This window comes from Nannobrachium achirus (genome assembly GCF_963921795.1).
Source record: "Nannobrachium achirus genome assembly, chromosome: 12".
Classification (NCBI taxonomy): Eukaryota; Metazoa; Chordata; class Actinopteri; order Myctophiformes; family Myctophidae; genus Nannobrachium; species Nannobrachium achirus.
In genome coordinates, this window is record NC_137832.1 from 12,009,152 (window position 1) to 12,081,240 (window position 72,089).

Sequence of the window (72,089 nt, forward strand, 5' to 3'; positions counted from 1 at the left end):
TTTTCAAAAAAAAATCTTTTTTCAAAAAATTTTTTTTCAAAAAACTTTTTTTTCAAAAACTTTTTTTTTCAAAAACTTTTTTTCAAAAAACTTTTTTTTCAAAAAACTTTTTTTTTTCAAAAACTTTATTTTCAAAAAACTTTTTTTTTTTCTGGAAAAACCCCACTAGATGCGCCCCTGAGCAAACAGAGGCCGTTTTGGTATTGCAGCTGGAGAGCCTCATTATAGTAGAGCTAGAACAAACAAAAAGAATGGTCAGAGTGTTTTTTGAGGGTTAAAACCTGTCTAAGACTCAATTTTGAGCATATATTTATACAAAAAATATAGTTTTAAAAGCATGGTGTAGGCCCTTTAAGCACTTGTGCTTCATTTTCTGCTCTGTAAAGCGCTTTGATCTGCATTTCATGTCATGAAAGGTGCTATACAAATAAAGTTTTATTATTATAATTTTGAAAAAATGGTAACATGTCATGACTCCGACCTCCCCTCACTCTGAACCCCTTTAGGGAAAGTTAGCTGAGTATTAGACCAATCTGGGAACTAAATCTAAATTAATAGCTTTCTTCACAAATGTGTTCATAACGGTGTCTACTATCACCTCTGAACTTTCTCAAACCCAACTCCCTTCGGAAACTTTGTGGGAGCCAATCAAAGTTGGGGGTATCCCGAGGGCTTGGGACAAAGTTGGGGGTATCCCGAGGGCCTGGGATTAAAGGTGGAAAAATAAAAAATGGCCAATATGAGTGTATGGGGTGTGTAATTAGGGTATTTTGGGGCTGCTGAATCCATTCCAACCATTAGTTATCAGTAACAATTACTCCTTGGCCATAAAATAGGCCACGAGACATATAATATTGGCAATTAAAAAATGGTTGGAGTAGGGTTTGAATTCATGAAAACTATTTAAGATCAGGCGGGTAAACGCACATCATGACACACAGGATAACATGATACAATCTGACAAGGAACACTCAAAAGGGTTTAAAACATAGGGACTAACAGGACAGGTGAACTCGAATGACATGATTGGCTAAGCCTTAACCAATTAGGCCTATTTTATGGCCAAGGAGTCATTTTAACTGAAAACTAATGGTTGGAATGGATTCAGCAGCCCAAAAATACCCTAATTACACACCTGACCTCATATGCTCATATTGGCCATTTTTTAATTGTATCCCCTTTAATCGCAGGCCCCAACTTTGATTGGCTTCCAAAAAGTTTCCGAAGGGAGTTGTGATTGAGAAAGTTCAGAGGTGATAGTAGACACCTTTATGAACACATTTGTGAAGAAAGTATTAATTTAGATTTAGTTCCCAGATTGGTCTAATACTCTGCTAACTTTACCTTACTACCTAGTTGCTCCCGGTGAGCAGGTTGGTGCCTTGCATGGTTTCCTCCGCCATCGGTGTGTGAATGTGTGTGTGAATGGGTAAATGTAATGCAAAATCTCTGTGAAGCGATTTTGATAAAAAGCACTATATAAATGCACTATTACCCATTTTATCTCCCAAAGCATCAGGGAAAATGTCTCCGTCTTCAGTAGACTGTGATGTGATATAAAACAATGAAAAGACCAATTGCAGAACATAGGCCTACTGCCGAAATGCATGGCAAGGTTTTATTGTCACTACTCACAACACTACAGGGACAAAATGCAATGGTGTCGAGGTGACAATAATAATAAGAAAAAACAAAGATAAGGTAAGATGATAATAATAATAATAAAACTTAACCATAGCCTAGCTGTAAAAAGAGTGTGTAATATTCTATTGCAAACACTCGCTTACTTATACAAAAGCAGCTATAGTAACAGTAATAGTAGTCACTTCAACAAGACTACAGTAAGCCTACTTCTTGACATGATGGCCTTAATAACCTATTTTGGTGTGTAAAATATCCTATAGAAAAAGGTAAATAATAATAAGGGTAATTATAAATAAAAAGTATCGAAAAGGTATCGTATCGATTCCCAGGTATCGAAAAAGGTATCGTATCAATTCAAAGGTCAAAGGTACCCATCCCTACTCCTCAATGGCGGGGAACCGCAGTTTTTGAAAAGCAGAACATATTCCTCAATGGCTGGAAATATGTTTACGAAGAAGACAAAAAGTTAGAACATGGAGATAATAGATTTCTGAACGACAGCGATGAAATAGCACTTGAAAATGGACCAGGACCATCAGTACTCGAGCTGGTTAATTGGACAAATAAGCCCAGTGATTCCCAACATCTCCCCAACTAGTCGGGGGCCTTAAGGATAACTCACGCTAATCAGTCTAAAAGCGTGAAATTTTGCACAGATCTAGCTCAGGGCATGCTCTAATGATTTAGCTAGGGCGCCCGAGTCGGCGACCTTCGGGGTCGCCACAGCGGCCAAATCAAGTTGGGCTCCCATTGACTTTCTATACAGGAGGAAAATACCCAGAAAACATTTTTTTTTCTGGGTATTTAAGTAGGATCTGAGGGGTCTAACTAGGGTTTTGTCATCATGCTGAATCCATTGCAAGCATTTGTTTTGCACAAGAAACATTCCTTGGGCTAGAAATGGCCTCAGAAAACGATGCATGTATGGGTGAGCATTCATGTTAGTCGGAGGCCTTAGGGTTTTTTTTTCTCGTGCTAATCAGTCTAAAAGCGCCAAATTTTGCACAGATGTAGCCCAGGGCATGCTCTAATGATTTAGCTAGGGCGCCCAAGTCGGTGACTTTCGGGGTCGCCACAGCTCCAGAAAACACCTAAAAAACTCTGAAAAGTGATGACTCATCACTTTTCATCACTAAACCATGGTTTTCTAGGGCCATTTGTAGCACAAGGAATGTTTTTTGTGCAAAACAAATGCTTGCAATGGATTCAGCATCATGACAAACCCCTAGTTAGACTCCTCACATCCAACTTAAATACCAAGAAAAAAAGTGTTTTTCTGGGTATTTTCCTCCTGTATAGAAAGTCGATGGGAGCCCAACTTGATTTGGCCGCTGTGGCGACCCCGAAGGTCGCCGACTCGGGCGCCCTAGCTAAATCATTAGAGCATACCCTGGGCTACATCTGTGCAAAATTTCGCGCTTTTAGACTAATTAGCGCAAGATTACCATGTCATATCCCTTAGGCCCCCGACTAAACATCTTGTCAAACGCCTGTCCTCTCCCCCCAGCCCCCTAAGCGCGTCCCCACCCGGCCCAGCAGCCACACAAGGCCTCTGGTTCCAGAGATGTGCTTCAGCGCCGGGGCGGCCAACACAGAGCCTCCGCCCTCCAACAGCTTTATCGGAGAGGATGGGACCAGCATTCTCCTGTCCTGTTCCTCCTGCGACCTGCTGGTCCACGCCAGTGAGTACAACACACAGCTCTTCTCCTCATTCCAATAGTAGATACCGGCCCCCACATAGGGCTGCTACAACCAGCCATTATTCTGTGGTAGAGCATTTTACTGCATTAGTCCCACGCTGGTGAATGCTAACCTGGTGAATTCTACTATGCCAAAACCTAACCCTAATCCTAACCCTAACCTCAGTAAAACTATGCCTAAACCTAACCCTAAAACCCAACCCTAACCTCAGTAAAACTATGCCTTAACCCTGCAAGGCCCGAATTAATTTCTACTGGCCAAAAAAAAATAAAAAAAATCAGATGGTGTTGTAGGAGTCCTAATCACAGGAAAATGTAATTTAAAAAAATTAATAATGTTTTTGTAAGGTTTTATAGCCATAAATCATAATTCATAAATCATGCTCTAATTTGCATTTTGGGGATATTTTTCACAATATTAACATATGCACGTATTCTAGACATTCTAATGATCATGAAAAAATATATAACAGGCATTTTACTTGTGTTTTAGTGAGGAATAGCTTCAGTTAAAAAGTGAGACGTTGTTCGTCCAGACGCTGGAATTTCAACTTCTCTGGGAGGTGTGAATGTCAGCCACTGTGGGGGGTATTTATATGCAAATATCGTGGCCAATGGCATTGTAATACTAAACAATAGGATTTAATGGTGATGTTAATGTGAAAAAAGAACTAATTAATAAACTAATTATAACATTTTTTTTTAAATTATTTAAAAAATGTTGCCAAAAAGCAACGCTGGGCCTTGCAGGGTTAAACCTAACCCTAATCCTAACCCTAACCTCTCTTCCTCAATCTATAACCCTGTAGGATTAATTATGGGTAGTTCCCCGAAGGAGGCACCGCTTGCTCCACCCAAAAATGAGCGCTCCGGTCCCAATCTTACTGAATCTAAAAAAAAAAATGTGATTGATGTGTGTATATATATATATATATATATATATATATATATATATATATATATATATATATATATATATATATATAACCCTAAGCCTAAGATTGAGACCAGGAGCGCTCATTTTGTAGTTCACCTTATGGGCAGTCCCTGGAAGGAGCCGGTGCCATGGCATTGGTCCGACGTGTCATTGTTCCTCGTTGTACCCTAATCCTAACCCTAACCTCAGTAAAACTATGCCTAAACCTAACCTGGTGAATGCTAACCGCTGGTGAATGCTAATCTGGTGAATGAAAACCTAGTGAATGATAACCCTAATCTCAATAAAACTACGATATGCCTAAACCTAACTGTAGGACTAATGAGATGTCAGACTTATGGGCAGTATCCGGAAGGTTACTGTAGCATTAGTGCCTTGCACTTAGGTTGTGTGCTGTGTCTTCCCCTCAGGTTGTTATGGAGTGAGACCGGATTCAGTGAAAGGCTCGTGGACGTGCTCACGCTGTGAAGCAGCTGCATGGACAGAGGCTAGTTCCCCATCCAGGGGTTAAAAAATGTTGCGGGAGACCCCCTGGAAACCCCTCAAGGACCCCTGGGGGTCCCCGGACCCCACTTTGAGAACCACTGACCAAATACATCTCGTTTTACGCAACCCAACCCAACACAAGTGTCGTGATCACCAATATTATTATTCTACTGTAGCATTTTTCATTCATTTTATTTAATATTGTCAACTTATGGAATGAAACAATGCATTCAATGATGCATTGTGCATTTTACACAGTAAGTTAGATACTGAAATGAACAATAATGTGTGTGTGTGTGTGTGTGTGTGTGTGTGTGTGTGTGTGTGTGTGTGTGTGTGTGTGTGTGTGTGTTGGGTACCGTATTGTTCCAAGTTCAAAACAAACAAAAACATACCTAGTTATAAAAATACATTTATAAATTAAGGACATTTCTGTTTATTTTTTTATCGAAAAAGTATCAAACCGTGACACCAAAATACCGAGCCAAACCGTGAATTTTGTAAACCGTTGCACCCTTAATATATATATATATATGGTAAGCACTTAGCCCCACACAGACTAGTAATAGAGCCCAAACATATTGGGCTCTATATTCCCGAAATTAGGAAATGCTAAATCCTCGATTTGGGGGTTTAGTATTAAAGGATTATTTTTCGGACCTGTTATATCACTAAAAGCTACCCGTTACATTATGCATAGGTATGGTTTGGGGCATTACAACAAATCAAATCAATCACTGTGCCAGATGCCATTGCCTTTAAGAGATCCCCTGAATCCTCAATTGAGCGATTAATTCCCTCTCTCTGCATGAAAGAGCAGCGTTGCCTTGAAATAAAATTGTATTGATAGAGAGAATTATCACTCAAACCTTGCTGGTTGTTGAGAACTTTAAATTACAGCAATCTGCTTGTGTTCTGGATTAATTAAATGAAATGTCGGCTTGATGCACTGCTGTCACCATAAATGTGCCCAAAATAACAGATATATAAGCTGTCAACATGCCATGACAGAGCGCCGTTGATAGCTTGTAGGTCTGTTTTTTTTTGTGGTACATGCTGTGCATCTTTAGGATCTAGGAAAGTCCACTTCCATGACCAATGACTACCGGTAATTGTGTCCCTATTAAATCAGTACATCTTTAAATGTTGGCTATTTGAAAATTGCCGATCTACAAGCTGATCTGTGCCATTTCCCGACCTTTCTAAAAGCTCTGAGCTTTGATTGGCTTCATATAAAACCATCAAATATTGATACGTATAACTATCATCTACTATAATTGGAATCAGGTCTATATATCCTTGCAATGAAGTAATCAAACTGATAGTGCGAATGGCATGACACATGTCGCAAATCATTTATTTGCATAAACTATCATCTTATACAAACAGAATTGCCAGAAAGAACTGACACAATTATTTCTGCTCGTTATGGTAAAAATAGAATCACTGAGATTCGTGGATAATTAGGTCAGAAAGAGACCTCAGAATGTTGTGTCATTGAGTTATTGGTCGAATGGTCGTCCAGTGCGGATTGTCCAAGTATTGTGTGCATTGGTAGCACGCACTCGAAGTTGCAAACAAATGAAGTAGCATAGCGATAGCGGGTGGTCTTACTAAATGCAGCCTGCTTTCCTAAATCTGTGTTGCCAAAATACCAATTTTAGGGAAATGGCAACAACACACCCATGGCCACACCTCCATGCGCAAATGACAGAGTCGGCATAATGGGTAGCGGGTATAGCGTCCCCAAAATACCATTTAGGGATAGAGCAAGTTGCCTTACCCGCATTTCGTGGGCATATGGTGAGGATATAGCATTTAGGGCAGGGGTCTTCAACAGGGGGTCCGGGACCCCTAGGGGGTCCTCAGAGTTACTGCAGGGGGTCCTCCAAATCTTTGTGTGATAGTGTTAGGATGCACTTGAACCTTATGGTGTCCATATCCTGAGAACTCTTAGACAAAAATAGCAACTCTAGCCAAAAATAGCAGATCTACAAGCTCACAACGCATCACAGCAGCTTGTAGATCGGCTATTTTTGGCAATGAGGTTTGGTGTGGAAAAAGAGCAGACTAAGTACAGAGTGAAAGGTCAAGTTTTTTAAGTATTGCCGGTTCAGGTCTTTAAATATCTGAAAACACAAATTGACATGAATCCAAAATACACTGATGGTTTTGCTGTCAAAAGATGAAACTATATGGAATCTATGAAAACAGTTGTGGGGGTCCCTGCCTCATCTCTCTCTCAACTAAGAGGTCCTTGGCCTGAAAACGTTGAAGACCCCTGATTTAAGGCTCTTTTCCATCGGCAGCGATAACAATGACGATAACGATTTAAAAAAGTGGGTCTTCAATTGAAGTGGATCGGCAGCATCCACCCAACACCGATAAAGACAACGATAGCCGACAACTACATCGTTAGGATCAACAACGATGTGGTTAACACATTCCCCGCCATTTAACAATACCTTCGTACTCTCCCCTGCCTCTGTCTCCATAGACTTCCATGTAATTCATAGTGCACGGATCATGCACACCCATGCCTAGATAATGCACCACGTGTCTGCACATTGCTCACAGCTTTCAAACAAAAAAATCCGAATGGAAATCCATTCAGGCATTCATGAGATAGCAGCCATTATGTTTTCCTAAAATGTAAACAAAGATGGCTGCCATGTTTGAAAGATGGGGTTGCTATGGGGGTTAAACATGCAATTTCGCGATTGCTATCATGCCTACTAAAGTTTTTGGGGTCCAATTTTTTTTTATTATTATTTTTTTTTTTCCCTCAGGATTATCGGGCCTGGCGGGGAAAGACATTGAAATAATCTCGGGACTATCGGGCCTGGCATGCAATGAGTTAAGATCACAGTGATATGGAACTGGGTCTCTGACAAACAGCTCGCGATGCAGAGCGGCTGTTAATTGGCGCCTCTTCACATTGATGTCCGATAACTTTATCGGACATCAATGTGAAGGCATAATTATCGCTGTGATATTTTATGGCTATCGTCATTGTTATCGCTGCCGGTGGAAAAGGGCCTTTAGGGTGACAGAAAATGGAGGCATTAGTCTAAAATGATGTCCACCATGTTCCTTGCAGTCATGCTGTCTGTGTAACCTGCGGGGAGGAGCCTTGAAGACCACCATAGACAACCGGTACGTATTGTTCCACCATAGTCACTGTCACTGAATGCTCTAGTGCAGTCAAATGAGATGAGACCAGATAAGATAACATAACACAAGATGCTACTAGCCCTGCATCCTGTGTCCCTGACACATACGGTACTTTTAAATAAAGGACGCATTAAACTAAGCATCACTGCATCCCCAGGATGCATACAACTCTATCCTTCCTGCTATCAGTCATTTCACTGCACCAGCTGAGCTGCATGTGGTGGAGTCTCCACAGCTGTGCGTTCTGGCATTATTGATGAGATGATTGAGATTGTCTTGTAAATCTATGCTTCTGTCCTTTATTAACTACATACAAGTAGCTATTTGCCACTTTTGTTTAAATTAAAGACCTTTTTGAAGTTTTCACCGTAGATACATGATGTGTGTGATGTCGCGGTACCCATAAAATAATTCTGGGACCCATTTGAATGACCACCTGTGGGTCCTGGGACCCATTATATTGAAAACCTAGCAACATCACTGCACGACACAGCATGTCTAAATAAGATAGCATTTATTCTCCTGAGGGTAATGCAACAACTCGGCAACCATGTGTTCAGCTGCTCTCTTCGGCTTTTCCTCTGCGAGCTCACAACATGGGCTGTGGTGTTTTAGGACTGCCACTTCTGAGAATTGTAGAAAACTGTAGCATACTAGGACGTAACATGTACCAAGGTGTTCAAAGGCTTCTATGAAGGTTCTAACACCCTCCCTGTCCACCAGATGGGTTCATGTGATCTGTGCCATCGCGGTGGCCGAGGTGCGTTTCCTCAATGCCGCGGAGAGAGAGCAGGTTGACGTCAGCGCCGTGCTCGACAAACGCAAGAGTCTGGTGAGTTGGATTTCCTCTAGACCAGTAGAGTGGTTCTCAACCGCGTTATTTGGAGTTGCACATGAGTTCTGGGCAAACCCCGCCCATGGAAACTATGCCTAACCCTAACCCTAAACATAACTTCCCTGAAACTAACGCTGGTGAGTAACTAACCTGCCGACGGGCGTGAAAACAAACGGCTCCGCCCAGAACTCATGTGCGATTCCAAATCAGGCTTCTCAACCTGTTGTGGATCAGGGCCCGACTTGAAAAGCACAAAAGTGTCGGCCCACCTATCTGACCACTTAACGCGGCAGCTGATGGGTGGGCAGCGTGTGTTTTCAGAGCATGTTTATTAAATAATACTGTTCCTGAAGAAACAGCCACCCTGCCCAGATCACACATCACACATGTGTATTCCTATGTTTTCTCAAGCCAACAACTCATTTGAATTGAAAAAAGGGAGAAAAACAAAACTTTATTAAGACGTATTTAATAAATCAAATAGCAAAACCAACAAAAATGTTTATAGTGTTATATTAGTGGTTGACTACATTTTATTAAAAGGAGTGTGAAATCAGTAGACTGGTGTCAGTTGACTAGGCGTGAACTGAGTGAGATGGAAAAAAAATATTAATCTGGGTGAAATCTGCCAATCTCAATAGGCACTAACGGTATGTGTGTGTAGAGTTCACGCTCTGGTTGAACAGCTGTTTACAGCAGGGGGTCTTCAACAGGTGTTCCGGGACCCCTAGGGGGTCCTCAGAGTTACTACAGGGGGTCGTCCAAATCTTTGTGTGATAGAAACTTTTTTTTTCTCCTTTTTTATATTAACCACTTGAACCCTAACGTCCATATTCAGAGAACTCACAACGCCTCACGCTGCGAGGCGTTGTGAGCTTGTAGATCATCTAATTTTGGCAAAGAGGTTTGGTGTAGAGGGGGAAAAGAGCAGACTAAATACGGATTGAAAGGTCAAGTTTATTAAGTGTTGACAGTTCAAGTGGTTAAATATCTGAAAACACAAATTGACATGAATCCCAAATACACTGATGATTGTGCTGTCAAACGATGAAACTATATGGAATCTACGAGAATGGTGTGTGGGTCCCTACTTCAGCTCTGTCTCAGCTAAGGGGTCCTTGGCCTGAAAACGTTGAAGACCCCTTGTTTACAGTATTAATACAGGAAGATAAACCATCCCAATTAGAGACACTAGAGGCGACATGGCAGACAAATCCTACAAATGGTCTCCGTTTGTGCCGGCGACTGGCGGCAAATCTCGCGGATGTCCTATATTAACCGGTGCTAGAGTGTGGTGCTGGGAAAATAAAGTTGATGTGTCTCTCTGCAAAAAGTACAGTTTTTTTTTTAATGTTGGAAATTTTGCAGTGACCATGGGGCTAAAGAACGGAAGAATGGTTCAGAAGCTGTGTTCACATTCACTCTCCCATTGGACTGAATAGTCTCCAACCTGGATAATAGAAGTTAGTTTGGGACATATGAGGTTTCCACCCGAGACGATGCATATATAGCTCCAACTCAACTCAACTTTATTGTGTGTTAAGAAATGTTAAATTCTATGTTGTAGAGAATGTAGACGATGCAGTTTAAAGAAAGTAGCAACGGAAGAACTAAAAATACAGTAGATTGATTGATTGATTGGTTGATTGATTGATTGGTTATTTTATTAGACAAAATGAGTAACAACATGTTATGTACAGACAACACTAAGACATGCAGCACAGCAAAGGCAGAGTTAAACAATCCTGTCCAAATGGAACATCCCAAATAAGACCCTTACAGGCTTGTTTACGTTGGAAGTCCAATTCATTACATTCTTAGCAAACAGCAACAAAGAACAACATTCAATGCAATTATAAAAAACCTCTATATGTACCGAGTAAAGAACAACATTCAATGTAATTATTAAAAAAAAACACTATACTGTATGTGCAAAGCAGGGGAGAAGGGGGGTGGGTGTAAAGTAGTGATGTGTCGGTCATGAATGACCCGTTCAAATGAACGGATCTTTATGGTGAACGAGATCGAACGGGTCACCATCCGGAAAAGACCCGTTCAACCGTTCACAGCGTTCAGTTGCAAATGCGACGAGAGAGAGAGACGGTTCATTCAACGTATCTCACAAGAGAAGACAGACCCGACCGACCGTTCCGGCCCTCCTTTCCACCGTTCCTCTTTCCTTAGTGGACACTGTAGTGGGCTGGAGGCGGGCTCTCCCTCAGAGAAGCAGGACTGTGTGTGCGTGGGGGTGTGGAACAGAAATCAGGGACCTACAGTTACGGAGCAGCAGAGTGCCTCCGACCACGAGAAGAGTTGTGACTGATGATTGATTGACCGAGACCGACTGACTGCCTGCGAGTGAAAAGGGTGTTATCGTTCATTCTTTGAACGGGATGTTCTAATTACTAGCCTGATTACTAGCCTACCCTACGAGACTGCAGACTGACTGACTGACTGACTGACTACTGTATTAAGTTTGCAAAAAAGCGGTACAGTTCTAAAGAATGCTAGAAGATAAGCCATGGAAAACACTATGGCATTAGGGGGTCTTTATACCAGGACGATTGGAAACGCTGCCGGTCTCGTTTTGGGTTTATTACCCAAAAAACGTCGCGTTTACACCTGGTTGTTGGTTCGTTTTTCTGTGTTTATACGACAAGTTGACAACGCATGAATTCAAGCAAAATGTGTCATGTTCCCAGCCTACATAGGCCTATACTGTGTATTTACCCTTCAACTATAAAATATATATTGTTTTTAATGAGACATGCTTTGTAATTAGGCTATGCTCCCAAATCCATATTATTATCGTCTGTTCGCATATTCAATGAGTCCCGCAAAAGGAGGTTTTTAGCGAGGTGAAGTGAAACACCAACAAAAGTCACCTGGAAGATGAAGGTCGGAACATTTATAGCCTATGGAGCATATTTCTGGACATTATCTACGGGGATGGGCTATATAAAGTGAGTTCTGTCTTCTATCTGCAACACAGAAGTAGACCTATAACGCTGCGAGGCAGCGAACGCTGCGAGGCAGCGAACGCAGTAGCCTACAGAGGCACATATGGGTATGGTAGTCTACCATACCTTGATTACAAGGGGAAATAATAAAATGTACTTCTTAAAATAAATTCATCATGCCTGTTGCTAAGTATTGGCAACATGACTGGTGTATTGCATGCATGCCTTCACACGTGCAAGACAACAGCCATGTTGCCATACCTTTGCATTTGCAGAACTGACGCTGCTGGCGGCCAGCAGCGCCGGAGGAGGAGGAGGAGGAATTTCTTTCTTTTTTTTTGTGACATTATGAGCGAGTGGCCTATTCGTGGACTCTGACTGGACAGTAAAAGTTAGGAGCGATAGGAGGACGTTTTTTTTGTGATATGAGCAGTTTCTTTTATCTGTCTGTCTGTCTGTCAGCATATTCATTACTCGTGTGAGTAGCCTAATTGCAAAGCATCTGGATAAGTCACAATAATTACCTTGAGTGCGCTGCATCTGTGACGTGATGTAGTCCACATTTTGAAGAATTAATCCAGTTTTTAGGTAAAAACAAGGGGAATGCATTATTTGCCTGGAATACCATAAATGTTACATGATAAAGTGTACAGTTTACAGCTCCTCGCTGTCAATCAGAACAGCGCACGGCTGCACTGCAAGTGGATGGATCGGCACATGAAGGCAGAGAGGGACGCACAACTATGGGCTTTAATAATCATTAAATGGTCGGTCTCTTGGAAACTCGGAAATAAATGGATTTAATAATTAGTTTGCTGAGAATGGAATACTGGTTTAAAGTAACTTTGATGAGAGGAGAGCTGTTGGTAGCCTAGTGGGCTTGCGACTCCTGTCAAACGAGCTGTATAGTAGCCAGCTGCGCTAAATACTAAATTGATCGGACCTACATAATCTTTACGTCTTTTGCTGGCAGTTGTAATTGATTGGTTTGGAGAAGGATTCCAATTGTAGGCTATAAACATTTTTAAAAGGCTTTCATATAGGCTAGCCTACTCCTGATATTTTCCAAATGAGGTTTGGGCTAATAGATCACTATGTGTTCAGTTTTGGCTATTTTCTGGGTTTTAATTAGGCCTACAACAACACAAATAATAATAATACATTTTCGGTTAGTATGACAGACTGACACTGTATGCAGCAGGGGAGGGGGAGCAGGGGGCTATGACATCATCGCACTCTCCCTCGCCGCCGATTTCCTATATTACACCGGTGCGAAACCGCAGAAATGCACTTTCAGAGCCGAATTCCGAAAAGTATCGGTTAGGGTCATGAAACCGCGTCTCCGTGTGTCAAAATGGCCGAATCAATAGTAAAAACTATCGTCTACAAAAAAATCGACCTCATGTAATGACCTCCTTAATCTATCCTACAAGTAGCCTATAGTAACACATCTCATCTCATACAATGGACCATTGAGCCAGTGTCATGTTAATTCATGAAGTGTGAACGTAATGCTAAGGGATAATCGTTCATTCTCTGAACGGGTGTTAATTTGCGCTTTTGAGTGATGTTGGCCGTTTTATAATAATAGAGCGTGCGGCAACGGTGTGAATGTTTTTGATTGATATGCGTGCGTGCACCAGTCGTGGAAAAAGCCTACTCCGATTTTTATTCTTTTAGGGTGCAGGGCACTGCAGGGAAAAGCGACGTTTCCATGTCAATACATCATCTTCGTCAGGTCACGTTCACAATATAGGCAGCAGGCAGGCCACGCATGCAGAGTCTGTCATCTGACCGAAACAGTCAGGCAGAGAGGAAAGAGGTGTGTTTTTGACTGCTTGTGCTTGACTGACTGACTGACTGACTGACTGAACTCGACTGATTATCGGTCACGGCTTTGAACGAGAATGATGTGACGACCGGCTCAACGCCGGCTCCAATATCCCCCCCCCCCCCCCCGCTTCCCGAAAGTTGTGAACGACCGATTGAACGATAATGACCGAATCTATCTTGTGAACGAACGAACGATGATTTGGTTCACGGAAATGAACGAAAATTCCCACCACTAGTGTAAAGTAAAGGGGGGGAGGGGTGTTCACTTCTTGCCTGTCTATGGGAGGAGTGATGACTACCTCCGCCTCTGGCCTCCTGAAAGGTGGATTTTCAGGGCAGTTTTGAAGGAGCCCAGCGAGCTACATGTTTTAAGGGAAATAGTTAAGGAATTCCACACTTGAGTGGCAGAATTGTAGAAGGGGAATTTACCTATATTTGTGCTATGGGTTTGTGTTATCAGATCGTTGTGTGCTGGTAGTTGCCAGGTTCTAATTTGCTTCCTTTTTATATAGAGGGATTACTCTTGCCATCTTAAATACTTGTGGGACGTGACATTGACTGATGGTACATTTGTAATGTGGGCTACTATGGGAGCAATGAGACAGCTGCATCTCTGAGGAATCTGGTGGATATGTTGTCAAGGCCAGTAGCCTTGTTTGGTTGGAGGGTGATGAGTTTTTTCTTTTTTTTCTAGTTTCTACAGGTTTGAATGAGAAAGAGTCTTGTTTTGCCCCTAGATTCTCATAGTGAGCTTGAATGTGGGAGGGGGGAGTTTACTGACCAATAGGGTGGCAACGGTGGTGAAAGAACTGTTCGCCACCACCAGCTTGTCAGTCTTGAGTAAGCCACTTGAAATAGTGCAGATGTTTGTGCTTTTTGTCTGAAGTTTGTTATTGCAGCCTAATTGTTTTAGTGCCTCCCGCAGTTTTTGTGGGTGGCTTTTATTTGCCTTAATGTTTTCATTAAAACAAAATCTTTTGGCCTTTTTGATCATAGTGTTATCTACATTTCCTTGTTTTCTGCTTTTTTCGAGTAGCTCATTTTTAGTTTTGCTGTACTCAAAGTAAATTTAGTTTGATGGCTTTAAATATGAGTGAGCTTACTGGGGGAAAATATGTGCTCCACTTCCTCCACACAGCTGATTGTGTGTCTTTTCCTGTAGAAATGTGTGTACTGCTACTACAGCCAAACCAGGGAGCGTGCCTACCCAAACCAGGGAGCGTGCATCCAGTGTTCAATGGAAGACTGCCCCACCTCTTTCCACGTCACCTGCGCCAACATCGCCCGGGTGGTCATGAAGCCTGCTGATTGGCCCTACGTGGTGTCAGTCACCTGCCACAAACACAAAACTCGCAGCGGAACTCGAAGGTGAGCTGCTTTCATTGTCAGTGTTCCAGGACATGGTACCCATGATCAGCCATCATTTCATTTCATGGTGCTTTTTCTTTTGTATTAAATAAATAAATAAATAAATAAATACAGAGAGAGATTTATAGAGAGAGACAGAGAGATTCATTCTGAAAGTAATCATTGCTATGGGGTGTTTGTTCTGTAACAGGGTTCTCCCTGTCACTCCAGTTCTTTTGTAATTCAAAAAAACATTTTCAGGCAGGATGCCAATTTCAACAACCTCAAAGGAGTAAAAGGACAGAAGGTTGAGCAGCCACCAGTGGTAAGAGAACATAATATCATATATGAATATGACTAGAGATGTACTGATATCATTTGTTCCTTCCCGATATCAATTCCGATACCCATAACTTGAGTATCGGTCGATACAGAGGCCAATGTGTAATACAATAAAAATAAAATCTAGATCAGTGGTTCTCAAAGTTGGGTTCCATTTGTACACTCTCAAAGTTAAGGTTCTGCCTTGAAATGACAATGTTTGAGAACCACTGATCGAGGAATAAATGAATAAATACAACCATAATGATATATATATATATTCCTCGATCAGTGGTATATATATATATATATATATATATATATATATATATATATATATATATATATATGTATATATAATTATGGTTGTATTTATTCATTTATTCCTCGATCAGTGGTTCTCATATATAACTAGAAAAATATTGTTCCTTCGAAACAATTGTGGGCTCGCTTCAAGCCAGAAAACAATGGCTATAAAAGTACAAAATGTCAAGATCGCAGGCAGTGCTCTCTTTGACGTTACTGACGTCAAAGATTGGTCCATTTTGTTCCAAAAATGTGTTGTGCAAAAGTTGACCCGCTGGTGGCGCTATAACAGGCCAATGTAAGAAGGGTGGTATCTGTTCCTTGACCTATTGGGAATGTGCTTGCAAGATTTCACGCACATTGCAGGCTGTGTTCATGATTTGAGGTGTTTTTGGCTTTGGCCACTTTATCGCTGCTTGCAGCTATATTCATTATTATTTTATTTGTTTTGTGTGTGTGCACTTCATAGGCATATTAGATAAAGGTCCTTAGATTGTGTGTAGAATGTTTCATGCAAATTGCAAAAAAAAATCCTAACGGGTTTAAGCGTTTCACAAACTGCTCAAAATGATATAGCGCCCCACTTTGGCCAATTGGGGTAAGATTGGTTTTAGTGATATTTGGACTAACACTCTACATCTTTGCCAAATGCCATGAACATGTTACTTTGCATGTATGATTTAGAGGCAGAAGAATAATTTGCATAAAACTGCAATATTCATTTAATTTATTTTAAAAAGCATGTTTCAATTTTAAAGAAATCCGATCTGACAGATCTTTAGATATCGGTCCAAAGTTCACGTAAAAAAAGTTTTGTGCACGTGGAGCGAAAATTCCAGAATAAAAGCGGGTTTACGCGTTTTACAAACTGCTCAAAATGGCGGAAAATCTAAGGGCAGAGCTTACTTAACAAAGACACAGATGTCTTCCGCTCGAGTCAAAGCACGCGTGTAACAAGTTGCATGTCTTCAAACGAAACGAGGCATGACTTATGCCCGTTTAAAGTTTGAATTTTCAAACGCTTCGTATAGCGCCCCCCTTTGGCCGATTGGAATAAAATTATTTTCAGTGATACTTTGACTAACCCTCCACATCTTTGCCAAATGCCATGAACGTGTAACTTTGCATGTATGATTTAGAGGCCGAAGAATAATTTGCATAAAACCGCAATATTGATTGAATTATTAAAAAATTATATTTCACTTTAAAAGAAATCCGACCAGACAGTTTGACCGTATTGGTCCAAAGTTCATGTGAAAAAGGTTTTGTGCGCGTAACGCAAAAATCCCAGGAGGATATAGATTTTTACTGTTTTTCATATAATTCAAAATTCTGGGGGATCTAAAGGTCAGAGGTTAAAGTCAGAGCGTAACATTTGTTCGGCATGAGGAGACGCATACGTGTATACAGGTTTCATGGCTGTACTTAAAACAGAGCATGATCTATACCTGTTCAAAGTTCGCACTTTCGAAGGCTTCCTACAGCGCCACCATTTGGCCGATTTGAATAAAATTGGTTTCAGTGATACTTTGACTAACCCTCTACATCTTTGCCAAATGCCATGAACGTGTAACTTTGCATGTATGATTTAGAGCAGGGGTGTCGAACTCATCTTGGGGTGAGGGCCGCATTGGATGAAAGGCGACTTGATGAGGGCCGAACCAGTCGCGGATCGGATGGCATGCACACTCGCGCACATGTTCGCTCTGTTTTTCTTCCTGTCGTCTCAGCCACTGCTGTAGCTAGCAGTATAGCAGTATATCATTTTACAAATTGTGTTCATTATTAAGTAAAATAGCTACTTTCATTATTGGTATTACAGTTGCAGTTAGGTACGAGAGATGCTATTTGTTTAAAGGAGTAGTTCATCCCCAAAATGACTTTTTTTTTCTTTGATTACTCACGCCATGGAGAATTGAGTTCAATAATATATTTTTATTTTATTTGTCGCATTACTAAGACAAAAATGTGATAATAGTACACTTCCCCCCATTGATTCCGGATGGGGACCCAAATGCATTTGGGTCCCCATCCGGAATCAATAGGCATGCATTTATTGTAATCAAATTTCTGTTTTAGGAATGAGTATACATTGGCTCCATGGCATTTTGGGGGTGAACTACTCCTTTAAGAAGTGCCAATAAGAATAAACCATTTGATAATAGAATAATTCAATTCCTGATAGTCTCCAGTACGCTATAATTTGTAAATGGCAAAAAAAAATATTATTGATGCAGGACAATAATTATTTTTATTGTATTTTATAATAAAAAAAATAAAAGTAATGAACAATAATGGCATATTCAGAAAAGATCGGAATAATAAAACTTTTAAATTTTTATTATTATATTTTTTAAATAAGTTATTTTTTTTAACAACATTAATTTCCATGTCTTATATGTGTAATCTTTGAGTACAGTTCGAATATTGTAGTTATGTTCAGGTATTATTCATAGCCAGACCAACCACCCTATTCCTAGCAATGCTGTCATCTTCAAAGAGAGAGAGAGAGCTGGTCACTTAACATTCCAATCAATCAACTCAATCACTGCCAGGTGGGAGAAACCTAGCCTGCAGTGTACAGACATTAGTTAGGTTAATTCTTAAAACAATCATAACTCTTGACAGGAATGGGCTAGAGACTTACTTTTTTTTTCTAAATGCTCAGAAATGTATGCTCTAGCCTGGGGGGCCGGATTGAATCATCTCGCGGGCCGGATTCGGCCCGCGGGCCGTATGTTTGACATCCCTGATTTAGAGGCAGAAGAATAATTTGCATAAAACCGCAATATCTATTGAATTATTAAAAAATTATATTTCACTTTAAAAGAAAAAAGTTTTGTGCACTTGACGCGAAAATCCCAGGAGGAGATAGATTTTTACTGTTTTTCATATAATTCCGAATTGTGGGAGGTCAAAAGTTAGAGGGTAAAAGTTGTTCGGCATGAGGAGACGCATAAGTGTATACAGGTTTCATGGCTGTATGTATAACACAGCATGAGCTATACCTGTTCAAAGATCGCACTTTCGAAGGCTTCCTACAGCGCCACCATTTGGCCGATTGCTGTATAAAGTAATAGCACACGTCGCCACTGTAAGCTGAACACATTGATGTTTTTATTTTCATTTTCTCATTAAGTATGTAGGAGTTGAAAGGTGCCAAAGTATTGAGGAGAACTTACTAAATAAACAAATAAATAATGACAATATCTAAAGTGTGCTCGCCTTATAGGCGAGCCCACAATTATGGTTGTATTTATTCATTTATTCCTCGATCAGTGGTTCTCAAACCTTGTCATTTCAAGGCAGAACCTTAACTTTGAGAGTGTACAAATGGAACCCAACTTTGAGAACCACTGATCTAGATTTTATTTTTATTGTATTACACATTGGCCTCTGTATCGACCGATACTCAAGTTATGGGTATCGGAATTGGTATCGGGAAGGAACAAAGTCGGGAAGGCGTGTTTCCCCTATATGCATTAAGGAGCGGCGGGCCGCCGGCCCTTAAAATCCGGCCACCGCTCTATGATTTTTTTATTTAATTTCTTTTACATTTTTTTACTTTTTTTACTTCTTTTTTTTTTTGCAGAGGAATTATTTTCAAAACAACGTGACTCATGTTCAATGTTTAGAATAGCGTTGTTCTCTCGGTTAGGTACGGTTGGAAGGAGATTATAACGCTCCTTGGCCGCACTCATTGGATGGAGAAACAGCTCTGTCTGCCCACCGACTAACCAAGTACAAACAGCTCTCGTCGTGACGTGAGGCACTGGCACTGTTCTATTATGGAACAGGAGAAGTTTACTTGTTGTCCAATAGATCATTACAGCTTAGCTGTACATTTCAGATCCATTTAAAACATATTGATTTTAGATTGGTGTGGTTTGTGGTTGTTTGTGGCTACATGTGCAGTTTGTGTCTGACTGTTAGCAAGCAACCTATGCTAGCCTACAGTGTGTGGAGAAATAACAACATGCAGTTGTTGGATGAATAATTCGGAATTTGGAATTTTAGAACCGTTACCCGAACAACCCCGAAATGTGAGGGACCCGGTCCGACGGCTAATTAGATCCGATACCCGCGCAGAACGAGAGGTCCGAGACCCGAACCTGTGACCCCGAAATGAAAGAATGCCAACGTTATTATATTGTTGTATGAGACGTCTTTCTTACCTAAACGTCGCCATGGTAATGGTTGCAGCTGCTGCTGCAGCTGCTGCAGCTGCTGCTGCTGCTGTCAGCGGCGCTGTGTCTCTCGTCACAACATGATCTTTTCCCAGACCAGTAAGTCAATCAATGCGGACAGTTTGTAAATACAAATAAATCCAAGTTTTCTCTATTCCTTATTCTTTTGCTAGCCAATGCTAACGCTATCGTTTTCTGTCGCATGTGTTGTTCTTTATATCTGTCTGCTTTGAGTTTCCATTATGCTTTGCAGAGCATGACAACACACAATGACAACTCCATTGTAAACCATTAACCAAAACGTTACGTTAACCCTTAAGTTCTGTTCGGGTCATTTTGACCCGTTTTACATTTTCATTTGGAAAAAAAAGGTAGAAGTTACATTTTTTTCCACCTCTCACTGGCCTTAAAGATTCTTCTGAGATGAACATGTAAAAAAGAATATTTTTGCACTACACCCATGCTACACCCCCCTCATATTTTTTGAACCTTAAGTGCTGTTCGGGTCATTTTGACCCGGGAAGCACAGATGCACAGAAATACACAGTATTATGCCAAAACACAGACACACAGTCACCCCCACTTCTAACACCCCCCTTCCGAAGCCCCATTCCGAACCCCCCCTCCCCCCCTCACCTCCCCCCCACACCATCCCTGATGCACAGAAATACAAGGAATCATGTACAAACACAGATACACAATCACCCCCTAACCCCTTCCACCCCTTCCACCCCTCCCCCCTCCAACCCCCCTCACCTCACCCTTACCCCCTCCTCCCCTCCAAACCCCCCAAACCAACCCAACCCCACCTCCCTCCCACAACCCCCCACCCCCCCCGCCACCCCAGATGCACAGAAATAAAAGAAAGCATGTATACTAACACAGACACACAGTAACCTCCTTCCACCCCTCCTCCCCCTCCTATCACCCTCACCCCCCCCACACCCTTCACCCCCTCTCCCCCTCACTCCTCCCCTCCTCACCCCTCACCCTCACCCCTCACTTATCTGAAGTTTTTCTTGTGACTGTACTGTATCTTTACATTATTTTACATAAACATAAGGTGCTGTAAAGTAACACTGTAAATCAGGGGTGCTGTGGATGAATGTGACGTTCATGTGTGTTCACATGTGTGTTCAGCTCTATGTGAGAATGATGTCCTGTTCTTGAACCACAAGTATTCAATTAATGGGCATGTTGAAAAAAAAAAAAGTTCATAAAAACATTGTCTGATTGTCTTTGTTTCCTATAAGCATGAGCAACATTGCCCAGTATTAAATAAAGTCGTTTTTTTTACATGAATTTCAGCTAAATCAGTAAAAACGCCTAGCTCTTTCAGTGTTTAATGTGATATAGCAAAGCAGAAATGCAAAGATTTAACATATATATCATATGAATTGTTTGGTATTTAGTCAAAGTCAATGTATCATGATGATTTGTTAAGTTAAAAATTATATTAGTGTTGTTTTTTTTAAACCAAATATCCACCAACAGAACGAAGGTGTAGTGAATCTGAACAGAACTTAAGGGTTAATATCAACAATCTTTGATAATAATAATAACAATCCAACTGCCCCATACAGTGTTGTGTCGTGACTTTGAGTGAGTTCTAAACAAACAGACAGACAGACAGACAGACAGACAGACAGACAGACAGACAGACATTTCGTTGTTTAATAATAAGATATATATATATATATATATATATATATATATATATATATATACATACATACACATACACATATATATATACATACATACATACATATATATAAGGCTGGGACTTTAACTGATTAATTGCGATTAATTAATTACAAAGTTTACGCGATTAAAAAAATTAACACATTTTAATCGCACTTAGTTTTTGCACCACAGAGCCTTCAGTTTCGGGCATACTGATCATAGCGATGCACCAACCAAGAAGAGACAACAAACTGAACAACTCTACATGTGACTATAGGCCTTCCTTATAGTCCTTCCTGCTGCCTTTCTAGTTCAAAACCTTTCTGAAATTAGATTCATGAAATATTAAGTAAAGGTATACAGGGTAAGTGATTTCATTTAACAAAAAATTGTAACAAAAGTAATTGTTTTCCTCCGATCAGGACAGAGTGGGACCTTCCTCCAAACATGGTAGAGTGGGGGCGGGACCTTCCTCCAAACATGGTCGAGTGGGGGCGGGACCTTCCTCCAAACATGGTCGAGTGGGGGCGGGACCTTCCTCCAAACATGGTCGAGTGGGGGCGGGACCTTCCTCCAAACATGGTCGAGTGGGGGCGGGACCTTCCTCCAAACATGGTCGAGTGGGGGCGGGACCTTCCTCCAAACATGGTCGAGTGGGGGCGGGGCTTACACGCACCAAGGTACTTTTTTGTATTTCATTTTCCCATGGACCACCTGTAATCATGCCATTTGACCACTACTTGGCGGTAGGGGTCAAATGGCGCCAAAAGACGATCTCACCCTCTCTCTTCCCCTCCTTCCCCCTCCAGCAGCGGTTGGCTCCCATGCCCCCCAGAGAGCCCACTCTGGGTCAGAATGTGATTGGTCGATGGTCAAACGGTTGGTTCTACCACTGCGTCATCATCGGCACAGCGACGCAGACCTTCTACGAGGTTCAGTTTGAAGACATCTCCTACACCGACAACCTCCATCCTGAAAACGTTGCGGTGAGTCATCGCATGTCCACGAAATCCCATGCATGTTGTATAGTCATGGAGCAGTGGTTCCCGAACTGGGGTTCGGGACCCCCAAATTATTTTGGGGGGGGGGGGGGTCCCCAGATGGTTTGCTTAATGTGCATCGTTGTTTCCTCACTCAACAATAAACAAACCTGCATAAAGTATAAGTGTATATCTGCACATTTCTAAAGGTACAATTGAATGACTTTTAGACCTTTTTAAAGGGGCCCCATATGGGGTTAAATTAAGGCCAATTCAAATTCGTATTCGTACTTTGCCTTTTTTTTACTCGTAAACATTTTTACCAAAAAAACTATACGTAAACAAATTAATTGGAAAAAAATATCCGTAAAAAAAAAAAAAGTATGAATGTTTTTGGGGAAGCTGCAGTGATTATAATGCCAAAACAAAAAAACAAGACAAAATACGAATATTTTCTTACTGATTTACGAGTTGTTTTGTTGGTTTACTTCATCACGAATGCTTTCATCATCTCACGCACACGAATGAAACGCTCACGCACACGAATGAACCGGCCAATAATCACGTGATCGGCAGAGAGCCAATGGGGGTGCGGCCTTTCCACTAGCCAATCATAATTCTCCATTCTTGGCAGCAGTTGCCATGTCTGGTAAAAGTGAGTAATCTGTTGTTTATGTTCCTCACATAATATACCTATATCCACACGATATTTGTTTTTAAACTATTGACTAAATTGACTAATCAATCATTTTTATACATTAAATAAAATAGAAATGCATATATTATTAATACACACGATAAAAGCACTGATAAAGGTCACTTACAGATGCTGCAAATCAAAACTAGACAATTAACCTTACCTCCGGCCCTGACATTTTTACTGTAAATACAATATTTATTGTTTCTTATTTTTTTCTTATGATTGATGATACAATGTGCACAATAGCCTAATGTATTTTATTATTCTGTCATTTAATGTACATAGCATCCATGAAATGTGAAATGGATGATTACAAAAACAGACCATTTGGCCAAAACAAACTAGTTACTATGATGAACAGTGTTTCATAACAGATTACAGTACAACTTTGACTGTACAACCTGGATTAATGAACATTTTGCTAATAAAGAATGCAATCAATTCCTAATGTAATTTATTTACTTACCAGCAGACCCTCTGATGTTATAACCAAGCTAAATAAGTGTTCATGTACAATAGGTTATTTCACATTGATGTTAGCAGACAGTGATGACCAAGATCAACTTTAGGCTGGAAGGAAAAAATGCTACAATAGTCAAATACAACTGCACAGAATTATATTTTATTAGACAGTGGCTCCACAGTGTGTGGCAACCAAGTTAATCAAACAGATTTTCCTGCTGAGTCCCCGTTTCAATGATGTGTTCAATTGCTGAATCTTATTTGTTAGTTTCTTTCTACATGAAAACTAATTATAATAGAACTTGCAGAATTAATTGTACAAAATTATCGATGTGATTGTTTAGAGATGTAAAGGATGTTTGGAGGAGGGTTTCAGTATTTCTAATGTAGGTGTTGTAACAGTAATAGTGCCTGGAAAGGGCATTACATAGAACTGAAAATGGAAGGACCATAGGTTAAGTGTCTGTTCAGCTCTACAACGCTCTTCAACCTACTAAGGCTAGACTCATTGGCTAAGTTGACCTCAACAATGAAGATAGATGTCCCTACTGTGGTGTCAAATTTCAACATCTCAAAAGTGCATTCTGCTGTAATTATATTAGAAATGGGCAAATAAATAAGAATACAAATAAGCACCTAAACTATTTTCAAACAGTAACAGAGCACACATGAAACACATTAACCACTGTGTGCTGGATTCCAGGTAGTGAAGACTGTACGAGGGAGAAGGACACTTTGAGCAGAACACTTGTCGACATAACACCTGTCCAGGCAGGGAGGAACATGAACCCAGTGGGAATTAGGAACTTTGGTAACGATGCCACCCCAGAGCAAGAATATCATACAAGGTTTCATAATTTTAAATTGTAATTAGGGAAAAGCAAAGATGGGAGAGTTAAATGTTTTCATTTAGTTCTATTGTTTTAGCGATTTTAAATACTTTATTTCAGTGCATGTGTGCAAGTGCCTAAATGTGTCCTTTTAGACACAATAAGCTGGCAATTTATTTTATTACAATTTACAGTGACACTACTAGCCCCCATAAGTAACATCTGTCCATGAAAGATTGTGGTGCCTCTTTTTGAATGGACTTATTGTATCTAAAAATACATATTTAGCCATTGTACACGTCCCCAAGCACTGAAAGCAATGTAATCAAAATCGCTAAAATCATAGAAGAAAATTAACACATTTTAACACTCATCTTGTCTTTTCTCTAATTACAATCTAAATATGAAATCTTGTAAAGGTGTCCATTCAGTCAAGTTTGCGATTCTATGTGGTGATGTCAGACGGAGAGAGAGAAAAACAGAGAAACCATCACTCCTCGTGCTCATGGCGGAGGGCGTTGTAGAAGCCATGGAAATCACTGGGCAACACCTGCTTCATTTCTTGCAGATGTTTGAAGTTCATCGCTTTAATGGTGCGGCGGCAAGTGTAGAGTGGGGACACTGTGGTGATGTTGCTCTTCTTCCTCAGTGATGGGGACTCGTAGGGCTTCCAGGCGTCTGAGTGGTCGATCTTGTACTCCATACTGCCATCAACGTTGTACCTAGGATGAATACAAGGACAGTGACAGGGGAGAAAAGTCAGGTTTTAATACTCATTAAATAATGTTTGTTTTGGTTTCCGCAGCTATGTCATTATTATGTATTCAAATACCTGATTGCTCGGAGGTCATGCACGGTGGGATCCCCAGTGACCTTTCCCGGGCAGATGGCTTTGCAGAGGTTCACCTGGCTGAAGTTTTTGAAGAAAGTGTGGTCTACATACTTCACTTGGTATGGCCTGGGATTGGTACGGGCTTCCCGGATGGCAACGACATACTCAGCTGGAACGCAGATGTCTCTGTTCCTCAGTCTTCTCTCAATCACACTGTGCACAGGATGTACTCATCATAAGAGGGATGTTCTTCGAGGAAGTGCACGATGCACGAAGCAAACTCGTTGGCAGAGAGACCAGCTTCACCCTCGTGCCATAAGTAATTTGATGCATCATGTGAAGTCATGTCATACATGGTAAAGTTATGGACACAGAGCTTGGTCTTGAAATAGAGGGATGAGGCCTGTAGCTTGGAGCAGAGCAGGAGCCCCTGAAGATCCATGCATGTCACCAAGGTCTTCTCACCTGCCTCGTCTTTGTCCTTCTGCTTCATGGCTTGTGCAGTGTCCTTTTTGTTGCAGTGCTCCTTCCATGTGGCAGCCTCAATGTTCCCAGCCTTGAACGCACAGCAGGTATCACACTGGTCTTTCTTCGGGTGAAAAAGAGAGTAATTCAAACATTAAACATTCTGGTGAACACTTGCCTTGACAGCGCCTGGATGCCATGGTCTGCACTGGAACGGATATACTCTGCATGGAGGTGATTGATGGACTTGAACACAGGCTCCAGGTACATCTTAGTAGCCTGATCTCAGACTCAGCTCACTCTGAGAGTGGGCGGGGTCTCTGGTCTGGAAGCAGGCTAACATCTTAGAGGACGAGGACCGGCAGTAGTGCGAGGGAACTTTTGGAAGGTCCAGAAGGAAGGTCTTCAAGAAGTCAGACTCCTCTTTCCTTACCCTCACCCGCTTCTGCTTATCTTCCTCAGTAGGGCTTTTCCCTCTTCTTCCTACCCACTTCAAAAAAGACCACTGCTTCAAGCCTAGGGTTGACAGGAACATGCGTTGGCACACTCCGAGTCTCCTGCCATCTACGACAAGGTGACAGAAAATGGATGCCGACCTCCTGGATTTCTCTGCTCCTGTCCTCCGTCGCTTTACACTGCTCACCTCTACCAATGATGCAACATAAATCTTCCTCTCACGCCAGTCTAATTTCTCCCAGAAGTACTTGAAGATCTCTTCTCGCTTCGACTCTTCCACTTCTCTGCAGTGCAGTTTACTGGACCTGTGGCCGGCTGCAGACTGACATGACACACCCATTTTTCTTCCCTCCTTTAACACTGACTCTCTATTCTTCCTAGGCCAGATATGACTGGCCTATCATTCTACGCCTCTTCTGGATGTTGTTCTTCCAGCCCTCTGGATTTCTCCTCTTCCTACAGAGACCAGCATCAACACCTGAGGAGTCTTCTTCCACCTCAAGTCCTATATTGTGTCACAAAAAGAGAGAAAATTTGTCATTCAGACCATTAGTGTGCGAGTCTCTCTGTGTGTATCTGTGCAGCCCCTTGCGTGCACATCTGTGTGGGTATGTACATGTGTACTGTATGGATGTGTAGTTGAAAGAAAAGAGTTAAATAGCAAACATGCACCATGCAAGATACTACATTACACACATGTGCATCAATGTGTCCATATTAATAATGACAACAACACCTTCATTTCCAGATTCCGATTCACCAGGAGAATCACCATGTTGGTCACGTTCAGGTGTCCAGTTTCGATCAAGCGGATCTGGGAAAGAAAGAGGAACAAACAGAATGCACACGTTGACATAATTCAGTGTTGCTAGGACTTTGCATTCTTTGCTCTGGCTGACTTAAGCCTGGTTGTACACAAACCTTCTTCGTCCCCACTTGTGTCGTCATCCTCAACTCCTTCAGAATCTTCATCCTCCACATTTGAGTCCGGCTCAACTCTGTCTGCACCTAAAGAACAGAAAAGAAATATGAGATGTTCTCACATTAAGTGTGAGGCGCTTTCTGGTCATGTACAGTATGATTCTGAAGGAAAAAAATTAAAATGCAACATTCAGCAGTCACTATTTGTGTTTATTACAGTGATTATTAATAATAATACCTTCATATCCAGATTCAGCAGCACCAGAAGAATCACCATGTTGGTCACGTTTAGATGTTAGGGTTAGTGGTCGAGTGGATCTGGGAAAGAAAGAAACAAAATGAATGCAATGTTAACACACCTGCAATTCAGTGTCAGGCTTTGCTCTGGCCAATAGCCTCGGTTCCCTGGCACTTGTTAGTTTTACACCAACCTTCTTCTTCCCCACTTAAGTAGTCATCCTCAATTCCTTCTTCACCTCCCTCATTTGAGTGAGGCGCAACAACTTCTGCTGCAGAAAAAGAGAAGAGACTGAATGTCAAATAGAAAACATGCAGCATTGACAATAATGCAAAGTGTCACATGTGTGCGTCATGTTTTTGTATGAAAGACTCTATACAGCTATTAATATTACCTTCATATCCAGATTCAGCAGCACCAGGATTATCCAACTCTAATTTAAGGTTCCATGATGAATCAAGCTCATCTGGTAAAAACATAAGAGGAACACAATGTACAGTGAATGCAAAGTAGAAATTACATTGCCAAGATGTTGCATCCTTTGCCCTTAATCTGTTTTACCACAAACCTTACTTCTCTCTCAGTGGGTGTGGGTGTGTGTGCGTGCGACAAAGACAAACCTTCAATCTCCTCAATTGATGAGTCCTCCACAACTGCTTCTCCTGCTGCTTCTCCTGCTGAAAGGGGAAAAAGGTCACACGAATTAATGAAATGGCTACTTTTTAAGATTGTGATACTACAGCAGATACTGATTAACAATTTGTGTTAAGGTAATAATACTATGTTTGAAACTAGTACAGCAACAATTCAAAATGGGTACTTAGTGCATGTTTAGGGATTTGTAACTAGGACAGCAGGTACAATACAAAACCACACATATGTGTTTCTATGCACTATAATTCATAACACACCACACCACATACCTTCACTCCCAGATTGAATCAAAACAGCTGACCCAGCACTGGCAGCATCAACTTGGTCACAATCAAGTGCATCTTGGAAAGATACAGATTATCATTAGAACACTGAATACAGCAGCTAATTATTGTAATTCATGATTAAAACACTTTGATTTCCAAATTAATCACACAAGTTGCACCACAGCCAGAATCACTACACACATCATTAAACTGAGCTGACTTATTCCTATTTTTCTTTCTATTTTTTTTTATCGCACAAACCTTCTTCGCTGCTTTCACTGCTCTCTAGTACAGTCTCTGCCTCGTCATGTCTGCCCCTGACATACTTGACGCTAACCAAAGCACACAGCTCCTCCATAGAATACATCATCCTGAAATGTTATACAGAAAATAAAAGGAGAATACAGGGTTAAAATCAAGGGTAACACAATGGTGTAAAGTAATTAAGTACATTTTCTTAAGTACTGTACTTGAGTACAATATTGAGGTATTTGTACTTGACTAGAGTATTATCAATTTCCAATACTTTTAATCCACTATATCTCAGATCCAAATATTTTACTTTTACTCCACTACAAGCTGAATTATTTCCAATTTCCAATACTTGTACTCCTCTATATCACAGATCAAAATTATTGTACTTTAATACACAACAAGCTGAGTGCCTTTGGAGTACTTTTACTCCAATGCAAGCTCACAGTGCGACACATTGTGAGCATGTAGATCTGCCATTTTCAAAATATTTGAAATGGGACATTCTGCATAGAGTACTTTTACTTTTGGCACTTTAAGTACATTTTGATGCCAACACTTTAGCCATTTTATCAAGTACATTTTGAATTCCAGACTTTTACTTGTAACAGAGTATTTCTACATTACATTATTGATATTTGTACTTAAAGTAAAAACATTTGAGTACTTTTACCACACGTAATGGTACGTTTTTGTCCAGATGGAACCAAATGGACCCTTTATGGACCCGTTAAGGGTCCATTTGGTTCCATTGACACTCCATAGAAGTTGTTGTGCTGGCAGCTTAATGTAATGGTACGTTTGTGTCCAGATGGAACCAAATGGACCCTTTATGGACCCGTAAAGGGTCCATTTGGTTCCATGGACACTCCATAGAAGTTGTTGTGCTGGCAGCTTAATGTAAGGTATAAGGTAAAGGTAAATGGAAAACCACATGGCAAATTATTTGATCGATAACGCCAGTTGCGGTGGGTTGACGGAGGCGAACCATGTTTGAAGCAAAATCAGTGTACGACGCTGCTTGTTCAGAGAACAAACAGACAACACAAACATCAGAGAACAATACTTTCCTTGAATAATAACAATTCACACGACGCCAAGCACAATCGTGAACATGATCGTTGGTATAACCTAAGCATACAGTTCTCAACAAGACATTTGGTGATACTTTACCTTGTAATAATGTCGAATTCCGTGTCGTTTAGTGAAGAAAAAGTTTGTTGCTCTGAATCATTCCCCTCCTCCAGTCCTTCTTCTCCCGCGGTTAGATACGCGTAGTGTGATGGACAGGTTGAACATCCAATGGTGATGTCGTTTCGGAGCGTATCTCCGTTGGCTGTTGGATACGCGGTGTGATGGACAGGTCCCACATCCAATGGTGATTACTGTTTCAGCGTATCTCCCCGCCCATTACATACGCGGTTTGAGGGACATGTCAAACATCCAATGGTGATGCGTGTTAAATAGCTTGGTCAATAAAACAACTTTCCATTGGCCATTTACACACCAGCTGATACTAGCAGAGAGAGGAGAGTGAATGTAATCCAACTATGATGAAAAGTAAAAATCCATAATAATGGACTTACGTGGTTTTCATTGGACAGCGACGATATTCTGTACTACTAACCATGTTCATCTTTTTCGATTAAAACACATGAATCATGACATGTTTACGTCTTGTGAATTATATCAGCTTTATTCAAATGCATTCAGACAATACAGGCAATATCATTTCACAGGCAATTAGCCTTTTATTTAGGAAAACAATAGAATGTAGTCTTGTATCAGCTTTATTCAAATGTATTCAGACAATACAAGCAATATCATTTCACATGCAATTGGCCTTTTATTTAGGAAAACAATAGAATGTAGAGTATTGTATTTTGGGCGGATTTTGTTTGCATATTGTAAATTAAATTGAATAAGGTTCTGAATAATGTAGGTGTAGCTATAGAATAGGCAAAGACAAATGTGTGTTGTGAATAGAATCAATAGTTTCCTTCCCAATAAAGTACAGGGGTGTGAGTTTTCCTGAACCAAACAGTCGTCAACCTCCCTCACCACGAAGGACCACAGAAAGTTTGTTGTTCCTTCTTGGAGCTCTTTCAAGAGGTTGAATTCTCAAATCTGATTGCTGCTACATCCTGCCATCGGAACCCTGATCGGCTGATGTGGTCCATGTCATCACAGTTCCTGAAAGAAAAATAAATGTACCCAAGACAAGACTATGTATATTATTAAATGTATTTTTATGTATGGTAAGAACAGATATTTACTGTTACTATAGCTATCATTTTACAATGTTAATGAAACTGGACTTAGTCAAAAGTAAAGTTGTTTATAACATGTACTGTGTAGACTATTTTTACTTTAATTAAAGAATACATTTAACCAAATGAACCTGTAAAGGTCTACACTCAGATTGAAATTAACATTGAGGATTTTTACTCTATTTGTACAGATTGTTTGGTCCCCATATACTCGTTTGATAATCACCAAATTAATAAGAGGTAATAAGAATTGACTTGTATTATCCCACATTCCCACTGACCCCCATTTAGGCCAGTGACCCCATAAGAGAACATTTTTACGGCTCTAGCAGTGATTCCCAACCATTTTAATTTCAAGGACCCCCAGTTTGACATCCATTAGGCTACTGACCCCCCATTTAATAGCATTTGTATCTCTGAGACCCCAACTTATATTGTAAAATCATACGTTAGCATAACTCAGAGTGTACACATGGAACCAAATGATTTGTACAGTTACATACCCCTAAGGGTCCATTTGGTTCCTAACTATAATTTAGCTGGGGACCCCCTGGAACTCCCTGGGGGTCCCCGGACCCCACTTAGAGAACCTGATGATGTAGTAGCCTATTATAGACGGAGCTAAGATGCTAATGAGGCTAGCGTTAATATTAAACCTTCTTTACATCAAATAAAGACCCCGGACTAAACCCTAAAAGACACTACTGCTAAGCACATTTAACAAACGTTTTATTAGATAGATTGCTGTATTTTATGATAATAATAGCGACGTTATCTTACCTTTCTCTGTCGGCTCTGCTGTGAAGACTGTAGCATAGTTACATACGTTTCCCATAAACAACAGAAAGCAGAGATTACTCACTTTTACCAGACATGGCAACCGCTGCCAACAATTGAGAATTATGATTGGCTAGTGGAAAGGCCGCACCCCCATTGGCTCTCTGCCGATCACGTGATTATTGGCCGTATTCATTCCATGCATGCATTCGTGTGCGTCATACAGATTCGTGTGCGTGAGATGATGAAAGCATTCGTGATGAAGTAACCAACAAAACAACTCGTAAATCAGTAAGAAAATATTCGTATTTTGTCTTGTTTTTTTGTTTTGGCATTATAATCACTGCAGCTTCCCCAAAAACATTCATACTTTTTTTTTTTTTACGGATATTTTTTTCCAATTAATTTGTTTACGTATAGTTTTTTTGGTAAAAATGTTTACGAGTAAAAAAAAAAGGCAAAGTACGAATACGAATTTGAATTGGCCTAAATATAACCCCATAGCCCCACCATGAATTTCACATGTTTCATTTATTTTGGTCATCCCAGTGTCTCTTCCAGCCCCCCAAAAAGCCCATTCATTGACTCTAATCCTTGCCTTTCATTTCAGTGATTTTCTGAATGGGCGTGTTTCTGAACGGTACTCTTTTGAAATCGGCCCCATGCTGTATCATTGCAAATTTAGCCCAAAGAGAGCGCCCCATTGCAAGTGCATTTTGGTATTGCATCTGAAATGCCTTGGAATTAGAGACAGACAGAACATGACATTTCAATATCCGAGTGGTTGTTTAGGCTAAAACCTGCATAAAATCGTATTATAGACCAATATTTATATAAAAATATATTTTTTGAAAAGCATGGTGGGGCCCCTTTAAGACCAAATTGGCCAAATTGTCAAATAGTACAAATAGTAAGAAAGAGGCAAACATTGTGAAAATCGCAGTGCGAGGTGTTGTGAGTTGTAGCTTGGCTATTTTCACAAGATTTAGATTGTTTTAAATCTAATGCCTACAATTCCCAGCTATTTTTGGTGAAGAGAGAGAAAAGTGGGGGGCCTAATTTAGACCCTTGGGGGTCTCAGGCCAAGTATTAACTCTTTAACTGCTACTGACGTTCCTGTTCACCCGTGACGGCAGCACGATGCCAATACGGCTTGTTCTTTTTACCTCGTCTGATGACTGTAAAGCTGAAGGGGGGTCGTGCCGCCGTGTACAGTACAAACATCTCCGGTAATGCTGCTCTCAAAAATCCACACCACACGTAAACATCAATGGAGTCCCAAATCACTTCCTGGCTTTTTTCTGTGGATCTGTTGCTCTGATGCGATTCTGTGCTCTGAATGGATGGCAACCGAGCGGCCCAATTCACATTGATTCTTGCATAAGCCTTCTTGCACCAGACCCAATAAATAAATTATAACATCTGTCAGTAAAACTGTTAATCTCTATATGGATTAACACTTCTCCGCCAGGTAGTTTTTATAGCATCTTATTTTGAAGGACCCACGGAAGACCACGCCGAGTTACTTGCCGTTTGCTGACATTGATTCAACTCGTTTTCTTGCGGTCGGGAAAGAAAGAATGTGACCGTGACCACTCACCACTGAAAAAGTGTAGGAAAAAAAATCGATCTGCTACTTTAGCCATGTTTGAATTTGAATCCTGAAAAGTACGGGTTTTGGAGACATCATGAGGTTTCCACCCAACAGAGACGGTAAAACTATTTCCTGCGTTGTTCTTGCTTAATCCACGAGGTCGCACTGTCGCTCCGCATGTGACTAGAAGTGTTTTTAACGCAGCGTGTTGAAAAAAAGCCGTGTGCAGGCTAATCGCTCCGCCTGCCAGATTACCAGGCAGTGCCATACCTGTGAAAAGCCCTTCATCAGTTGTTTTGTCTTACATCTCTCTCACTCTTTTTTTATCTCATCCACCTGTTTTCCGCTGTTTCTTTCTCCCTCTCCTCATGCATCCAACAATTCCCTCAACCTTTTTTTCCATTATTTGTCTAATTTTATCTCTTGACTCTCTCTCTCTTCTTTCTCTATCTCTCTCTCTCTCTCTCTCTCTCTGTCCCTCTCTTACACACACACTCTCTCTCTTCCCCCTCCAGAGCCATGACTGTCTTCACGACGGCCCTCCAGATGTGGGGGAGCTGATACTGGTTCACACCAACGATGGAAAGGTCCACAAAGCCTCCTACATCAAGGAGCACGTGCATCAGCTCTACCAGGTGAGGAGAACACTGCAGGCTGCTACATTGCACCACACACACACACACACACACACACACACACACACACACACACACACACACACACACACACACACACACACACACACACAGTCCAGCCACTTTCTCATTATGAACACTGGAACTATTCTCCGGGGAATCAGGTCAGGACATTGCTGCAGCAGGTGGTTTTGTCAGTACAGCCGGACTGATCTTGTCTCTTTAGTCATTCTTTCATATAGGTTTTTAATTTGTATGTTAGTCATTTTAGGAACATATAGTCCATAACCTGTTTAGATAAATGCTAGCTATACTATGATATTTAGATAGATGATAGGTATGTTATTTAGAGAGAAGTTAGGTTTTAATTGGGTAGATGTCAGGTTGGCATTGCCTTTTGATCTGAGCGTTCCTCTTGGTGCTTCCGTCTTCAGGTGGAGTTCCAGTACCAGACTCAGGCTCTGCTGAAGCCCACGGAGATCTTCATGTTGGACCAAGAGCTGCCCAGGAGGGTCCGCGCACGCCTGGTGAGTAGCGCTAGAAAACACCATCACAATCCACAAATGTGTGTTTTAAGTCCGTGGTTCTCAACCTTTTCAGGCCACGACCCCCAAAATAAGCATGTTTGAACTGGGGACCACCCACTCTGACGAGCACTTAAGAGTTGTAAGACTTGATGCGTTAGATTTTTATTAACAAGGTTCGCAACGCAAGGCGTTTTGAGCATGTAGATCGTCTATTTTCACAATTTCTGCCTCCAACATTGACAATATGGAGAATGTTATTTTTGTATTTATTTTAGAGATATAAGGGTCTTAAAAGCCCGGCCCTGGCCCATGACATTCTGATTGGTGCCGCTACTTACAGCCCGAAGCCCGACACCTTATTTATTGTTAATAATTATTTTCGAGCGTGCGCTCAAGAAGTGTTTTGAACTATTTTGAATTTGAGATTGGGGAATCAATATAGGGCGATTCATTCGAGTTTTGCTGTACTGTCTGCGCCTACTTTTATCTCGCCTCGTTGCTGTGTGTGTGTGTGTGTGTGTGTGTGTGTGTGTGTGTGTGTGTGTGTGTGTGTGTGTGTGTGTGTGTGTGTGTGTGTGTGTGTGTGTGTGTGTGTGTGTGTGTGTGCGTGCGTGCGTGCGTGTGTGTGAGACTGCCTGGAGTCAAGTGTCTAGGAAAAAAAGCCCTCAGCTCATTGCGGCCAGCCCGGCTACTTTACCCATGACACGGCCAATGACAGTTTGCGCTTTCAGATGCGTGAGAACCCATGGCCTAGGGTGCTGCCTCCCACGCACCCCCTCCATTCTAGCTAGCGCACATTCTGAGACGTCATGCCTACAAGTCTAGGGTGAAATTCAGAGCACAAAGTGTTCTGAGCCTGCATGGCCCTGGGTCCCATGGTGAAATACCAAGAAGGCTTACAAGGCTCTACAGGAGACCTCTGGGAAGGCCAGCACTCGTGTCGTTGCGCTGGTATAAAGTACGCTTTTAACACAACTACTGCCTCTTAATCTGAAGGTTTGCTTGGTGCCTCTGTGCCACGCCGTTTCCTCCATAGGCCGCCACTATTATTTTGAAGGGCCGGAAGGGGGTTGTTTTTGTTTTTTTGGATTATCACTTGACGGCAACGATTACGTCATCTAGTCACATGACAGTGTGAGCCCAGAAGAGAACATGGCTGCGCCCAGCTTTTGTGTACAGTATGGAGAGTGGAGACCATCCTTTGTATAAGAATGTCCCTTTTGGAGAAAATGAAGTCTCTTTATGGGCCTCTCAATGGATTTACTATGGAGGACGTTAACTTTGCGTGCACGCCCGACGTGCGTTGTAAACAAATCGCGGACATTACCGATGCGGGCGGGACCGGAGCGACGTACAGTAAGTAATAATATCTTTACTGTATATACAATAAGATTGACAGTCCTCGCCGTCAACGGCGCCATGGTATTAACCCTTTCACTGACGGTGAGCGTCGTCAAGGGCAGCAGAACAGTTAAAGGACAACTTTGTTTTTTACAACAAGGGTTCATATTTTAGATTAGAGAATAGAAAAAGTGAGTGTTAAAATGTTTTCATTTGCTTCGTTCTATTGTTTTATCACATTTACCAGGCTAAAATGTGGGGCATGCGCACGCATGGGGGCATGCGTACAAGTGGCTAAATATGTCTTTTTAGATACAATAAGCCAGCAGTTTCTTTATTGCTATTTACAGTAACACTTCTAGCCCCCATAAGTCACATCCAACCATGAAAGGTTGCGTTGTATCTTGGGAATGGCTTATTCTGTGTAAAATGACATGCCCCCAACCACTGAAATAAGAATCTCTAAAACAATAGAAAGAAGCAAATGAAATAATTTTAACACTCATCTTTTATATTCTTTAATTACAATCTAAAATATGAACCCTTGTTGTAAAAAAACTAAAGTTGTCCTTTAATGTCAATATGCCTTCTATGAGCGTTTTACTAAGAGGACATCAGTCTACCATTGAAACAGAGAGTAAAAGGCCACTGGGCAGCAACAGCCTGTATGTTTGTGCTCCTCTAGGATCCATCCATCCAAGGAACCACAGAGCAGCCGTCGGCCTCAGAGGATGAAGCCCAGGCAGCCAAGCGCCCTCGCATGCCGTCCAGCTCTGACCCGACTTCCCCGGTCATCCCACTTCCGACACCACAATGAACGTCCACCGAGTGGATGTACCCCGATGGACGGGCACCGCCAGCCATCATAGGTCGACTATTTTTGGCGTGTGGCACCGTCGTGTGACAAAGTATCAACTCCCCCCTGGAGAAGAAAATCCACACAGAGACAATAAAGCACTCCTTTTCATGCATAAATTCCACAGGAATAAGTCAGTTTCACTTCAATGGGAACAGTATAAGAAAAAGGTTCATTGTATTAATTGCAAACTATTTTATAGCTATTTTACTATGCAGCAGCACCTCACCAATATTGGTGCGCACCCTCAGTACTTTATTTTTTATTGTATTTGTCCCATGATTTTGTAACCCATTTTCACCCTGTGCCAATTGCCTAAGTTGTAATCCTGGGCTCTGCTCTCCCTCTGCCAACCTGGGGATGGGCTCCGAACTGAGCTCATGCTTCCTTCAGTGCATGAGGAGAGAGCAGGCTGCATCACATGACAGAGGGGAGCTTCCCCGGTTGGACGTAGCACGTGGAAGGAACACGTTATTCCAACCAATTCCGAGCCCCGGCTGGCCATGCCCCTGGACATCAGGATTACTACCCTGCTTGTTCTACCCTAGGGGAGAACAAGCAAACTCCACAGAAAAGCCCTTTCGCCAACCCCACCTAGGGTGTTGGCACTGATGACGCGGAGGAGAGAACACGCCCACAGCGTCCTCCAACAGGAATCGAACCCAGGACCTTCAACAGCGCTGCAGACTGCGTCACTGTGCCCCTCAGTACTTTGTTTTTTCTTTTTATCATAACATTTTGTATTGTTTTCACATTATATAAAAAACAGCAATAATATAGCAATATACAGCAATATACATCACAATATAACCAATCAATCATCTTCAATCCGTTCGTTCAAATATAACTCACACAATCGATCCATAGAATTATACAGTCAGCAGGTTTTTCAGTTCAGATAGCACATTTTATACACAGGTAACAAATCAAAGAGACACATAATATACAAATTGAAATAATTTCTCACGTTGAAATGTAATAGATACCACTGGTGTTTCTTCACGTTTAGTTCCATAGAACAGAAAGAAAAAAAAAGAAACTATGCTGCTGAACATTGATTTATGAACAAAATGGATTTACATTTGTGTTTAATCACTACAGAAATGTTTTGAACGGTACGGCAGATGAGTGGGTCACTCAGGATCAAGGGTTGGATTGTAAGTCTCTGTGACATACTAGTGTCATGTCCAGGGGGTGTACTTGAATCAAGTTGCCTCACACTACAAATACAGGAGATACACTCTTGCCTACTGGCTACTGCCGACTCGGCAAGGCTTACATACTGTATGCAGCGGATTCTGACAATTATTTTCGAAGGCAACGGGCGGTTTGTTGCCATTTGCTGATTTAAAAAATAATAATAAAAAAAAGACCCACTCCGTTCCCATTGTAAAGTATTGGCAGTATCAAAGCTTGGCACGACTGCACCCTTAAACTGTTTATTCAAGAGTGAATTGCTTTCATGTGTCTCTTTAAGGAACTGTTTTCTCTGAACCATTTGTTACACTGACTGGTCACAGTAGGAGTAGTTCTCTTTATGCCTTATTTGGTGTGATCTGAGGCCATCCGCGCAGTGCTGTAGCACACTGCTCACAGCGGTAGGACCTTTTCATCCGAACTTTCTCCCACACTGGTCACTGTTTGAGACTATCTCTACGCCTGAACTTTCTCCCACACTGGTCACACTGGTGTGACCAACTGGAGGATTGATTTTGGGGTCTGTATTGCAAATTACAACTTGATGACATCACACATTGTACTTTACAATACAAACCCCAAAATCCAGTTCTAGGCAACACAGAAGGGGGGGAACCTTTTTTCTATTTCCACACAACTCCTCTAAGGTATATTAATGACACAGCTCAATATTGAAAATGGGTGGTCTTCCCCTTTAAGTGTTTGTTTCCGTGGTATTCATATATTTTTCCCAATAGTAAGGGGAACATAAGAAAATCTGCGAAGTAAATCGCTACCAAAAGATTTCTTCACCAATGTGTTTCTAAAGGTGTTTAATAATATGTACTAAAAGGTTGACATTCAACTCCCGGGGGAAACCTCATAAAAAATGATTCATATTTGTGTCCCATTAACGCTACAAATGGCCCCCCAAAACGGTGAAAAGTGATGATTCATCACTAAACCATCGTTTTGTGGGTCCGATTTTAGCCCAAGGAATGTTTTTCGTACAAAACAAATGCTTGCAATGGATTCAGCATCATGAAAAACCCCTAGGTTTGACCCCTCACATGCTACTTAAAGCAGATTTATGTTGTGTATTCTTTTCCTGTATAGTAAATTAATGGGACACAAACACAAATCAGTTTTTTTAAGAGGTTTCCCCCGGGAGTTGAATTTCAACCTTTTAGTACATATTATTACACACCTTTAGAAACACATTGGTGAAGACATTTCTTGGTAACGATTTACTTCGCAGATTGGTCAAATATCTTATAAAATCCCCTTACTACAAAGCTGGTCAAACTCGTTCTGTCTACACCTAACTGCTCACAGTTGATAGGTTTCTTCACTGGTGGTTGGGAATGAGAGACATCTGGCATGGAGAATGATGGGAAGATAAAGAAACCATCAAATGTTTAGAAATAACATTCATGCTGTGTTGCATTGCCGACAGCCAGTTCTATTTACTTATAAGCATCTTGCACTACATCTTTCTTCAGATTGATACATTAGGCCTTATGAGTCTGTTACAAACTGTACATCTTCTTTTTTTTGTTATCAACTCTTTTTTTATTTTTTTCAAAACATGAATAGTTAAAAAAAAGTGAAACAAATATATGATGCATAAAATAAGAAAAAAAAATCACAATATATATGTACACTGTTTCATACATCATTTAACCAGTTCATACAGAGTTGGTGGAGTACTGTATAATATTAATATTCAAAACTTCCTTAATTGTAAAATGTGAGTAAAAATGTTGCCATAATAACTACAATGGGAGTAAAAGTAAAGGATCCATAGCACCAGGGCAGGACTTTCAGGGAGGCCACAAAGGCCATGGCCGTCATTGCCCCTCAGTTTGCTTTGAGGCTACATCTCGATATCCGAGGTCCCAGTAGTCCGGTTAGGTTTAGGGTTTAGGCTTAGGGTTAGCATTCACCAGCGTCGGCAGTTAGCCTCGGACTACTGGGACCTCGAAACAATGGAATCGGAATAGCGTTAATAGCCGATCTATAAGCTCACAGCGTGTCGCAGCACGTCAGCACTACAAGTCGCAAGCAGGTGAGCTTGTGGATCTGCTTGTTTCAGAGCACAACACCCAAGCGCAACCAAACATAAATAATTACCCTTTTCTCCACTCGTCACTATAGTTTTAGTCGTCATAGCATAGTTTTTATTTCGTTTTCACCAGTGGAAAAAAAGGTAGCCGACGGAATCTTTTTGTCATAGTTTTAGTCAACGAAATGAACTTGATTTTTCTCAAGTAACGACCTTGGAAAATAAAGTTCAAATAAAGGACAAATAACCCCAATGATACACGTTTCCTGTACACACTGACACACTGTCATTGTTTTAGGGTGCTGCTCTTCCTCTTTCACTTCTCCCTACGACAGGGGGGTGTCAGCTGAAGTGTCCATGTCACACTAACAGAAAATGACCCTTCATTTCCCACACGCACACTGGAAGGATGATTGTTGCTGGCTTTTAGGAGTTCAGGTAGGTTTCAACATTTTAATTCCTTTGGTACAGAAATACTTCATATATTCTATGTGCAGGCCCATATATCGTCGTTGTCGGGTGGAAACCTCGTATCTCCAAGTTTCAAATTTGTATGTTTTTTTCACAAAGTAAAGCCCTGCTTCATCATACAAGGCCGTCACACAATGGTAGTGAAAACAGCAGATCTACAACCACACAACGCCTCGCGGTGAGAGGCGTTGTATGTGTGCTTGTAGATCGTCTATTTTCACTAGTTTAGATTGTTTTTAAAATGATAAATACAAAATGAACGGTTTTGGACATGCAAGGTTTCCACCCGACAATGACGATACACTGCATGTATTGTAGGCCTATGTATTTAGCTGTTGGCGGAGTTTGCACTGGAAGTCTTTGCTTACAAATGTATTTGATGTATCTGATAACCCCATGTGGGATGGGTCTAGAAGCTCCCAAACTTCTTGAAACTGCTATTCCTTGTGACTTTAATGTATTATATTTTGGGAGTGTGATCTTGAAGGACATTGATCAGATAATTATGTGATAGTGTGACTAGAGGCAGAGGATTTAGTGGAGAAAAATTATAATAATAATGAACAAACTGACATTTACACCACGGAGAAACATTATGTAAGGATCAAGCAGAGGGACTTTGTTCAAGGTGGATTCATGACTATTATTACCTGTGTCTGAAGATACAGAAAACTAAACTGTTCAATCAACACAACTGTATGTACAGTAGTTGTGACTGTGGAGAAAATGTGTATCATGATGGTACTGTAGGTAGTACTATAACATATATTCCGTAGGTAGGTAGGCCTACAGTACCAGTGGTGGAAAAAGTACTATATTTTAAAAAGTACTCGAGTAAAAGTACAAAAGTATTGGTAACAAAATGTACTTAAAGTAGTAGAAAGTACTCATTATGCAGAAGTTTTCAAATGTATAAAATGTGTAAAAATCTTTTGAAAATAGCAGATCTACAAGATTGTGGCTTGTGACCTCAAAATGTTAATTAAGTACCATACTTAAGTAAATGTAGGTAGGCAAGCAGGCAGGCTGGGGCTGTTAAAGGACAACTTTAGTTTTTTACAACAAGGGTTCATATTTTAGATTGTAATTAAAGAATATAAAAGATGAGTGTTAAAATGATTTAATTTACTTCTTTCTATTGTTTCAGAGATATTTATTTCAGTGGTTGGGGGCATGCGTACAAGTGGCTAAATATGTCATTTTACACAGAATAAGCCCATTCCCAAAATACAATGCAACCTTTTATGGTTGGATGTGACTTATGGGGGCTGGAAGTGTTACAGTAAATAGCAATAAAGAAACTGCTGGCTTATTGTGTCTAAAAATACATATTTAGCCACTTGTACGCATGCCCCACATTTTAGCACGGTAAACGTGATAAAACAATAGAACGAAGTAAATGAAAACATTTTAACACTGACTTTTTCTTTTCTATAATTAAAATCTAAAATATGAACCCTTGTTGTAAAAAAACAAAGTTGTCCTTTAAGTCTGACATCATTTTGTAGGCAGAGGAGAACTTTTGCCCCCCAAAAAAGCGAATCTTTTTACTATTTACTAATTTTTCTTCTCTTTGTTGTTGAAAGGAAAGTGGTAGAATTATACTTTAGTCGTTATTTTTGTCTCGGATCTGTTGAAATAGCGAGGGACAGATATTGACAATAAATCTGCTTGGAGGTCTGACTACAAAATGATGTCACGGCTTAAAAGCCCCATAGGTACTGTACCTAGGTAGGTCCATGGTTCATAATGCAAGAACATTTTCTTACAGACTGGATCATTTCTCACTGAACTTGATGACAGAAGTGAAACAGGTTAAATGGGGAAGTTGATACAGTTAATCCCAGCCTTTAGAGAGTTTGTTATTGTAGAGTTTGTCCTTGTACAGTTTGTCATTTGAAAGCTTATAACTTGACGACAATCAGTGAAGTGAAACAGGCTAAATGAGGAACTCTTTTCTAAGTTCTAGTTTCTTTGATATCTCGACAGGACGAGAATGACATGGGACAAGTCTGTCCAAACATAATGGTATAGAAAAGGAACATGTGGAATATAGCATGAAGCTATGTCGAGTTAAAGATTAAATAAATGGTTGCATGTGTACTGTAACTGTTTCACTGTTTCATCCTCTTTAGATAATCAATGCCAAACAGTGCTGTCATCAACAAGTGTCAGTTGACCCTGAAGACAGCCACGATGCTACAGACAGGAAGCTTCCATTGTTTCCGCTTCTTATTTCTGCTGTGCACGCTTCATCTTAGTCCCATGCTGGCTTACCTGCTTAAAGACTGCACCATTGTTTACTCTGAAAATAGCGCTGCTGGCGTTTCAGTGGATTGCGAGCGTCGTCAACTCGTTGGTGTGCCAGATGACATTCCCAGAGGCGTTACATCATTAACCCTCCAGAGAAATGTAATTCAAAAAATAAGCAGGACAGATTTTTACCGTCTGTCAAATCTCAGTCATTTGGAACTGGGTTTTAATTCCATAGCTCATGTAGATGACGGGGCTTTTGTCCATTTGATGGAACTTAAAGTGCTCCATATGAACAGAAACAACCTAACAATACTGACGGACAACATGTTTCAGGGACTGTCTAACCTTGAAATAATGCGCTTGGATGTAAACAAAATCCAATTCATCAACCCTGCTGCCTTCCAGTTACTCCCCAGTTTAGAGGCACTCAATCTGGAGTCCAACCATATACATCAAATGACAGACATCATCACCATCTTGCAATTGCCACACTTACAGGTGCTGAACATCTCCATTCATGAGTTGGTGTCTTTTCAGTCAAAAGATCTGCCATCAAACATGTCCTGTGAGCTCAGGGAGCTGAGAGTTAATTCAGAGTCGATACAAAACTTTAGCATCACAACAGCCGCGTTTCCACATCTTGAGTCCATCGACCTGTCAGAATGCTGTGATGATGGATGGGAATGGGTCATACCGGACAAGTATTATCTCAGGAATATAAGCAAGGTGTATGTTAGTGATCATTATCGTTCTGCGTCTTTTAACTCCATCAGAAAGTCTCTACAGAGCCTTGATTCTCTAGAGTACCTGGAGCTCTCCAACACGGAGAAGTGGATAAACAGAGGTCTCCTGAACGTTGCCTGCAAAATACCGACACTGAGAAGACTCAAAGTAACCTATAGCAGAATTGCCAACCTAAGTGAACAACTGGAACATTGCACTCAGCTAACCGACCTGGACCTACCTTCAATGTACCTGTATGAACTGTCTAAGAATTCAATAAAACAAATGAAGCAACTGAGTCATCTGAACCTCGAAGATAACCACCTTTCCAAAGTGCCAGACGATGTTAAGTATCTCTCCACGCTTCAAATCCTAAACCTTATGTCCAATGAGATTAATGACCTGAGCTGCTTGGACTTATTACATTTAACAAGACTCACACACCTTCACCTAGATGACAACCAAATACATATTCTAAAAGGGTGTGTTTTTCAACACCTCCATGAGTTAAAGGTTCTAACTCTGAGAGACAATAACATAGTGTTATTTATTAGTACATTCACATTTGGTCTAGAGAAACTGCAATACTTGGACTTAAGAGGGAATATACTTCCATTCCTTCAGAAGGGGGATTTTACAGGACTGAAATCACTCAAACACTTCAATATGGAATCACATGGATCAGTGGAGTTGGATGGCAATGCATTTGCAGGACTAGATTCTCTTGAAACTCTCAGTCTAATTGTTAATGTCGTTAAAGTCAATACATCTTTATTTGATTTGCCATCACTGAACAGCCTGACCAGACTTACAATACAATGCAATGCAGAATTATTCACTCCTCACAGATCATATATCACATTTAAAAACACTCCGCACCTGGAGGCTCTCAACCTCTCCAACAATAAACTGAAGTCCCTGGATTTCCTGGCACAAGCCAACCTGACTCGACTCTCCTGGCTGGACTTGAGCCAGAACGACTTGACGGTGATCAACGTCTCTGTGTTCCGTTTTCTGCCTGCTCTCAGGTACGTTAACATGGCCGACAACCCTTTCGATTGCGATTGCTCTAATTATGACTTTCAGAAGTGGATGCAGAACAACAACCAGGTGTGCGTAGTAGATGTTCACCACTACACTTGTGCCTATCCTCTGGCTAGAAAGGGAACCAGGCTTCTGGACTTTGACTATCGTTCCTGTTGGGTGGATGCTAGCTTCATCTGCTACATTTCCTCCACTTGTGTGATTGTGCTGACTCTGCTCGCATCCTTCACCTACTACTTCCTGAGGTTGCATCTGCTCTATGCCTACTACCTCTTCCTGGCCGTCCTTCATGACACCAAGGAAAGAAAGAAAGGGTCTCCTCAGCGCTACGATGCCTTCATCTCCTACAACGTTCACGATGAGCTCTGGGTTTGCAGAGAAATGCTACCAGTGCTGGAAGGAGAGCAGGGCTGGAGACTCTGTCTGCACCACCGAGACTTCCTGCCAGGTAGACACCTCTGTCTGTCTCTCACTTATACTGTAGACCACTGTTTCTCAAAGTCATTTGGGCAGGCACATGTCAGTCCGACATCTCATTACTCGGACTACGTGGCTACTCATGCGGTTAGGTAGGGTTAAAGACTTAGATATATTGTGTGGCGACCTGCGATAGGGAATTATATGCTTTCGCCATCTTGTTTTTATAGAAAGATCTGTAATTATGCTTGCTTGATAAAAGTTAGTTTAATTATTCTAAGGCTCTGCAAGGCAAAGTGGTCTATTTCTCTGAGCCCGGGATTTGTTTCCCTCTGACCGCATACCATGAACCGTTGCATTTGACAATATTAAAATTCACTCCATCACTAGCAGCTGTACACTTTTATGGACCCCACTCTGGTGTTGTCTTTTGGAGCATTATGATGACTCATATCATGACTGTATTCAAATGATGTCTGTCTGTCTATCTATCTTTTATATGAGATCCGTAATCAGGTTTGAATAATATTTGTACGATTTGTTTCCAGGTAAAGCCATCATAGAGAACATTACAGATGCCATCTATGGCAGCAGAAAGACCATCTGTGTGATCAGCCATCATTACCTGGAGAGTGAATGGTGCTCTAGAGAGATCCAGATGGCAAGGTGGGGGGCACAATTTCTCTAACCTTTGAGGCAAAATGGCAGGTGCTAAAGCACTCACTCACCCCATGCAGACTTGAATTTATGGATATATTATCTCCTTGGGTGAAGTAATTTTTTTGGGTGAACTATCCCTTTAACTTGAAAAACAAAACAAAAAAAGGCAGTGTCAGCTGTGATGCGCCGATTGTGCAAGCGGTGGCACGTGCACGTGTATTCTCCGGGCACACAAACACACCCTATATTGTGCAATCATTGTTGATGGAGCCCTTTGATTATTTTGTTTTAGTTTAGTTTAGTTTATTTGATCTACTCACAGTAGCAAGCATACATACTGTACTGTAAGTCATACATTCACAAAAGCATAATCACTGTTTAAAGGAGGCATCCAGACCAAAACACCTACAGGGTTAAATCTGCCTTTTATCATACCCCTTCATACCTGCTTTAGTTGATTTTTTTTCATAGCTGCCCCTGTTGCTAGATTTCGGCTGCCCGTTGCTAGATTTTGTGGGCCCTCTCATAACTAACGCGATGGATTGTCCTCAGGTGAGTGCGGTTATTTCTTTAGCTTCAAAGTTAGTATTTCTTTATTGGATTGTGTTTACACAACGTCCTGAGACCAACCAAACCGCAGTTTTGACCTCACAGGCACCCTTACTTGTCAAACAGCTTCTGCTCTGCACCAGAGCAGAGAGAGGAGAGCCTAGAAAGGGAGGGGAGAAGCAGAGGATCTTCTCGTCTGTTTGGTCAAAACACCACTTTTCAACCTGTCTTCATATAATAGGATAGGTCCTCACTAATGTTCATGATAAAATATCACAATTTTTTTCTACTCAGTCCAAGTCTCCTAGGAGAGCTGTGAGAAGTTCAGAATCCATCGTCTTGTGACCTCATCATTTAAAAAAAAAAATAATATTTTTGAAAAAAATATTTTGATTTTTATTATCGCGAGAACAATGGCTTCCACTTTAAAATTGCAACTTTTCAGGAATAGAAAGCCTGCAGTTTCTATAAGCTGGATTGGCAATCGATGATGTCACAAGACGATGGGTTTCTGACCTGCCCACAGCAGCCGTCTGAGAAAAAAAAGAAAAAAAGAAAGAAAAAGCTATTTTTGAGTGAGGACCAATTATATGAACATAGGTTGAAAAGTGGTGGAGTGCCCCTTTAACTAAAGCAGGTATGAAGGGGTATGATAAAAGGCAGATTTAGGTCTGGATGCCTCCTTTAAGGTGATCAAAGGTTATAGGCTGAAGTTAAAAAGCTTATGAATGCCTATCCTATGTATTCATGGTTTAACAATTTTGCTGCCATTTTAAACATAGCTGTAGTAAGCAGCTGCCAAATTGTCCTTACCTTTTAACGTGGGCACGCACACACATCGTGCACAATCTGTGCGCGACTCATCTAGTAGACGTGTAGACTCGGTGACAGCTTTCGAATAAAAAAAACCCCATTGAAATAGACATATCCGTTGCCACGCTGTATCCCTGCTTATCCGCCAGTGTTTACATGAAAAAACATTGAAAAAAGCCAGCTGTGCGCTATGGTAACACGTGGACACGTTCGCGCACATAGCAGACGATATGTGCGCAGATCATATGCCAGGCGGGTAGAGGAATCAAACAGCTACAAAAAAAAAAAAAAAAAAAAACGCGTGAAAAAATACCATTCTATGGCTATGCAGTCAGCTCACTTGTTTACAATGAAAAGCTATGCGAACGGAGCTGCGACTGGACGTCAGACCGGATATGGAAACCTAGATCCGGTCCAAACGGGAAATACGACCGGATACAGTTAGGGGGCGGGCCTAAAGTCTCCGAAACAGCTATATACAGCGATCATACTTTTAATCGTTTCATAATGATTAAAGCTAATTAAATTTCCGGGAACGACGGGGATCGCAGAGTATGAGTTAAGATACATTCATATGTTATAAAAGTGTTCAAATTTACCATATAAAGAGAATGTAAATAAAAAGAAACTGTAATTACAAGCCCAAATACATCAGCATAATAACAAATCAAAGAGTGCCTGTCCTACATATTCATGGTTTAGGATGCAGTAATATGTTAAAGGAGTGTACAGGTTCACCATATAATGAAAAGAAAATGCAAATAAAGGAAAATGTGTCCGAAAACCAATACATCAACAATGGCAAATCAAATGGTAAATGGTAAATGGTGCATTTATATAGCGCTTTTATCCAAAGCGCTTTACAGAGATTGTGCATTACATTCACCCATTCACGCACACATTCATACACCGGTGGCGGAGGAAACCATGCAAGGCACCAACCAGCTCACCGGGAGCAATGTGGGGTTCAGAGTCTTGCCCAAGGACCCTTCGACATTAACTCAGGGGGAGCCCGGATTCGAACTGGGAACCCTTCGGGAACCCTTCGTGCTCTAATAACGGTTTCTCTACCCCTGAGCTATGCCGCCCCACAAATAATGCCTATCCTGCATTTTTCATGTTTTAAGATACAGAAATATGTTATAAAAGTATACAAGTTCACCTTATAAAAATAATGAAAATGAAATAAAACATAAATGAAAAGCCAAATATATCAATTGTAGCAGATTAAAGCATTTCTTTTCCCTATGAAGCTATTGCCATTAATACCTATATAATAAGCATATAATCTCTCCTGTGTGTGTGTGTGTGTGTGTGTGTGTGTGTGTGTGTGTGTGTGTGTGTGTGTGTGTGTGTGTGTGTGTGTGTGTGTGTGTGTGTGTGTGTGTGTGTGTGTGTGTGTGCAGCTACCGTCTGTTTGATGAGCAGAAGGACGTGTTGATCCTGGTGTTTCTGGAGGACATTCCAGCCCAGCAGTTGTCTCCCTACTTTCACATGAGGAGGCTGGTGAAGAGACAGACGTACCTGAGCTGGTCCCAGGCTAGACAGCACCCTGGACTGTTCTGGCAGAACCTACGCAGAGCTCTGGACACACCAGACGCTGATCCGTCTTTGAATGAATAAGCCAGAGCCTTGTACTGGAGAGTTCTGTCAATGCAGAGTCAGAGACATGTGGTTCATGTAAAGTCAAAATAGTGACAAACCCTCCATAGACTGCATTCAGTGAACTTGCGGTTCATCGCTTGCTTCGCCACTATTCGGCAATAGAAGGCTATGTAGAACCTGACCCGATGAAGTGAATGGAGGTGACGCAACTCTCCTTGAATGGCTCTGGAATAACATATCGTCATTGTCAGGTGGAAACCTTGTATCTCCAAGTTTCAAATGTGTACGTTCTTTTGCAAAATAAAGCCCTGCTTCATCACACAAGGCCGCTGCACAAAAGTAGTGAAAACAGCTGATCTACAAGCACACAACGCCTCGCACCGCATCACAAGTTTAAATAATTTTTAAACCAACGGTTTTGGACATACAAGGTTTTCACCCGACAACGACGCTATGTGACCTACAGTAGATTATGTCACAGAAACCTCGTATCTCCATACAGTATTCTAACTTTTTGTGCTTTTTCGTAAATCAACACCCTACTTGACCTGCGTCACGCGAAACCATCAAAAGTAGCAGATCTGCAAGCTCGTTTCGTGCCACGATCTGAGCTTGTCGATCTGCTACTTTTGCTGCTTTTGAATTTGAATCCTGGACAGAAACAGTTTTGGACATGGGAGGTTTCCAACCGACAGAGAAAATAGTTTAGACACAAAATAGTTTACTGCCAAATGCTAGTTCTTATGAAAACAAGTTTGGGATATTCAGTCCCCTAAACATAAATCCTAGCAAATTCCATTTCAACTTTTAAAGCACTTCGTAAGACAATTTACTTTATTTTATTTAGTGCACTTTTACTTAATTCTATTTCTTAATGTTTTTGTTTTGCTTACTATTTGAGCTTTTATTGGATTGCATCATTTCCTTACTGTGTAACATTGGTTAATTTGGTTTGGAGCAGTGCTTTTTAAACAATGTTATTAATGTTTATGTCATGATTTCTTTGCTTTGCTGTCATTAAACATTGAAACCATACAGTATTTCAGAAAATTATTTCAACAAACTGTGCATAAGTGTACAATTTAGGCATTTAGCAGACACTCTTAATCCAGAGCGATTTACAGTAAGTAGGCTATACTATAGGTGAACACATGAGGTAATACATCAATTGCATACTAAACTAGGATCATACAGTAGGTAAACCAAGAACCTATTTATCACTCTAAACAGTGTATAATGAGAATGAATAATCTGTACATTGAAACTACAAACTACTGTATAGGATGGCAGGTTGACCCATTGACTGTTATTTATGTGTCGTCTTTCAGGTTTCAATGCCAGAAGTCTCCATAGACTTCCATGTAATTTATAGTGCATGGATTATGCACGCCCATGCACAGATCATGCACCACATGTGTGCATGTTGTTCACAGCTTTCAAACAGGGGGTGCCAAGGTGGGGTTGGCAAAAGGTGTGTGGAATTTGCATGTTCTCGCCATGTCTCCTAGGGTAGATAACCTCTCAAAAATGCAGTAATCCTGGTCTCTACAATGCCTCCCCCTGACCACCCGGGGTGCCTGATGGATGGGAAAGGAACTGGTTGGAATAACGTGTTCCTTCCATGCGCTACATCTAACCGGGGAAGCTCCCCAGGTGATAAGAAGCGGCTTGCTCACTCTTCATGCACTGAAGGAAGCATGAGCTCAGTTCGGGGCTCTCCCCAGGTTGGCAGAGGGAGAGCAGAGCCCAGGATTACAGCTTTGGCAATTGGCACCGGGTGAAAAATGGGTTACAAATCATGAACCTGGCATATGTCTCCATAACATGCTAGCTAAATTGCATTTCAACCTTTGCAAAGGCCTGCAAGGCCGCCAAGGCAAGGGAAGTGCTACGGCCTACGGGCTAAGGTGGATTCTGAAGAGGTGAGTCTTCAGACTACAGTGGCAGATTGGGAGTGAGTCTGCAGTTCTAACTGCAATGGGGAGTTTGTTCCACAGTTTGGGAGCCAGAAGGGAGAAGAGTCTGGGATGCGTGGAGTTGCCTGGCTCCAGCCCATAGACCCGCCCACCCTCTGAGCGGACTGGTTCTCTTGGTGTTGTCATATGACGCTAAAGTTTCTCTGGTTTAGGCAGAACCAAGCCAATGAGTGTCGGAGCCTCGGAGGAGGGGGTGGGTCTAACTTTTGAAAATCAACAGAAACAGTGGAGGGAGGGGAGCTCAGCCAAAGCTCTTAATTGCTCCCTTTGAACTTCAAAGGGGGTTTTGCACACCTCGTTAGCATCAAAGACAACGACCTGTTTGATGCCTGTCATAGAGGGGAGGGGGAGGGGGGAATGTTTTTGTGTACACACAAGTCAAACACAACCCCTCCCACCAGATCTCTTGTGATTGGGAATTCAAATCCTCTCCTCTTTGAAATCTCTTGTCAATGGGACAATGTCAGACTCAAGCTCTGAAATCAGGCTATGCATGGAGTGCTAAACTTGTTCCCGCGTTGTCCCCGCTGGGTTTCTAGAAAGTGGCATACCCGTTTCCTGTTCTGGATCTTTTTGCCTTGATTTCTCTGTTTTCTTTCTTTTCTCCTTGCTCTCCTTGCCATCTCCTCAAAATGTTCTTCTCTCTTCCCGAAAACAACTATTACTACGGAGCTTTAACAAAAACCTCACCACCTTGCTAAAATAATTAATAATAGATTATTATTATTTTTCTTTTTTTCTTTCAGTAAGCAGAAATAACTAAATATGGGTCTGCAGCTGAATACATATCTGGTGGAGTGTGTCGATATTGCGATTTAGCATCTGTTCGGCGGTCCATGCTTTCGACACGGGCAGGGCCGGATGTAAGCTCTAGTAGTAGGTGGGGCGAGAGGAAATGCCAGGGGGGCAACCTTTTTAGGGGGTCATAACGCCAGAAATGCATAAAAACCTATGCATTTTGGCACACTTATACCAATGACACACCACACCATGCTGTGTACAGTACAAGTCACAGAACTTAAGAAATAAAATACACAAAAAAGTAAAAAAAAAAAAAAAATCACACCCGTGTGAACTGAGCGGTGGTTTACCCACCTCATAGATCATGTGTACCGATTTTTGTGACATTTGAAGAAAATATGTAGGAAAAGGAGCAAAAAGTGTGTTTTGGAGAAAATTCAAGATGGCGGATCCTGGCGCAAATGGGCGTGGCCTATATGGGGAGATGCGTCTTGACCCAAGGAATCCAGGGAAAAAAGAATTTTAATTTTCCGATCTACGGTTCAAGAGTTACGGGGCAAAACGTAAAGTAGGCCGTTATAGCGCCACCATGAGGCCGAGTGATGTAATTATTTTTCGATTCATTCTTAAAATCATTATGAATCTCCTCTCCGAGGTTTGAAACTGTAGCTCCAATGGTTTACGAGAGAAAAATACTTGAAAGTGATTTCTTGCATTGTCCCATTATAAGTCAATGGGGACAATTAAGCGTCGTTTTTTGCCGATTACGTCGGCATGGTAAGGCGGATCGGAACGAAAGGTAATAGCACACCATTCCCGGCCGAGCCACACATTTTGATGTATATATTGCGTGAGTGGCGTAAATGGTGCGGCACTAGTTAGACGCCGAAGTTTAGGCTACATACAGACACGGACGGAGACAGACAGACCCACACACACGGCCACGTATAGGAGCGTTGTGACCACCGCTCAAAAAAAACAACAAAAGGTTAAAGAAATGATAAATAATGTGATGACAAAAGACAGACATGTTACTGGTGTGATAGCTATATAAACTGATGTGATTGACAAAGATGAATGCAAATGATACTATAAACTGATAGATATAGATTGATACACTGATATGAGACTAGATGGATGATAGATATGATACTGGATAGATTGAGACACTGAGATGACACTAGATGGATGATAGATATGATACTGGATGGATAGATTGATACACTGATATGACACTAGATAGATAGACAGACAGACAGACAGACAGACATGACACTAGACAGACAATGACATTATATTTCCTCCAAATTTGCGACAAGGAAAACAAAAGCACGCATCTAGCTTCACTGAATATTCCAGCCATGGTCTTCCTCCACGGTACCAGCCCGGGCTGAATGCGCGTGCTGTCTTGCCAAAATGACGTTTTGGAAACACAAGATTAGCGGGCTGTGATGGTGCTGTTGTGCTTAAGCCAGTGCTGTTAGCAGCGGCCACTGCTGCGTCGTGTACGGCGAAGCTTTCAGCTTGTGTTGCCGTGCTTGTGGAACTCAATTGGGGGTTAGGGTTTGGGTCGGGTCGAGGAGCAGCAGCTCTACCTCCTGCTCCCTGTGTGCTGTTGTCGGCGGCCGCTGCTGCGTTGCGAACGGCGACGCTTTCAGCTTGTTGCCGTGCTTGTGGAACTCAATTGGGGGTTAGGGTTTGGGTCGGGTCGAGGAGCAGCTGTACCCCGAGTCGACGACGGCTCGGAGCCTGCCTCTGGACTGACTGGAGCCGTAGCAGCAGTGCTACTCGCGTCGCGAGGTTTAGAAACCAGAAATCGACGCATATTGACCGAAAGAGCCAGAGAAAGAGAACAGAAGTTAAAGTGAAACAAGCTGCAAGCACAACTAAAAAACAAACTGTTCCTTCTCTCGATTAGTTCCTTAATGCGCTGGATAAAACTGAAGTTAGTTGGCAACCAGAAGTGGTGCGTGTACTTGTCTGTCGAGACCATAGAGTTATAATATTAAGGTCGAGACGAGACTGACTGCTGTTCCCTCCTACGCATTCAACGCATATCGGGGGCGGAGCTGCTGGCCTGGCTGGAACATTATTATTTGTTTTACTTCTTTTGAGGTGCAGAGAGGGAGAGAGATGGCATTGGCGATCGGAGTTTTTAAAATGTATATATAATGAAATGGTGTTGGTTTTGGTGGTGCGACAGCTGTAGCATAATATAAAAAAAAAAAAAAAAACGAAAAAAAAAAAACGAAATATATATATTTTTATTTTTTCATGCCATCTTGTTTGGTGGGGCAGACAGGGCATTTAGGGGGGCAATGCCCCCCCTTGCCTATGGGGAGATCCGGCCCTGGACACGGGTGAATGTTAACCTGGTGAAAAGCTAACCTGCTGACACGGGTGAATGTTAACCTTTGTGCCTAAACTTAAACCTAACCCTAACCTCAGAACGGTGACGCGAATAGCTAACCTGCCGACGCTGGTTGTCGAAAGAATGACGTCGAAAGAGCGAGAAGATTTCCCCATCCTTGACATGAACAAGTTTGAGAAGCACTGAGGCATAGAGCAGTGCAAATTAACAGCACAACTTGAGTTTTTTGTTTTGTTCTTTTGTTATTTGCAAGATGCATGTTGCAAGATGTGGTTCCCCGGTCTGACTGGTGAACCACATCCTTAGACACAGCCTGCAAAGGAAAATCACTCTGGTTGTGTGGGTTAACCTGTGTGGGAGACGGGTGGAAATCAATGATGAATACGATGACCTATATTTCAACATATTGTTCTATCTATAGCTCCCACAGACTCAGTAGGCCTACTGTGGAAAGTACGTAACCTCCTTCTCAGAATCAGTCGAGGCTAATTGCGACCTGAAAAACTCCACCGGCTGTTGCTGTCAAAGATGTCACACACACACACACACACGCACACACACGCACGCACGCACGCACGCACGCACGCACGCACGCACGCACGCACGCACGCACGCACGCACACACACACACACACACACACACACACACACACACACACACACACACACACACACACACTATCAGTTTATCATTGCAATGTTTTACTGAAAAAGGGGGGTGGACGTAGTTTGAAGTCAGGGGAAGATATAGATGAGGATAAGGAAGCTACTGGGTGGTGGGAGGGATTATAGTTAAAGTCCTTTTTTTACTCATACCCATATAGCAATGAGAACACACATTGTGCAGCTGAGGAGAACCCAGATAGATACAATTGTATGATTTCATTGTGGAAGTGTGTGAAGCCAAGGCGACACAACTCAGAGATAGTGCTGTACAGTAGGTTAAGCAGAAGGCTCAAGGAATAATTATATTTTGATAGTGTTTTTCTTTTCTTTCCTTTTCTTTTTTTCTTTTATATTTTTCACGCTATTGTTTAGTTGGAACAGTTAACTAGAGAGGGGAATCATGTGGATTTTAGGAGTGTTAACCTTCCTCATGGCATGGAGTCTAAAACCAGGTTGGATCTTCTTGAAATATATGTTCTGTCATATTGTCATAATGTATGTGTGGTCAGTGCAATTAAGATTACTGATATGATGATAGAATTGGCCCAGGGACTGTCGGAAGTGGGGTCCAGGGACCCCCAGGAGTCCTTTGGGGGGTTTCCAGGGGTTCCCCTGCTAAACTTGTTCTACAAGCTCCCAACATGTCATGATGTGATGCATTGAGCATTTAGATCTAATATAAAAACCGAAAAGTTAAACATTTGCATAATATACTTTCAGAGGGTCAATTCCTAAACCTGCTATTCCTACGCATACATACATAGGCCTACAGTATATCCGCGGTCGTTGAAATGAACAAGGTTGAAAAGCACTGAGTCATATAGAGTAATGTTTTTCAAGATGCATGTTGCAAGATGTGGTAACCCGGTTTGACTGGTGAACCACATCCTTAAACAGAGCGTACAAATGAAAATCACGGGTTGTGAGTGAGGTTATTTGGGAGTTCAGGGCCATTTAGATTTAACATTTTTAAATATACAATGTGAAGAACTGGGGGTGTTTTTCTGGTGCTTTTCTGGTGCTTTTCTGCTAACAGTTCGAATTGAGCATGAAACGCCTCCCAATCCGAGTTGCCAGTGTATTTGGGCGTCTTCACAGAGCCAGCTGACAATGGGGCATAGGCAGTGGTGTAAAGTAACTAAGTACATTTAGGCCTACTTAAGTACAGTTTTGAGGTACGTGTCTTGTACTTTGCTGGAGTATTTCCAATTTCCAATACTTTTATTTCTACTCCACTACATCTCGGATACTAATATTGTACTTTTATACTCCACTACAATTATTTGAAAACGTTAGTTACTAGTTACTTTGCTGATATAAATGATAATATTATATAACATACTTAAACAACTTTAGCCCTATCTTATACCTAGGCTGTTTGAAAATAGATCTGCTATTTTCAAACATTGTGTACTTTTACTTTTGGTACGTACGTAAGTACATGTTGATGCCAATAGTTTTGTACTTTTACTCAAGTACATTTTGAATTCCAGACTTTACTTGTAACTCTATTTGTATTTCTATATGTTTTTCCACCACTGGGCATACAATAGGTGTCGTCATGGCAACCGCTAGTCGCAGGAAAAATGGTGGAATGGCAATCCGCAAAAGCGGAAACACAACGGCCTGTGCCCCTACCGACAGTCCCTTTTATTTATTTATGTTTTTTTTTTTTTTTTTTTTTTTTATGACACCAGTGTAGCATTCCCAGGAACTGGAGGCAGAGACGTGTAGTCCGGGAGGCAGGCCCAGCCCTCATAATGTCCTCTGCTTACTTTTTTTCACTATTATTTCCTGTTAGCATATACCTTGGGCCATCACAAGTTCATACTGAACACCCCCAACTCGGGTCCGTTTGGTCGCAGGGGCCCAAAAACCAATTTTTTGGTACCTGTCTCTGGCGAAATTATGTAAATGTATAAAATAATTCACTAAAATTACATACATTGTCACACACGTATGAAATTTGGTATGGAGTATCCTGACACATAGGGGTAAGTGGCAAAATAGGATTATAGTGCTTACTACCAATGTATTTTAAGATATCACCCTCAACATCCCCAGAAACACAATAAAATTGCTGTCCGCTTGACACATTATCATCAAATATGATCATTTTCAAGCAGGTTATGGTGAATATAATGACCTCCCCTGTATATAGAAAACTTCCCACATTCATAAGCTTCAATTTGAGCCCAAGATGATCTTCTCATCTTGAGAATTACTGTTTCTGTAGCCAAAATACTGCACTATACCTCAAATCGGAGAAAATATAATATTCAGTCAGTCAGGGACGTGCTGGCCATTGGGAAAAGCGGGACACCTCCCGAACGGCCGGTTCATTCCCGGCCGGTCCAGTCCGGCCATTAGGAAAAAAATTATTCGCCTTCGTTCCATTTTGGGGGCTGGGCGGCCAACAAAGTAAATCGTCACTGTCGGGCAGAAACCTTGTATCTCCAAGTTTCAAATGTATCAATTTTTTCGCAAAGCAAAGCCCTGTTCATCATACAAGGCTGTTGCACAAAAGTAGTGAAAACAGCAGATCTACAAGCACACAACGCCTCACAACGCGAGGCGTCGTGTGCTTGTAGATTGCCTGTTTTCACTAGTTTAAATCATTTTCAAAATGATGAATTTTGGACATACAAGATTTCCACCCGACAACGACAAAATATAACTCATGTACAGTAATTGGCCCACTGGCTTGTCACTTGTCATGATCTGAAATGGCAAATATTTGAGTAGCAGCAGCGCTATATAGAGAGATCTCTCTCTCTATAGCGCACAATGAGGGCCTCTCCAACTCTTTTTCCCGGGCTGAATCAGGGGCCCAGCACGTCCCTGCAGTCAGTAGCTTTACAGAAGCCTAGAATCTAACAATGGGTTCACAAGTACTGCTGTTTGAAGTTATAAACATGAAAAATGAATACTAGCAGGGAAGCAAATGTTTTTAAATGGTATAACATAATGGTATATGTTTGATATGCACAAAATAGCTCTTTGCAATACAATAATAATACAGTATAGCAAAAGTTCCCCTGTGGGAGAGAGGTATGAAAAAAGAAATAGCCGCATGAGATCTGCATCTATTCTAGACCACAGTAGTGCATCTATAGACCACTGTACCTCATATATAGACCATTGTACTGTATCTATAGACCACATACCTTGACCACTGTACCGTATCTACTGTATAGATCACTACAGTATACTGCATCTCAACTCGGCACAGCTCAAAATGTATTTATAAAGCACATTTAACATGATCAGGTCGCGCAAAGTGCTGCACAGGTTAAAACAAAACAATAGAATATAATAAAAAGATAACAGCATAAAATACAAAGAAGAATACAAGGAACAAAAAGAAAACATCAGCACCATTAAAGGAAAGGCATACTATATTTGATTGATAAAGATGAAAAATACCAATTGACTGTACAGCTCTGACGTGTAGGGGCAAGATATTCCTCAGCATTGGGGCCCCCAGTGGGGGGCAGTTGTTAAAGTACAGTACAGTACAGCTAAAAAAAACGAGATAAAAGTTGAGGGAAATAATTTGACTTGCAACATATGCATGAATGCCTGACTGCCTGACAGAACCCGGAAGTACCCTGTAGACTGACTGGGTTGTTGGGGTGGGGCGATTCACTACAGTGATACAGTACAGTACAGTAAGGTACAGATTCACTACAGTGGACTACAGATGCATTTGATCTACAGATTCACTAAAGCATTCTACAGTTGCACTAAAGTGGTCTACAGATGCACTACCTACTGTACCTACCACCATACTGCATACTTTATTTAACTACCTACAGTATCTACCGCCAAACTGCATCCCTCATCTAACTACCTATACCTGACACCATACAGCATCCCTTCATCTACTACCTACCAACCTACCTCCATACTGCATCCCTCAACTATTTACCTACCAACCACCATGCGGCATCCCTCATCTAACTACCTACCAACCTACCTCCATACTGCATCCCTCATCTAACTACCTACCAACCACCATGCGGCATCCCTCATCTAACTACCTACCAACCTACTTACCACCATACTTCATACCTCATCTAACTACTGTACCTACCTACCCCCATACTGCATCTCTCATCTACCTACCTACCTACCAAAAAACTTCATCCATCATCTAACATCCTACCTACCACCATACTGAATCTCTCATCTACCAACCTATCTACCACCATATTGTATCTCTCATCTAACCACCATATCTACCACCATATACTGCATCCCTCATCTAACTACCTACCAACCAACATACTGCATCCCTCATCTACTATGGTTGATGGGGGGAAAGGGGTATGGTGATGAGTTCATAGTTCCACTCATCTACTTGTATAACTTAAAGGACAACTCCGCCCTAAATAAATCACTTCTAGGCTAATTTTCCTACTTATATTGATCCCAAAAGACCATGGGGTCTATTAGGTTGAAATGCTATTGTCCCGGCACTTTTACACTATTTGTTGTGTTCAAAAGTGATTTTCTTATTCATGAGTGTGTTACTAGTTGTCATTACAAACACATCCATGCCTTGGTTGTCCCACACAAGCCACCACAATCTCATAAATAATGTTTTGGTGTGAGCATTCGGCACAAGTGCCAGTCAAAGTGACTGTAATGGCCAATAACAGGGCATCTTTTCCGGCACTTGGCAAAATACATAAAAGCATAACATCTGGTAAGCAGAGTGTGATGGCTTGTATGTGTTTGTAACGACAACTAGTACCGGATTCATGAAAAATAAAAACACTTTTGACCAAAACAAGCTATCGCTTTTACACTATTTGTTGTGGTCAAAAGTGTTTATAGTAGTATAGGCGTATAGTGCTTGTATGCTCCACTCTATGCTATGAGAGCTTACAGTACAGTAAGGTACAGTACGGTACAGTACAGTACAGTAAGGTAGAGTACAGTAAGGTAGAGTACAGTACAGTAAGATACAGTACAGTACAGTAAGGTACAGTTACTCTACCTTACTGTATCGTACTATACTACAGTACGATACAGTAAGGTAGAGTACAGTAAGGTACAGTACAGTACAGTACAGTAAGGTACAGTACAATAAGGTACAGTACAGTAAGATAGAGTACAGTAAGGTACAGTACATTTAGGTACAGTTAGGTACAGTATGGTACAGTACAGTAAGGTACAATACAGTAAGGTACAGTACAGTACAGTACAGTTTGTCGTTTAAATAACCTGTCCCCCCCCCCCCCCCCCCCCCCCCCCCCCCCCCCACACACACACACACACACACACACACACACACACACACACACACACACACACACACAGGATATAGCTGCTCAGATTCACCGCTCCACGTCGAACCGATGTTTGATTTTTGTATTGCAACAAGCTATTTTGTGCATATCAAACATATTTTTAATAACATTCAACAACATTTGCTTCCCTGCTAGTATTCATTTTTCATGTTTATAACTTCAAACAGCAGTACTTGTGAACCCATTGTTGGATTCTAGGCTTCTGTAAAGCTACTGACTGATTATTATATTTTCTCCGATTTGAGGTATAGTGCAGTATTTTGGCTACAGAAACAGTAATTCTCAAGATGAGAAGATCATCTTGGGCTCAAATTGAAGCTTATGAATGTGGGAAGTTTTCTATATACAGGAGAGGTCATTATATTCACCATAACCTGCTTGAAAATGATCATATTTGATGATAATGTGTCAAGCGGATAGCAATTTTATTGTGTTTCTGGGTATGTTGAGGGTGATATCTTAAAATACATTGGTAGTAAGCACTATAATCCTATTTTGCCACTTACCCCTATGTGTCAGGATACTCCATACCAAATTTCATACGTGTGTGACAATGTATGTAATTTTAGTGAATTATTTTATACATTTACATAATTTCGCCAGAGACAGGTACCAAAAAATGGGTTTTTGGGCCCCTGCGACCAAACGGCCCCGAGTTGGGGGTGTTCAGTATGAACTTGTGATGGCCCAAGGTATATGCTAACAGGAAATAATAGTGAAAAAAAGTAAGCAGAGGACATTATGAGGGCTGGGCCTGCCTCCCGGACTAGTGGGTCCCCACATGATTTTTGGGGGTCCCCAGATGACAGTAACGTGACAATCCTAAAAAGGATTAGGTTTAGGGTTAGGCTAAGGCTGACCCTAACCCTAACCCTAAACATAACCCAGTTCCGCCGCTACCATGACGCACAGCACATACCGCAAGTATCACCGAATGCACCGATATCGCTCTCAAACCACAATGCCCCCTCTACTTAAAGTTATACCATGTAACTTTTTTTATAAAACAAATCTTAAAATTGTCCTAACTGTTAAATCGCTAAAGTTTTAGAACACCCACTCCGTTATTTTCAGCTTCTAAAGCCTTCTCTTTATATGTTTTCTATGATCCTGACCGGGGCCCGGTTTTCGTGGAAAAAGTACGTCATCATACACTACCGGCCAATCACAGCGAGGGTTATACACTGCCGGCCAATCACAGCGCATCTTGAAGTGGGGTCGCTATCACAATAGGGCGGCCATATTTGTAGGCGCCCGTGTGTCTCTATACTCGGGTGAAGGAGTCTGTTTCTCCGGAATGCCTGAACGCACAGGAACCAGGGACCCCTCTAAAGATAGATCTCGGCGAGGTGGAGGCAGACGCGGGGGTGTGAGGCCCGGTCCGCGGCGAAAAACGGCCGAAAGACGCGGACGCGACCGCGGTTTGCTATAGAGCTACTGACCACTAGTTGAGCAACTTACACAGTATAGCTTTAAGCCCATTTCCCCCCAAAGACTTAAATTGGCAAATATTGCAAATAAGACAACATCAGATTGCTTCTGGACTACATTATTTGTGACTGATTGCTAAATTGTATTGTCACAACGCCTGGATTGTTGGTGATTTAGCATAATGTTCTTGCTGCTATTGCTAATTAACATGACAATTTTTTCTTATTTTTTTGCTAATATGCTCTTTCATCTTTCAGGCACTAACACCTCTAACTCTCCCCCAACTAAAGGTAAAATGATATGTTTTCCCATATTTGAGGTTTTCCATGCATTTGTGAGTTTGTGTGGTGAATTTACTATATTGAGATGATTTAAATAAAAACAGTAATACAAAATAGAATAGAACAGAACAAAGTGAAAAGGATAAGAAACAGTAGATTGAAATTCATCTTTGTCAACATTTAAGAAATCATACATTTTCACCAGTATGCGGTATCCTTATATTTAAATAATATCTACATCTATTAACATCACTGTTGTTGTTGTTGTTGTTATTACTCAGTCTACAGGAATGTAACTATCAAGCAGGGATTTTAATGTTACCCTGACATGTGCCAACAAGACATGGAGTGAATTGTTTTACACAATATGGACAATAGACTTGAAGAAGAAGCAGTGTCAGATAGACTTAAACGTTGATGGCCGCAGTCAAAACTCATGCAAGGATGGGAAGACTCTCCAAAACACATCTACTTTTGCATCATCATTGTTCATCCCAAGCATATCAAACAGAGATGAGGGGATCTACTTTTGCGAGTCTGCATACAAAGGAGGAAGTGACTCTATAAACTACACTTTATCGGTCACAGGTAAGATCATAATTTCTGTCAAGACTTTGCTGTCATTTGTGTAGGCAGTCAACTGCTGTTTGCTGTCCTATTATTCAGGGTATGTCTGTCTTTCTGTCCTGTCCAGTCCCTCCCCATGTGTGGTACACGCTGCAGTGGCAGGGTGACAGGCACGTGGCTGTGTGCTTAGCTGAAAGGGGGAAACCTGCTGCTTCCATTGTCTGGAGGATCATGGGAAAAAGACGTGTCTATACCTACAGTGGACACCCAACAGCTTCACCCAGATGGATTATACACAGTGAGAAGCCAGCTAGATCTCCCAGAGGGAGTAGCCACAGACCACCTGACCTGTGCTATTCACCACCCGTTTTGGGACACCGAGCAAATCGTCAATCCAGCAGGTAGGTAGACCTACAGTTTGGCGTAGAGTAAAAATACAGGGCCACTCAACCCTTATCACAGTGGTTCTCAACCTGTGGGTCGGGACCCCCAGGTTGAGAACCCCCCCAGGGGTCCCCAGATGATTAACTTAAAGGCCCGCTGACACGCCCCGAAATTATAATAGTATGATACAGTTGGTCACGTGGTCTCTCTGAAAACGGTCTGAAGTCTGAAACTCATGTCACAGTGTAATCTGCCCTCGCCCCCCAACAACAGCTGACCAGTACAGTAAGTAGTCTAAGTACAGTCAATTAATTTGATTGCCGTATAATTGCGCATTCTCACAATGACATCACAAACATATTATCTAATATTTTAAGATTACTTTTTAAAGTGACCGTACCCCTTTAGATGACAGTCCTACTTTAATGTGCAACATTGTTTTCTCACTCAACAGTAAACAAACCAACATAACTTTTAAGTGTATAGAGGGTATCTAAAGTGACAATTTAAGGACTTTTTAATACCTCTAAAATGACAAATTAAACATTGGCCAAACAAAGAAAATTTGAAATTGTGAATATAGCTGATCTACATGCTCACTGAGCATTACATTTTTGTAAAACATGGTTATGTTTTACAAAAATGTAATGCCTCAATTCTTAGTGCTCGTCAGGGTGGGGGGGTCCCCATTTAAAATATGATTATTTTGGGGGTCGCGGCCTCAAAAGGTTTAGTGCCTTATCAAATGGAAAACAAAAACAATCTTAACACTATTGTAACAATCATTATTTTGACAATTTGCTGTGTGAAATATCCAAATATGGTTAGATAATGATGTCCAATAGATTCATCTATTAGTCCTACTGGTCCAATCAGTTCTGCTTGCCTTGTCAATAGGTCCTATTCCCTACGTAGGCCTACTGTGTGTGATCTCTTTGGTAGTAGCCAAACTGACCATTGGTGTGATTGGGACTTTGCTTGGACTTCGCATGAAAACCCCTAATCGTGAACAGGTAAATGTATTTCATAGTGATAAAATAAAATGATTTATTTCGTTTTTTACTGTACGTCGCGGCACTGTGATGGGTTATGTCTCTGCTGTCTTTGTCAGGCATTTCTGGTAGTTCGATATACCACTACACCATCCGAGTCCACATCTCCACAGGTAGGATACATGTATATATATTCTTTGTTCGGCTATCCAATTAATACGGTAGTTAATAGTTACTGTATGTCAGGGTTCCCCAATTAGTTTTCCCCAAGTAGATCTGCTGTTTTCACTACTTTTGTGCGACGGCCTTGTATGATGAAGCAGGGCTTTACTTTGCGAAAGAACGTACAGATTTGGAGATACGAGGTTTCCACCCAACAACGACGATATACTAGTGTTGTTGCTGCTATTATACCACCATTATTACTGTAGTTGGTGGGGGCCAGACAGTAGCCCCCGCGGGCCGCAAATGGCCCGCGGGCCGCCTATGGGGGAACCCTGCTGTATGTTGATGTAGATGAGTGGTTCTTAAAGTGGAGTCCGGGTTGAGGGAGTTCCATGCGGTTCCCAGCTAAATGTGTTGATAAGCCTGTTTTCTTCACAATAGTTCATCATGCTCTTTCAGACAAATGAGATGGAGGTAGTGGAGCCGACCTGTCAACTCTCTCTCTAGTTCAAACAAAACAAACAAACAAACAGATGGAGAAGCTTTGGTAAGAATAACATCAACAGAGAGGCAATTATAGCTCTTAAGGCAGGAATTATTACAGGATACTAATGAATCAAATGTGTGTTTGTTTTTTGACGATGAAGTTCCTGGGAGTATGGAGAACACTGAACAACAACCTGAATTGGACCTACAACATGAGGTCCTACAGGAAAGAACAGAGCAAGTACTACTGAGTATTGTAAATTTAAAACTTGTAAAGCGAGAACCATTGTAAAATATATGTTGGATTCGGTTTTGGGAGTCTATGGAATGGTCTTGGAGACCAGCTAAAACTGTGTAGCGCTGTGTTTAGTGAGTGAGTGAGTTAGTTAATCAAATAATTACCAAATAATTAAGGTTTACAATTTTAGCATTTTCCAAATGTTATTGTTTTATTATTATTATTATAATTGTTATTATTCAATCGGTGAATGTAACTGCATGATGATTTGTCGTTCATAATGTTCATATGTATTTTGTACCAAAATAAATCGTTATCTCACCTATGAAGTTCTGTTTGACAGCTCTCTCTCTCTCTCTCTCTCTCTCTCTCTCTCTCTCTCTCTCTCTCTGCCACACATACTGTAGGCCTACCGGTACATGCACCTCTTAATGAGAAGTCGGAGGCTGCATAGTATGTAGTGAGTAGAGGGTGGGACTTAAAAGGGGATAAAAAGACGACAGAGACGGAAGGCACTGAAATTAATTTTGTCAGAATGACAGAACACAGGATCCACCTACAACACTGGCTCACACGTGCAGCCATACAATTTACCCATTTTTGGCATTTAGCAGATGCTCTTAATCCAGAGCGATTTACCATGGGTCCATGCTCAAGCTCCCTCAACCCTATGTTCCCTCAGCCTTATGTTCCCTCAGCCTTATGTTCCCTCAGCCTTATGTTCCCTCAGCCCTATGTTCCCTCAGCCCTATGTTCCCTCAGCCCTATGTTCCCTCAGCCCTATGTTCCCTCTGCCCTATGTTCCCTCATCCCAAAATAGGACCCTATGTTCCCTCAGCCCTATGCTCCCTCAGACCAAAAATCTCAGTCCCCCATGGCATTGTTTCCGACGTCTCATTGTTCTGACGCCCCATTCGTCCGATGCTGGTGAATGCTAACCTGGTGAATGCTAACCTGTCAACGCTGTTGAATGCTAACCTGATGAATACTAACCTGGTGAATGCCGACCTGCCAACGCTGGTGAATGCTAACCCGTGAATGCTGACCTGCCGACACTGGTGAATGCTAACCTTTCGAATGCTGACGAATGCTAACCTTGTGAATGCTGACTTGCCGATGCTGGTGAATGCTAACCTGGTGAATGTTAACCTGAAGAATGCTAACCTGATGACACTGGTGAATGCTAACCTGGTTAATGTTAACCTGGTGAATGATAACCCTAACGTCAGTAAAACTATGCCTAAACCTAACCCTGCAGGACTAAAGAGATGTCAGACTTATGGGCAGTCCCCTAATAGGCCCTATGTTCCCTCAGCCCAGACATTTTTCTTTACACCTGTGTTGATGGTAACCCAACATCAAATTATACGTGCACTGTTGAAAGCACATGTTCTGGTGATACTTACTTCATGTTGCAAGTGATTATCCGTTTTGGTTAGAACTGATTAAAATAACGTTGTATTTAACACAGAAAGAAGGCTAATAGCGACCGTCAGGTCGCAGTTACTATCAAAACCTCCACTGGCTATCTGTTAGTCCGTCAGTCAGTCCGTCACACGTCACGTCACACTTTTGCCCTATATCTCCGCCATCGTTGCCCCTATCCATGCCAAACTTTGCACACACACTCCTTGGCAGCCAAACCACATCCTCCACCCCTGAGCTCCAGGGACCCCCAGGGGTCCTTTAGGAGGTTCCAGGGGGTACACAGGAAAACGAGGATCAATTTTACCACTATTTTATACTTTCTTTGAAAATAGCCGATCTACAAGCTCACAATGCGTTACCATTACAGCCCATTTTGAGCTTGTAGATTGGATATTTTTGAAACATTTTGATAAATCTTGATAAATCTTCCCAAGCAGAAAATATTTTCAGGTGGGGGTCTGCAGAATCGTGGCGTGGGGCATCTACTAAGACACATTTATTTACTGAAATTACATCTCATCTACATTGAGTACATGAACCTTGTTTTTTTTTGCGCAGTGTTTTGTGGGGGGTCATGCTCAAGCTCCCTCAGCCCTATGTTCCCTCAGCCTTATGTGCCCTCAGCCCTATGTTCCCTCAGCCCTATGTTCCCTCACTCCCTAACAATTTATTATACCCTATGTTCCCTCAACCCTATGTTTCCCCCAGCCCTATGTTCCCTCAATTCCAAAATAGACCCTATGTTCCCTCAGCCCTATGTTCCCTCAACCCAAAAATAGACCCTATGTTCCCTCAGCCCTATGTTCCCTCAGCCCAAAATAGACGGTGCCATGGCATTGGTCCGACATCTCATTGTTCCGGTGTCCCATTAAGGGCGTCTTACTGGGCAAGGTCACGCCATCTGTCTTGGCCACCAGTCTTGGCCATATATGGATTCTGTTGGTGTGGTTCCCCTAACAGGGCATCATCTGGGAATACCCATATGTGAACTTTTAATTTATGTTATCCTTTATTAATATATATCGGACCAGTTACCCATATATGGAGATCCCTGTTACCCATGCATTCACAGATATGGCCTTAATAATGATGACATCAGGGATCTCCATATATGGGCATATAAAGAGATTCTGTTAGTGTGGTTCCCCTAACAGGACTTCATATGGGAATGCCCATATTTGGAGACCACACCGGCCACATACAATCCATTTTATGTCTGTAGAACCAGCCACACTGGTTTGACTGACTGACATGTTTAGTCTATAGGTTAGACTGACATGTTGGCATTCACGGATATGGGCTTAATATTGATGACATCAGGGATCTCCATATGGGCATAAAAGGGTTCAGTTATTGTGGTTCCCCTGAATTCACAGTGATGTCAGAGCATGATGTCAACAATAAATGATCAAACAAAGCATTACAGAGACATACAGACATATACATACTGACAAGATGTGACGTTCTCATACTAAACTGCAACCTACGGACGCAAACATAAACCCTATGTCTGTCTGTCTGTCTGTTATAACATATTTTTAACAATATAAAGTCACATTCACCAGGTTAGCATTCACCAGCATCGGCAGGTCAGCATTCACAACACAAGGTTAGCATTCACCAGCATTCAAAAGGTTAGCATTCACCAGTGTCTGCAGGTCAGCATTCACGGGTTAGCATTCACCAGCGTTGGCAGGTCAGCATTCACCAGGTTAGTATTCACCAGGTTAACATTCAATAGCGTCGGCAGGTTGGCATTCACCAGGTTAGCATTCACCAGCATCGGGCGAATGGGGCGTCAGAACAATGAGACGTCGGAAACAATGCCATGGGGGACTGAGATTTTTGGTCTGAGGGAACATAGGGCTGAGGGAACATAGGGTCCTATTTTGGGATGAGGGAACATAGGGCTGAGGGAACATAGGGCTGAAGGAATATAAGGCTGAGGGAACATAGGGTTGAGGGAACATGGGACTGAGGGAACATAGGGCTGAGGGAACATAGGGCTGAGGGAGCTTGAGCATGGACCCGTTTTGTGGTGCTATTTGCATTTGTTTAGAAGTTACACAGCTGTTTGTGACTTATACAAATGAATCAGTTCTTCATTAGCCTATGACCAACTCACTCAAAGTTATCCATGAATCCATCTGTATCTTTTTGAGATGTCTTAAATGTACTTTTTGCGATGCCATGACATGCCCTTTGCCATGCCTCCTATGTCAAAAACACATGACTTTATATTGTTAAAAATATGTTATTATGACCAGTGTTGGGCAGTAACGAATTACTAATAATATATTACTGTAATATTATTACTTTTTCCAGTAACAAGTAATGTAAGGTATTACTCTAAAAAAAATGGTAATATATAACGCTTTACTCCGCAAAAAAAAAGCCTCGCTACTCCGTTACTAGCCATTTTAGCCGATTGCAGAAAAAGAACAGATCTACAAGACATCAACATACATCTACACTTCTACAGAGATGCGATGTAGCTTGTAGATCAGTCATTTGCGCAGTGCGCACAGTTATGACGTTGCTTATGTCATGAGACCAGTGCATGGACCAGTGTCAGCGCTGCGCTGCCTGTCACAGTCACAGAGCGAGCATCAGCGTGCGACGCGCTTACATGGATGGGACATTTACAATCTACAAGCATTCCTCTCGGCCGCGGAGGGGTCCGCGGGGGTCCGCCGCGGAGGGGTCCGTAGCGGGGGTCCGCTGCGGACCGTCCGCGGAGCTCAGCGGGACCACCGTGGACCACTGCGGACTGAGTTGCTGCCGTTAGCCACTAATAGCCAGTTAGCGTAGCCTCCACTGTCTGAGCCCAATAAGCCTCGATCATGTCTGTTATAAAATGTAAAACTACTCACCGAAATAGACGGTTTTAGGGAGTTGAAAGCCTACTTTCCTTAGTGGGAACACCCAGAGCCCCTGCACCTCACGTCTAAAATAGCCTACACTTTTTAGGCAGAAAAGAAAATATGTAGCCTATTATTTAAGGATAATATAGGCAGGGGTCTTCAACAGAGCTGAGAGTTTTAAATGTAATAAAAAATAAGCAATGTTTTGTTGGGTTATATATTATATGTCTTAATTATTAATTGATAAAATCCATTAAAGAAGTTTCTAACTGTTCCCAGGTCAAATATTGATGTGTGATTAAAATGTGATTAATTGAGATTAATTAATTACAAAGCCTGCAATTATAATTTCTTTAATCGCATCCCAGAGACTCTTATTGTTCCAATACATTGGATTCAGTTCTAAAAGGAGCTGGCTAAACAGATTTTGCAGGTAAAAAAAAATAAAAAAAAATAATATAACTTAATATATTATATATTACTCTTGATTCCAAGTAATAAGTAATATAATATTATTACTTTTACCTAGGAGTAATAAGTAATAAGTAACGATTACTCTCCTAAGTAATATTGCCCAACACTGGTTATGACAGACAGACATAGGGTTTATTTTTGCGTCCGTAGGTTGCAGTTTAGTATGAGAATGTCACATCTTGTCAGTACGTATATGTCTCTGTAATGCTTTGTTTGATCATTTATTGTTGACATCATGCTCTGACATCACTGTGAATTCAGGGGAACCACAATAACTGAACCCTTTTATGCCCATATGGAGATCCCTGATGTCATCAATATTAAGCCCATATCCGTGAATGCCAACATGTCAGTCTAACCTATAGACTAAACATGTCAGTCAGTCAAACCAGTGTGGCTGGTTCTACAGACAGGGTCCATATATGGTCATAAAATGGATTCGATGTGGCCGGTGTGGTCTCCAAATATGGGCATTCCCATATGAAGTCCTGTTAGGGGAACCACACTAACAGAATCGCTTTATATGCCCATATATGGAGATCCCTGATGTCATCACAGGCATTGACACTAAGGCTTGCCCACCTGCCCCCGGCAGGTAAATAAAACCTGGGGGCAGGTGAAGTTTGCTTTCAGGTTGCCCGACCGGGCAAGTGCTCATTCGAGAAGGGGACGCAACCGTCTATAAACACAAGACCAGATATCTGTCTAAACACCTGAACGTGGCCAGCATGCTCTGGTCTTCTGGTCAGCGGAATGTAAAATAAGAGCACTATTTACCTATAATGTGCTATTTTTACTGTTGCTACACTTAAAAATATAAAATAACAAGTGTGAAACCATAGACATATTCAATCATAGCTATGTAGATATTTGGATTTGGAAGTATTGTGGTACAGTATGACATTTTTATCAGACAGCCCCAGAAAGTAAAGAAATAAGTGTTAAATTGAGCGGTAATTAAAATCGTACCTATCATTTTATAATGGACCATTTACTTTTCGGGCAAGTGGGCATAACCTTTGGGCAAGTAGAACATGACCTGTACTTGCCCGACGGGCAAGTGCCTCTGAGACCTTAGTGTCAACCCCTGCATCATTATTAAGGCCATATTTGTGAATGCATGGGTAACAGGGATCTCCATATATGGGTAACTGGTCCGATATATATATTAATAAAGGATAACATAAATTGAAAGTTCACATATGGGTATTCCCAGATGATGCCCTGTTAGGGGAACCACACCAACAGAATCCATATATGGCCAAGACTGGTGGCCAAGACAGATGGCGTGACCTTGCCCAGTAAGACGCACTTAATGGGACATCGGAACAATGAGATGTCGGACCAATGCCATGGCACCGTCTATTTTGGGCTGAGGGAACATAGGGCTGAGGGAACATAGGGTCTATTTTTGGGTTGAGGGAACATAGGGCTGAGGGAACATAGGGTCTATTTTGGAATTGAGGGAACATAGGGCTGGGGGAAACATAGGGTTGAGGGAACATAGGGTATAATAAATTGTTAGGGAGTGAGGGAACATAGGGCTGAGGGAATATAGGGCTGAGGGAACAAAGGGCTGAGGGAACATAGGGCTGAGGGAGCTTGAGCATGACCCCTTTACCATAAGCAAGGACAGAGCAAGGTAATACATCAAATGCATAGAAATAGTAATCTATATAATCCACAGCAATTCCCCATCAGTGTTGCTAGATTTTAAGAGAGAAACAATCAAGCAGTTATACAAAAACAAGCCCAAAAGAAGGGACTAGGCCGCGTGATAAGAGATAGGCATGAAAGGGACACAGACAGACAGACAGACGGATACAGCGGGTATTGCACAACTGGACGTCAATGGTGACTATTCTGCCCAATGGGCACTGGTCTGGGTTCTCCAATATTACTTCTGTTTTTTGAAAACGTGTGTTAAATGTGAATCTGAAACCATTTGCTGCACTAGAAAGTTGCATTGTTGAGCATTATCACCCCTTTCCATCCTTGACAAGCAGACAGACAAAGGTTTGAGTACATAACAGCTCACTCACTCTGAAGCACACACATGTGCATGCGCGCGCGCGCGCGTGCGCACACACACACACACACACACACACACACACACACACACACACACACACACACACACACACACACACACACACACACACACTCTCTCTCCATTTGTCTGTAACCTTGAGAGGAGTGGTGACGCTGGCATCAGTGTTGTCACACAGCAAACGCTGAATGCATCCCACTCTGCCTACTGTCTGTCTGCCTGTCTGTCTATCTGTCTGCTTGCGCACATCCTCCGTACTCACGTGTTTGACTGGCATGAAAGGATCAAACTGTAAATGGTAAATGGTGCGTTTATATAGTGCCTTTATCCAAGACACTTTACATAAGCCCCTTTTCGACTGCAGCTTTAGCACCACACCACACCACAACACCACACCACACCGCACCACATCAAAATATCTTCATTTTCCATTACACTAGAGTACCCCTATCGGTAAGAAACAACGCGCGAACGCACGCACGCACGCACGCACGCGCACACACACACACACACACACACACACACACACACACACACACACACACACACACACACACACACACACACACAGTAACAATACATCTGCAAAGTGCTCAAATAATTGTAGCGGGATAAAGATTACAACTTTATAGCGTTCATTTTTACATGTTAAGTATAAATATCAATAAATGGACATACTCAGGCAAAGTAAAAATACCTCAGAATTGTACTTAAATACAGCACTTGAGTAAATGTGCTTGTTCCTTTACACACCTGCCTGCACACATCCTTTACCCTGAGAGCAGCATCCTGTGATGTCACCGGCGGTGACAATACGCTGTGCTGCCATTGGCTGTGTGGCAGCCACAGGCCACACCCACTTGGTTTAGGTCTGTTGCCAAGTCCGCCTATTCTAATCAACTTTGGTCTTATTGTTTTTATTTATTTTTTTATAAATATTGGTTATTGCAGTGTGTGTGTGTGTGTGTGTGTGTGTGTGTGTGTGTGTGTGTGTGTGTGTGTGTGTGTGTGTGTGTGTGTGTGTGTGTGAGTGAGAGTTTAAAGTGTAGTTGCTTATTTGGACTTCCTTCCTAAATGTGGTTTAAACCAAGCAGTTGTCAAGGACCTGCACCAAATTTACATTTATTTGTCCCCGGACCTCCATATGTTAATTATTTGGTGCCTGCAACCCCCCACACAAGATGTGTGTATTTAAAATGTTTCGAAAGACCTTTTTTTAAAAGTAGTGAGCTTGCAGATTGGCTAGTTTCAAATCTACGTGTATATATATAGGGGCTAAAGTTGGTTCTAGGCACACACGTGTTTGTGTGTGCTCTTGCACGTGTGTAGCCTTGTCCATTGGTTCCCAAACTTTTTAGCTCGAGACCCAAAAGTGAAATTTGATGCGACCCAAACCAGTGAAAATA

At 41.6% G+C, this 72,089-nt stretch overlaps 2 protein-coding genes and 1 long non-coding RNA gene across 3 annotated transcripts; 1 reads left to right on the forward strand and 2 right to left on the reverse strand.

Moving 5' to 3' along the window:
* Positions 1–14,863: 14,863 nt before the first annotated feature.
* Positions 14,864–36,433, forward strand: LOC308295392 (uncharacterized protein; the record flags this gene model as incomplete). Its single annotated transcript, XM_080738447.1, has 7 exons — positions 14,864–14,937; positions 15,178–15,241; positions 21,839–22,096; positions 22,226–22,402; positions 33,629–33,748; positions 34,183–34,275; positions 36,302–36,433. 7 exons carry the CDS (start codon positions 14,864–14,866, stop codon positions 36,431–36,433), a joined length of 918 nt encoding a protein of 305 aa, XP_080594573.1.
* LOC308295897 (uncharacterized protein) lies at positions 24,762–27,532 on the reverse strand. Its single transcript, XM_080738968.1, has 6 exons — positions 27,494–27,532; positions 27,301–27,380; positions 27,063–27,149; positions 26,878–26,955; positions 25,221–26,646; positions 24,762–25,110 (listed from the first exon to the last, which is right to left on the reverse strand). The coding sequence occupies exons 2-5, from the start codon at positions 27,337–27,339 to the stop codon at positions 26,542–26,544; spliced, it is 309 nt and encodes a 102-aa protein (XP_080595094.1). The 5' UTR covers positions 27,340–27,380; positions 27,494–27,532; the 3' UTR covers positions 24,762–25,110; positions 25,221–26,541.
* On the reverse strand, positions 27,540–28,581 carry LOC308295898. Its single transcript, XR_013962594.1, has 5 exons — positions 28,482–28,581; positions 28,224–28,295; positions 27,921–27,977; positions 27,695–27,766; positions 27,540–27,571 (listed from the first exon to the last, which is right to left on the reverse strand). It is a non-coding gene; the product is annotated as an uncharacterized lncRNA (long non-coding RNA).
* Positions 36,434–72,089: the final 35,656 nt, after the last annotated feature.

Coding starts and splice junctions, on each gene's coding strand:
- LOC308295897 (XM_080738968.1), bottom strand. CDS start 27,339: ATGGTGATTCTTCTGGTGCTGCTGAATCTGGATATGAAG. Junction 27,150..27,300: donor TGCTGAATCTGGATATGAAG/GTATTATTATTA, acceptor TCTGTTCTTTAG/GTGCAGACAGAGTTGAGCCG. Junction 26,956..27,062: donor CACAAGTGGGGACGAAGAAG/GTTTGTGTACAA, acceptor TTTCTTTCCCAG/ATCCGCTTGATCGAAACTGG.